This window comes from Salmo salar, chromosome ssa13 (assembly GCF_905237065.1).
Source record: "Salmo salar chromosome ssa13, Ssal_v3.1, whole genome shotgun sequence".
Lineage (NCBI taxonomy): Eukaryota > Metazoa > Chordata > Actinopteri > Salmoniformes > Salmonidae > Salmo > Salmo salar.
Genome location: NC_059454.1, coordinates 35,158,799 through 35,229,936, shown reverse-complemented (window position 1 = coordinate 35,229,936; position 71,138 = coordinate 35,158,799). Strand labels below are relative to the sequence as shown.

At 42.6% G+C, this 71,138-nt stretch overlaps 5 protein-coding genes across 15 annotated transcripts in view; 3 read left to right on the top strand and 2 right to left on the bottom strand.

The window, feature by feature from the left end:
* Positions 1–11,927, top strand: part of dvl1a (dishevelled segment polarity protein 1a) — a 53,904-nt gene extending 41,977 nt beyond the window's left edge. Inside the window, 9 exon segments of the mRNA XM_014136330.2 lie at positions 317–393; positions 840–907; positions 1,196–1,273; positions 1,426–1,560; positions 5,629–5,796; positions 6,038–6,256; positions 10,001–10,374; positions 10,376–10,483; positions 10,485–11,927. Coding sequence (XP_013991805.2) covers positions 317–393; positions 840–907; positions 1,196–1,273; positions 1,426–1,560; positions 5,629–5,796; positions 6,038–6,256; positions 10,001–10,374; positions 10,376–10,483; positions 10,485–10,565 — 1,308 coding nt within the window. The 3' untranslated portion in view covers positions 10,566–11,927.
* Positions 11,928–19,358: 7,431 nt separating this feature from the next.
* On the top strand, positions 19,359–24,413 carry LOC106567257 (tumor necrosis factor receptor superfamily member 9-like). 2 transcript variants are annotated; one of them, XM_014136334.2, is made up of 7 exons: positions 19,359–19,675; positions 20,122–20,241; positions 20,372–20,515; positions 20,646–20,718; positions 20,928–21,052; positions 21,126–21,287; positions 21,452–24,413. In XM_014136334.2, the coding sequence occupies exons 1-7, from the start codon at positions 19,543–19,545 to the stop codon at positions 21,562–21,564; spliced, it is 870 nt and encodes a 289-aa protein (XP_013991809.1). In that variant the 5' UTR covers positions 19,359–19,542; the 3' UTR covers positions 21,565–24,413. The 2 variants fall into 2 exon arrangements, with proteins under 2 accessions (XP_013991809.1, XP_013991810.1); XM_014136335.2 differs by having other exon boundaries at positions 19,363–19,675; positions 21,147–21,287.
* Positions 24,414–24,724: 311 nt separating this feature from the next.
* Positions 24,725–50,268, bottom strand: LOC106567258 (trichohyalin). Of its 3 annotated transcripts, none has more exons than XM_014136338.2 (13): positions 50,150–50,268; positions 48,934–49,040; positions 41,451–41,513; positions 41,225–41,357; positions 40,241–40,334; positions 34,234–34,312; positions 31,880–33,274; positions 31,256–31,371; positions 31,053–31,136; positions 30,706–30,840; positions 26,794–26,900; positions 26,479–26,579; positions 24,725–26,382 (listed from the first exon to the last, which is right to left on the bottom strand). In XM_014136338.2, the coding sequence occupies exons 2-13, from the start codon at positions 48,980–48,982 to the stop codon at positions 26,231–26,233; spliced, it is 2,508 nt and encodes an 835-aa protein (XP_013991813.2). In that variant the 5' UTR covers positions 48,983–49,040; positions 50,150–50,268; the 3' UTR covers positions 24,725–26,230. The 3 variants fall into 3 exon arrangements, with proteins under 3 accessions (XP_013991813.2, XP_013991812.2, XP_013991814.2); XM_014136337.2 differs by having other exon boundaries at positions 49,705–50,176; XM_014136339.2 differs by having other exon boundaries at positions 26,794–26,882; positions 49,705–50,176.
* A 9,378-nt stretch (positions 50,269–59,646) lies between these two features.
* On the top strand, positions 59,647–61,462 carry LOC106567347 (urotensin-2). The gene is made up of 4 exons (XM_014136485.2): positions 59,647–59,854; positions 60,527–60,652; positions 60,766–60,809; positions 60,930–61,462. The coding sequence occupies exons 1-4, from the start codon at positions 59,752–59,754 to the stop codon at positions 61,041–61,043; spliced, it is 387 nt and encodes a 128-aa protein (XP_013991960.1). The 5' UTR covers positions 59,647–59,751; the 3' UTR covers positions 61,044–61,462.
* A 7,441-nt stretch (positions 61,463–68,903) lies between these two features.
* The window catches only part of LOC106567259 (calmodulin-binding transcription activator 1), a 485,887-nt gene continuing 483,652 nt past the window's right edge, over positions 68,904–71,138 (bottom strand). For all 8 annotated transcript variants that reach the window (XM_014136342.2, XM_014136343.2, XM_014136344.2 and 5 more), the window contains one exon: positions 68,904–71,138. This exon is cut by the window's right edge and continues 117 nt beyond it. The gene's annotated coding sequence lies outside the window, so the exon portion shown is untranslated.

Below are 71,138 nucleotides of genomic sequence, written 5' to 3'. Positions count from 1 at the left end.
TGTAGATCCAGCATGTCTCTTTAACAGCATGTATTGTAGATCCAGTATGTCTCTTTAACAACATGTATTGTAGATCCAGTATGTCTCTTTTCAACCCATACACACAGTATAAAGCTGCATAGGATTTATTAGCTGTTATATGCTTCTGAAAACCTTACAACACTGCCCTGAGATGAACTTGTAGAGAATTGATTTCAATAGAGTCATAAATCATTTTATGTTTCTTTATTCACTTGTCCGTTTTGTCCAACTACTTGTTCATTTTAAAGACATGATCCGTGTAAATGTACGGTAACTGTTTCATTGTGATCCTCAGGTGAACGATGTGAACTTTGAGAACATGAGCAACGATGACGCTGTGAGGATCCTGAGAGAGATCGTCTCCAAAACAGGGTAAGAACAGGACTGTGTTACAGTGCAGGATTTTTAGAGATAACCCAGAAAACATTTCAAGAGAATTTAAACTGTTGCATGGGAAGATGGTCACAGGTCAGGACAGACAGACAGACAGACAGACAGACAAAGGACATGGGTATTGGGTAAATACAGGATTTAAAAGATGAGCAATGGTAAGACTCTGGAGTACATTAGGGTTGTATTAGCATATCAGAGGTATGCTGACTGGTTAGATTGGATCAACAGTGGGTTTGAATTTCAAGCAGCTTCTGCATTGTTGACTGTTGCATAATACAGACTAATATTTCTCTCCATAATCCTTCTAGTTCATCCAAACATGACTTATTTTTTCCTATCGTTTCCTCTTGTGCTTTTAACTGCACAGGAGCTATAGAAGTGAGCAGGAGGTATTGTAACTGACTGTCTCCCCATGTGTCCTCCAGTCCTATTAGTCTTACTGTGGCCAAGTGTTGGGACCCGTCTCCGCGAAGCTACTTCACCATCCCCCGGGGTAAGACACTAACCGATGTTCCACCAACAACAGGTTATTACCATTTACAAACAGGGCTCTCAAACTCAGCTGGAAACTCGCTTTTTGAAAACCTTTTGAAAAACAAATTGGATGTGCTTGTAACTTATAGCAGAAGTTTGAGCACAAACTATCAAACTTACAGTAGATGATGGATATTGTGTGTGTGTGTGTGTGTGTGTGTGTGTGTGTGTGTGTGTGTGTGTGTGTGTGTGTGTGTGTGTGTGTGTGTGTGTGTGTGTGTGTGTGTGTGTGTGTGTGTGTGACCAGCTGAACCAGTGAGGCCCATCGACCCTGCTGCCTGGATATCCCACACCACCGCCCTGACCGGACCCTACCCACACTACGGTATGACCACACTATCACCACAGTCACACACACAAACTACTGCAATCACTAGACATAGCTGCACTTTCACAGTCCTAGAAAGGACACATACTGAACATTTTGTCAGTCACTGTCTGTGAATGTGCTGTGGCTCAACCTCCTCTCCCCTTCAGAATTTGACGACTTGCCGCTATCTGCGAGTAAGACGGACATGGCAACCATCGTCAAGGTGATGCAGCTACCTGACTCTGGTCTGGAGATCCGGGACAGGATGTGGTTGAAGATCACCATCACCAATGCTGTCATCGGTGAGAGGGAGGGGACGCTGACTACTAATAATACTGTATTATTAATAATACTTTTTTTCAGTAAAATGGCGCCGGAAGAAATGGCAGCAGTTTTACTGGCGACCAAGGAGTTGTGCTAATATGTGGGGTCTTTTCACGTTATTTGTAACTTATTTTGTACATAATGTTTCTGCAACCGTATCTTACGGCAGAAAAGAGCTTCTGGATATCAGGACAGCGATCACTCACCTCGGATTAGACTAAGATTTTTTCTACAACAAGCAGGACGCACAGGACATTCTCCAAACACCCGGCAGGGCAGACATCCCCGTTATTTGCAAGAGGAAGCGACGCAGGTACAGAGGACAAAGAGCCGGATGCCTCATGAGGACTCAGAGAAGGCGAGTGGGAAAGCTGCCGTTACCGTCAATATTACTCGCCAATGTGCAATCATTGGACAATAAATTAGACGAGGTACGATCACGAATATCCTACCAACGGGACATCAAAAACTGTAATATTCTATGTTTCACGGAATCGTGGCTGAATGACGACATGGATATTCAGCTAGCGGGATATACGCTGCACTGGCAAGATAGAACAGCACACTCCGGTAAGACGAGGGTTGTTCATATTTGTAAACAACAGCTGGTGCACGAAATCTAAGGAAGTCTCTAGATTTTGCTCGCCTGAAGTAGAGTATATTGTGATACATTGCAGCCCACACTACTTGCCTAGAGAGTTTTCATCCATACTTTTCGTGGTTGTTTATTTACCACCACAGACAGATGCTGGCACTAAGACCGCACTCAGTCAGCTGTATAAGGAAATAAGCAAACAGGAAACCACTCACCCAGAGGCGGTGTTCCTAGTGGCCGGAGACTTTAATGCAGGGAAACTTAAATCAGTTCTACCAAATTTCTATCAACATGTTAAACGTGCAACCAGAGGGAAAAAAATTCTAGATCACCTGTACTCCACACATAGAGGCGCGTACAAAGCTCTCCCTCGCCCCTCCATTTTGTAAATCCGACCACAACTCTATCCTCCTGATTCCTGCTTACAAGCAAAAATTAAAGCAGGGAGCACCAGTGACTCGGTCTATAAAAAAGTGGTCATATGAAGCAGATGCTAAACTACAGGACTGTTTTGCTATCACAGACTGGAACATGTTCCGGGATTCTTCCGATGGCATTGAGGAGTACACCACATCAGTCACTGGCTTTATCAATAAGTGCATCAAGGACATCATCCCCACAGTGACTGTACGTACATACCCAAACCAGAAGCCATGGATTACAGGCAACATTCGCACTGAGCTAAAGGGTAGAGCTGCCGCTTTCAAGGTGTGGGACTCTAACCCGGAAGCTTACAAGAAATCCTGCTATGCCCTGCGACGAACCATCAAACAGGCAAAGCGTCAATACAGGGCTAAGATTGAATCATACTACACCGGGTCCGACGCTCGTCTTTTGTGGCTGGGCTTGCAAACTATTACAGACTACAAAGGGAAGCACTGCCGCCAGCTGCCCAGTGACACGAGCGTACCAGACGACCTAAATCACTTCTATGCTTGCTTCGAGGCAAGCAACACTGAGGCATGCATGAGAGCATCAGCTGTTCCAGACGACTGTGTGATCACGCTCTCCGTAGCTAATGTGAGTAAGACCTTTAAACAGGTCAACATACATAAGGCTGCGGGGCCAGACGGTTTACCAGGACATGTGCTCCGGGCATGTGCTGATCAACTGGCAGGTGTCTTCACTGACATTTTCAACATGTCCCTGATTGAGTCTGTAATACCAACATGTTTCAAGCAGACCACCATAATCCCTGTGCCCAAGAACACAAAGGCAACCTGCCTAAATGACTACAGACCCGTAGCACTCACGTCCGTAGCCATGAAGTGCTTTGAAAGGCTGGTAATGGCTCACATCAACACCATTATCCCAGAAACACTAGACCCACTCCAATTTGCATACCGCCCAAACAGATCCACAGATGATGCAATCTCTATTGCACTCCACACTGCCCTTTCCCACCTGGACAAAAGGAACACTTATGTGAGAATGCTATTCATTGACTTCAGCTCAGCGTTCAACACCATAGTACCCTCAAAGCTCATCACTAAGCTAAGGATCCTGGGACTAATCACCTCCCTCTGCAACTAGATCCTGGACATCCTGACGGGCCGCCCCCAGGTGGTGAGGGTAGGTAGCAACACATCTGCCATGCAGATTCTCAACACTGGAGCTCCCCAGGGGTGCATGCTCAGTCCCCTCCTGTACTCGCTGTTCATCCACGTCTGCATGGCTAGGCACGACTCCAACACCATCATTAAGTTTGTAGATGACACAACGGAGTTAGGCCTGATCACCGACAACGACGAGACAGCCTATAGGAGGTCAGAGACCTGGCCGGGTGGTGCCAGAATAACAACCTATCCCTCAACGTAACCAAGACTAAGGAGATGATTGTGGACTACAGGAAAAGGAGGACCGATAATGCCCCCATTCTCATCGACGGGGCTGTAGTGGAGCAGGTTGAGAGCTTCAAGGTCCTTGGTGTCCACATCAACAACAAACTAGAATGGTCCAAACACACCAAGACAGTTGAGAAGAGGGCACGACAAAGCCTATTCCCCCTCAGGAAACTATAAAGATTTGGCATGGGTCCTGAGATCCTCAAAAGGTTCTACAGCTGCAACATCGAGAGCATCCTGACTGGTTGCATCACTGCCTGGTACGGCAATTTCTTGGCCTCCGACCGCAAGGCACAACAGAGGGTAGTGCGTACGGCCCAGTACATCACTGGGGCTAAGTTACCTGCCATCCAGGACCTCTACACCAGGCAGTGTCAAAGGAAGGCCTTAAAAATTGTCAAAGACCCCAGCCACCCCAGTCATAGACTGTTCTCTCTACTACCGCATGGCAAGCGGTACCGGATTGTCAAGTGTAGGACAAAAAGGCTTCTCAACAGCTTTTACCCCCAAGCCATAAGACTCCTGAACAGGTAATCAAATGGCTACCCGGACTATTTGCATTGTGTGCCCCCCCAACCCCTCTTTTATGCTGCTGCTACTCTCGGTTTATCATATATGCATAGTCAATTTAACTCTACATTCATGTACATACTACCTCAATTGGGCCGACCAACCAGTGCTCCCGCACATTGGCTAACCGGGCTATCTGCATTGTGTCCCACCACCCGCAAACCCCTCTTTTATGCTACTGCTACTCTCTGTTCGTCATATATGCATAGTCACTTTAACCATATCTACATGTACATACTACCTCAATCAGCCTGACTAACCGGTGTCTGTATGTAGCCTCGCTACTGTTATTTCTCACTGTCTTTTTATTGTTGTTTTATTTCTTTACTTACTTACTTATTGTTCACCTAATACATTTTTTGCACTATTGGATTGGGCCTGTAAATAAGCATTTCAGAGTAAGGTATACCTGTTGTATTCGGCATACGTGACAAATACACTTTGATTTGATTTGTTTTATTTGCCAGCCATTTAAAATTACTAAATGAAAGATTTTAATTTGGACTTAAACCAGCAAATACTTCCCTTACTCTTAGTGAAACTGTGACGTCTGTGCATTACGTATTTTCTTGATATTGTCGACATCACATCAATCAATGTAAGTAGATGTTGCGTGGTTAGTGTTATAGTACAATAGAATCATATTTTCACACTGGTATAAAGGATTAGCAGACAGGCGCAGGAATACACAATAAGGGTTTTTAATACACCCAAAACAAACACGTAAACAAAACACTGGGATGTACCCAAACAAAATAGCGAGGGTAAACCTCGTAGAACGACACGGGACGAGACCCATAATACACAATGCACAAAACACACAGCACAGGTTGAGACAATGCATAGGTACTCACACGACCAACGGACATGGGAACAATCATCGACAGCCCAATGGGGGAAAGAAAGGGCACAAGTACTAATCAGTGGGAATAGCGGACAGGTGTGCGTAATGAAAGTTCCGGAGGGATCCGTGACACATGTGTTTGCTGTTGTAGTTCAGACTACAGTCTTCTTGACCAGTGTGTTGTTGCTGTCAGGTGCTGACGTGGTGGACTGGCTCTACTCCAGGGTGGAGGGCTTCAAGGACAGGAGAGATGCCAGGAAGTATGCCAGCAGTCTGCTGAAACATGGCTACCTGAGACACACCGTCAACAAGATCACCTTCTCAGAGCAGTGCTACTACACCTTTGGAGACCTCTGCCAAAGTACTGACACTGAGCCACTTTGGCAAGAATATATTATGTACTGTATATTATTATTACAGGTGTATTATACCTGTGTTAAATATACTGTAGATTCCAATGGCAGTGTTTTTATTTACCTGTCGTGAGATGGACTACCTCACAATAGATGTCACTAACTCTGTCTGTCTGTCTGTCTGTCTGTCTGTCTGTCTGTCTGTCTGTCTGTCTGTCTGTCTGGCGCTCTCTCTCTTTCTCTCACCAGACATGGCGTCTCTCAACCTGAATGAGGGTTCCAGTGGTGGGGGCTCTGAGCAGGACACCCTGGCCCCCCTCCCTCCCCCTGCCACCAACCCATGGCCCCTGGGGGGCCAGCCGTTCCCCTGCCCTCCCTTCCCCTCCGCCCCTCCGGGCTTCCCACCAGGCTACTCAGACCCCTGCCACAGTTTCCACAGTGGGAGTGCAGGCAGCCACAACAGTGAGGGTGAGTCTGCAGGGCTACTAACACTAGCATCCTTATCAATAAAAACTTTATTTGTTTTTATTGATATTTTAGAGGAATCGTCACATGACATTATGGCTGTTACTATTCATGACAGCTAATGTCAACTGTTGACGAAGTATTGTATTTAAATTCCATAAGGCATGTGCCTGTTAACCTTAGCCTGTTTGCCCTGCCGGGAAATGAAGTTGACACGCACACAGACATATTTATTTGATAGAGTGTGTTCTAAAATGGTCTTATATTGTCAATGTCGATCATGATTCAACATGGTTCATGCAGGGGACAGCTCTTCAGTACTGGCTGTGTAAACTATGGCTGATTTTTGCTAGCATGAACATATCAACTGAGGTCCCAGCCTCCCATCAATATTGACTGAGCCTATGTTTGATAGCAACATTAGACAATACAGTGCTCTGTTGCTGCTGCACTGTTTGTAATTGTGCCGACATGGCACCGCACCGAGGGAGAGTGGAATCAGGCTGGTGTGGTAATTAGTCAATATGGAGGACAGTTTCTCGTCTGTTTTACGTGTCATCATAGTGCTCTTCAGTCTGATTTCCCAGCTTCTGTTCAAATCACCAAGAAATCAATCACCCAGACGTTGTTATTCCCATTGCATTCCATCCTTATTGTCCTGGAGTGTTCTGAGTGGCGGAGAGGTTTGATACAGTAATGATACAGAGGAGGGATCAGGATTAACTCTCAGTAGGACAGTTGTAGGACTGAGGCTTGTTTACATCTCGTATTTATCTTTTCCATAAATTGTTTTGATTGACATTTGCAGTTTTTTTTATTTGGCAATTCAAGGTGGGCATTTGTGGATTTTCATTGTGTGTGTGTGTGTGTGTGTGTGTGTGTGTGTGTGTGTGTGTGTGTGTGTGTGTGTGTGTGTGTGTGTGTGTGTGTGTGTGTGTGTGTGTGTGTGTGTGTGTGAGAGAGAGAGAGGACATTAGTTGTGTTGACCTTTTCCATGAGTAGTACAGTATCTGAGGACATTTTCTAACTCATCGTTTGGTGAGAGAGCTGTACAGGTTAGGCCACAGTTGGACCAGAACAGAATGAGGATAGACTTCACTAGAGGTAGGTAGACTGGGTTAGACAGGTTAGGCTGGGCTGGGTGGTGACAGTAAGTAGACTGGGTTAGACAGGTTAGGCTGGGCTGGGAGGTGACAGTAAGTAGACTGGGTTAGACAGGTTAGGTTAGGCTGGGAGGTGACAGTAAGTAGACTGGGTTAGGCTGGGCTGGGAGGTGACAGTAAGTAGACAGGTTAGGCTGGGCTGGGAGGTGACAGTAAGTAGACTGGGTTAGACAGGTTAGGCTGGGCTGGGAGGTGACAGTAAGTAGACTGGGTTAGACAGGTTAGGCTGGGCTGGGTTGACAGTAAGTAGACTGGGTTAGACAGGTTAGGCTGGGAGGTGACAGTAAGTAGACAGGTTAGGCTGGGCTGGGAGGTGACAGTAAGTAGACAGGTTAGGCTGGGCTGGGAGGTGACAGTAAGTAGACTGTGTTAGACAGGTTAGGCTGGGCTGGGAAGTGACAGTAAGTAGACTGTGTTAGACAGGTTAGGCTAGGCTGGGAGGTGACAGTAAATAGACTGGGTTAGACAGGTTAGGCTGGGCTGGGAGGTGACAGCAATAGACTGGGTTAGACAGGTTAGGCTGGGCTGGGAGGTGACAGTAAGTAGACTGGGTTAGACAGGTTAGGCTGGGCTGGGAGGTGACAGTCAGTAGACTGGGTTAGACAGGTTAGGCTGGGCTGGGAGGTGACAGTCAGTAGACTGGGTTAGACAGGTTAGGCTGGGCTGGGAGGTGACAGTAAGTAGACTGTGTTAGACAGGTTAGGCTGGGCTGGGAGGTGACAGTAAGTAGACTGGGTTAGACAGGTTAGGCTGGGCTGGGAGGTGACAGCAGTAGACAGGTTAGACAGGTTAGGCTGGGTTGGGAGGTGACAGCAGTAGACTGGGTTTAGACAGGTTAGGCTGGGCTGGGAGGTGACAGCAGTAGACAGGTTAGACAGGTTAGGCTGGGTTGGGAGGTGACAGCAGTAGACTGGGTTTAGACAGGTTAGGCTGGGCTGGGAGGTGACAGCAGTAGACAGGTTAGACAGGTTAGGCTGGGTTGGGAGGTGACAGCAGTAGACAGGTTAGACAGGTTAGGCTGGGCTAGGAGGTGACAGTAAGTAGACTGGGTTCGACAGGTTAGGCTGGGCTGGGAGGTGACAGTAAGTAGACTGGGTTAGACAGGTTAGGCTGGGCTGGGAGGTGACAGCAGTAGACAGGTTAGACAGGTTAGGCTGGGTTGGGAGGTGACAGCAGTAGACTGGGTTTAGACAGGTTAGGCTGGGCTGGGAGGTGTGTGTAACTCTGTTGTTCCCTTTGTTTCTGCTGGGCAACGGTAGACTGATGGACCAGGTAGTCTCAGGACTCTGGGGAACCGGTAAGCTAACAGCTAACCCACTCTCTGCTACCTCTCTCCTTCTCCTTTTTATCTATCTCTCTCAATCCATTGCTATACATTTTTTTTTATCTTGCCTTAATTCTTGCCTTTTGCGCTCTCCCTTCTCTACATCTCAATTTCTTTCTGTCTTTCTCTCTCTATATCTCTTTCTCTTGCTATATAAATATACACCACATTCTCCTCATCCCACAGCTTAAGGTTTTTCTTTTCCCGTGCCTCTCCCTCTGAGTGTGTTGGTGTCCATACTGTTTCTGCTCCTGCAGCTGTGTCTGTGTGACTCTCCTGACCGTCTGTTCTCCCTCTCTTGGTCCTGTGCTGCTATAATCTCAGACTGAGAGGTGCATGATTCAGGATGATCAAATCAGGCAAAATCTTGCACTATCATTCTCACTGATAGGGGGCAGTCATGAACCACTTTACCCAGTACTGTTGTGCTCATTGCTTATTGAAAGGAGGGGAAAATGTTTGATAATGTGATAATAATGATGTAATGTTTACACCTGTATCAATACGATCAATGTGATCTTTCTCTGTACAATTCAGCAATGGAATGCTCTTTCTTTTTAAAAGCAAATCATAAAAGGACCATGTGTTGATATTATCAATGCAGTATGTTCCCATTTTAAAATGTGTCTTTGATGCAGGTGTATCGTTACATTTGCCTGTGACTGTTGGCAATGAAGGGCCTGATTCAATCAGATCTGCATAGCTGATGTTTTGACGGTGTTTGAGGTGGAGCTGTCAAATCCACAGCAGCTCCCGGCATTGTACCTAAAGCGGACATTGCCATTGGCTGCACGGAGTCACATTAACAAAAATCCCATGCAGCCTTGTTTACAAATTTGAACACTGGAATGTGAGATGTAATCTACACCTCGATTAGGCTGTTAGAAATCGTCATCATTTAATTTCATGATTTTCAATTTGAGTGTCATTATTACTATATGGCCTATACTTTCTCATTCTGAACTTCTAACGGGAGTGGGACGGGTATGACTGCCTGAAAATGATCACAAGAGAAGCTTCTCACTGATTTGACAGCTCTAACGCAGTTACACCTACATTACGACACCGCCAAAACATCAGCTATGCGGCTGTTGGCTATCGCCGGTTAAAGCTTCAACTGATTGAATCTAGGCCTAGCTCTGTCATGTGGATGAGAATTATAATGAATGTCCAACCTCCATCATTATCACAGCAATGGCAGCCAATTAACCAGGTGTGTGGCTGCCCAGCTGACGTGTGTGTCCCTCTCTCCTCTCCTAGGAAGCAGAAGCAGTGGATCAAACCCCAGCGCAGGGACAGGGAAGGGCCCTGGCCGAAACGCCTCCCCACAAGTGAAGGGTCACAGGTCCACATGCAGTGAAACCGAGCCAAAGGGCATCCGAGGAGCAAGGCGCCCTGGCGATAGGTCCGCCAGCCAGCAGAGTCATCACAGTCATCACAGCAGCCACGTCCACTCAAGTCACAGCCACGCCCGCTCTGGTTTCAGCCACGCTCAGTCTCACAGGAGTCACTGTCATTCACAGAACAGCCACACCCACAGCCACACATCCTTCATCTACAAACACGCCCCTTTCACCAAGCCTGGGCCCGGCTCGTGTGGCCACAGCGAGCGAAGCCACGCCTCCTCCTACGGCCCCCCCCGGCCTGCCCCCCCCATACTGCCTGTCCCGGCTGGCCTCTAAGACCTCCGTCAGCAGCAGCACCCCTCCCGGGGCTCCCCCGGTACGGGGGCTAGGAGCCGTCCCCCCCTGAGCTCACGGCTAGCCGCCAGTCCTTCCAGCATGCTATGGGCAATCCCTGCGAGTTCTTTGTTGACATCATGTGACAGACAGGACAGTGCCTTGTAAAACCTTGCTGAGCACAAACAAGCCACCCCCCCCGTCCTACCCCTCGTCCGTCCCACCTCACCTTCTCGTCTTTACCCCATTTGCTACTGACTAATCCTGAGTTGAGAATGTAGATGCTGGTCCCCTCCCTCCCTCCCCATGCTGTCACAACGGCCCCTCGGATGTCGGAGCAGGGGAGGACAGGAGACAAGAGCACAACAGAACTGAAGAGAGTCCTGCTATCACAAAAACACACAGAGCCTCAGTGTCTGATCAGAACCCCCAGCCAGCTCTTTTGTATTGACGTGACGTGAACAGTTTGTGAAATTGATGTGAGTGGTGTTCAATGTGGTGATCCTTGTGAGCTGCCACACAGACAGTCCAGTCCCGAGAGCATGTAGTTACTCTATGTGGAGTACAAGCACCTGCTGTTTGTTGAACCAGACGTCCAAGCCAACTGACTGGGTCTGGATCTCAATCCCCCAGACCCACCCGGACAGAGCTCTGGAAGAGGGAAGCCTCACTGGAGGCTCTGGACTCTGAGTCAGCCTCCTAGAATGTCGCCCTTTACACAAACTTCTACTATTTGGCCAATCATACCAAAACTCCTGCTCTAACTGACTGACCTGCTATCTTATCCGGTCTGCAGGGGGACCGTGACATATTCTAACTAGTCAAAGCTAGCCTTGGCCTATTTGACAGCCCTTGTATTTGTCCAACTAAGGGAGGCACTGTAACCAGTTAGTTTAAACTATAGGCTGCTTATCTGCATGACTATCTCAACTGCTTTAAAAGGAAAAAACATATTAATTTTGTTCAATATTTGAAATTTGGGGCTTGGGCCTCTCGCCAAAGGTCTAAAGGAAGAATCCATACACTGGAGAATGTTTGATGTTATTTATGTGATCATGATGTTGCATTGACGGTCAGTGTCGTACCTTGTCTCGCTCTATAGCTGACACACGTAGACACTCAGTCAGACATCGTTTCCCTCTGTGACTCAGTGGCCAGGATATGACCACTGTCCAAGCTGTGCTTTGTCCAATGCATCATTATTATTGCAGTCAATTGAATCCTGACCTCCACAACAGACTCATGTTGTGAACACATTTGATTTTTTACTGTTTCTACATACACTATATATGCAAAGGTATGTGGACACCCCTTCAAATGTGTGGATTCGGCTATTTCAGCCACACCCGTTGCTGACAGGTGTATAAAATCGAGCACACAGCCTTGCAATCTCTATAGACAAACGTTGGCAGTAGAATGGCCTTACTGAAGAGCTCAGTGACTTTCAACATGGCACCGTCATAGGATGCCACCTTTCCAACAATTCAGTGCGTCTGTCCTCGGTTGCAACACTCACTACATAGTTCCTAACTGCCTCTGGAAGCAACATCAGCACCATAACTGCTCGTCAGGAGCTTCATGAAATGGGTTTCCATGGCCGAGCAGCCGCACACAAGCCTAAGATCACCATACGCAATGCCAAGTGTCGGCTGGAGTGGTGTAAAGCTCGCCGCCATTGAACTCTGGAGCAGTGGAAATGCATTCTCTGGAGTGATGAATCACGCTTCACCATCTGGCAGTCTGATGGACAAATCTGGGTTTGGCGGATGCCAGGAAAACGCTACCTGCCCCAATGCATAGTGCTAACTGTAAAGTTTGATGGTGGAGGAATAATGGTCTGGGGCTGTTTTTCATGGTTCGGGCTAGGCCCCTTAGTTCCATTGAAGGGAAATCTTAACGCTACAGCATACAATGCTACATTAACGCTACAGCATTCTAAACAATTCTGTGCTTCCAACTTTGTGGCAACAGTTTGGGGAAGGCCCTTTCCTGTTTCAGCATGACAATGTCCCTGTTGTCAAAGCGAGGTCCATACAGAAATGGTTTGTTGAGATCGGTGTGGAAGAACTTGACTGGCCTGCACAGAGCCCTGACCTCAACCCCATCGAAAACCTGGGATGAATTGGAACGCCGACTGCGAGCCAGACCTAATCGACCAACATCGGTGCCCGACCTCACTAATGCTCGTGGCTGAATGGAAGCCAGTCCCCGCAGCAGTGTTCCAACATCTAGTGGAAAGCCTTCCTAGAAGAGTGGAGGCTGTTATAGCAGCAAAGGGGGACCAACTAAATATTAATGCCCATGATTTTGCATTGAGATGTTCGACGAGCAGGTGTCCACACTTTTGGTCATGTAGTGTAGCTGCAAACAGAGTTGCAAACAGTGGCCGTCCACCACAGATCTACTACCTAAAACAGATCTGATCATCATCAGTTAAAGTCAACAGGGTCTCTTAAAAGCGGATGGATGTCCCCCTCCAGTCATCAGTGTTGACTGAAACAGAGATCAGAGTGATAACCAATGCTTCTCACAGTGAGGTGTGCAGTTCTGTACAGTGTAGGTATTTTTCTGTGATATCACCAGATCATTTTTGATAAAATTCCAGCCCTTGATTTGAAAATCCTTCTTATGAAACAAATTGGTTAAGCTGTGTTTAAGGCCTAAGATCAATCTTTAACCGGCGATAGCTGTGCAGCCAATGGCAATGTCCAATTTAGGTATAATGCCAGGAGCCACTTGTGGATTTGACAAGTCTAACTTGTCAGTTCCACTTCCAACACTGCCAAAACAAACGCTATGAGGATGATGGCTTAAGCAGATCTGATTACAGATTCTGCTATAGAAATGTAAAGGTAGTTTCCGATTGAGCTGACATATGCAATGTTTACCATGAATGTAGTCTCCGCAAACGTGGGAACATTGCCTTTAAAATCCACAATGCCTATAACCTGCAATCGGATTGAATCCCGGCCCAAGTCTATCGACAACACAGAAATGGTGTGATGCATAAGACCTTTCTGTCGCAGCACTCTAATCATTATTTGAGCACTTTTTCATTCTCTCTCTTGCTCTCTCTCTGGCCCTTTAGTATGAAACAGTGTTTGCAATCAAAGCTTTGTCTTTCGTTTTATTTCTTTACAAAAACAGAAATAAATTGTACATAGAAATGTATTATATATAAGAATAAAAAATATATATGTACAAAGATTTTGTCTGTATTTCTTTAAAAAAAACTAAAACATTGTGAACCTGCAATTGATGTGCTGTTCGGTTGTGGATTTGAGTTTCTTTGCAGAAACCAGTAAAAAGGTTGGTTTGACAACTTTTAACTGTATTACATGACGGTAAGTGCTGTACATATCTAAATGGAAGCCAATATCCATATTAGTTGCATTTACTATATTTAACCAGCAGTAAGAGCCCATATACATAGGCCTACACTATACACCGTGTTTCAATAATGTGGTGTTATTTCTGGCAAGGAAGTGTGGAGTAAGTTCTGTAACGTCTTATTTTACTGTCCTTGCCTTCAAAGCCCTGATGAAGTAATCTGCTTTGATGTTAAATCTACCCGCCTTTGAGTGGAACTTACTGGTACAAACACTGCTGTACTTTCCCTGTGGGCTGATGGTCTGAGGGAGGCTAACACCAGGCCAGAGCAGACCCCGCTCTGAAGGCCATGAGACCCTGCTGAAATGCTGTACGTCACAGTCACATGAGTGGGAGGATGTGGTGTTTCTAACAGGAAATGATGTGTCTGCTGTGGCCCAAGAGGCGAGGAGGCGACCCCAGATGCAGAGGCGGAGCTTCTACTGTAGACTCACTAGAGCAAGGTTCTCCAGGGCTACAGATCAGAACACGCGGTGACTACTATAGCTGTGTTGCACAGCTGGTGGAATCTATTGTGAGAGATGTGGAGTGACTCAGTATGACCCTGATGCAAATGTCTAAACCCACTATATAAAAAGGTTCTGTTATCTGTGAAAAACTTTACTCCAAACTGCCTAAGCCCACAGACTGACTATGAGCAGCTCTTATTTGGTCTACCATACAGTGTTTCAATTTCTCTTTTACTATGACAAGCTGTAGTGTTAGGGGTCTACATTACGGCTTTCTGTCTGTGTACGCAAGTGTTGTCTAGAGTGGGAGACGTGGGTGTTTGCTATTGACGTAAGGTGTTTAGGCAGATGAGGTGTTGACATTTGATGTCATGACCTTACATCCTACGCCCCTGTGTGTAGGACGAAGTGGGGGGTGTGAAAGGTAGAAAGAAAATCAAAGACAGATACTTAGAAGCAAAACACAAAGGCGCAAATAGTTTACCCCAACAGTTCAACCAGGTTACCCAATGGGATCTAACAATGTAATTGTTTGAGAGTAGGTAATCCCAAAGGATGGGATCTAACATGATACATACTGTTAGAGCTCATCCTTTGAAAGTGCATACACAAATAGATAGGGAAGTGGTGAGAAAAATGTAGCAAATGAAAAAAAAGAGACAGTGACAGGAGAAAGGAAAGTGACAGGAGAAAAGAACACTAGAATGGCATTACAATGTCTCCAAAGCTGTAATGCTAGCCCCAACCCTAGCTTCATGTCCACATCCCGGCTCAACCCCAACCTTAGCCATAACCCAAACCTCAACCCTAGCTTCATGTCGACACCCTGGTTCAACCCCAACCCTAGCCATAATCCTAGCTTCATGTCCAAACCCCGGCTCAACCCCAACCCTAGCTTCATGTCCACATCCCGGCTCAACCCCAACCCTAGCTTCATGTCCAAACCCCGGCTCAACCCCAACCCTAGCTTCATGTCCAAACCCCGGCTCAACCCCAACCCTAGCTTCATGTCCACATCCCGGCTCAACCCCAACCCTAGCTTCATGTCCAAACCCGGCTCAACCCCAACCCTAGCTTCATGTCCACATCCCGGCTCAACCCCAACCCTAGCTTCATGTCCAAACCCCGGCTCAACCCCAACCCTAGCCATAACCCTAACCTCAACCCTAGCTTCATGTTGACACCCTGGTTCAACCCCAACCCTAGCCATAAACCTAGCTTCATGTCCACACACTGGCTCAAACTATTCAAAGAGGGCTTGATTTGTCTGCTTGAAATTTTATGAGGTAATGTGTTTTTCATGCAAATTTTGGAAAGGAGTCATTGGTACTTTCAAGACAAAACAAGTTGCTTTTTGTTTCACTTTCAATTTCCATGCTTCGTCAGTCTATCACAGGCAACTATTTGTGTAATAATAGTAGTTGTAAACTCCCAAGTCAGCCTCATGGGTGACAGTGAAAACAACAGCTGATAAGCACAAGGGCATGACAAGGAAAGTTTAAAAGTTGTATAATGCCTTCTCCCAAACCATGTGTTGCACTGCACAATATACTATGTAATGCCCTGACGCTTCTTTCTCTCTGTCTCTCAGCCTGGCCTTGTTCTCACCTGAGAAATACATTTGGCAATGTCTTCCTCTCTGTCCTAAGAGGACATTCCCATTTTCCCATTGTGTGAGTGGGTGAATAATTATAACATAATTTATCTTTGTTCTTCTGTCAGTACAATGTCATCACATTCCCTTGAGACATTCACCAAGCTTAAAAGCATAAACTGGGCTCAATTCTGACCCCAGTTTGTCAAAAATGTCATCATTTTTAAACCCTTTCTTTGACCCATTTTCAAACTTTGTCAAGCAACTAGTTACCAAAAAATAATAAAGAATGCTATTATTTCTTTGTTAATATGGAGGAATGAAAATATAAAATTATATTTTGTATACTAGTGGGGCGCTTAAGCAAAGAAATTACTCAATCGTCCACTATGTGATAAAAGCACATTTGGCACATTGGTAGATGTATGTAGTACAGTATACCCTGAAAATATATAGATATGGAGCCACCATTTGGCCCCATGGGGTCCTGGCAGACATTTTAAAAAATGGCAGCCGATGGTAACACTGTTTTATAACTCAAAAATTGTACCGGCGAACTATGAACTGAAAAGCTGTAATTTGTGACTGAAACTTGTAAACGTGTGCTTTTAACAATGTACATTTGTTGATTGCTAGGCATACAAATAAGATTATTTATTGATACATTTGAAACGAGGTCTAGTTGTGGCCGCAACCGGACTAGATTGTGAACGACTCTTGGCGGAATGCATTGCTTGACTGCCATGAGGGTGATAAGTAGCCTGAAGACTTACACTAAATTCTTCAGCTGCATTGTCATTAGCCACAAGGCCTATCTCTCACGGGGGTGGGGCATGTGGTTGGCGTTCCATTCACTACCGAAAATGTTGACGAGAGGACACCCAACGGCCCGGCAGTGGGAGTTGATGGAATGAGATGGATTTTGGCAGAGGTTCTGCTAATTTTCTCATTGATAAAACATTTTATCTCCATACAGTTTTCTGTTTCCAAAACTAGAATATGTAACAAACAGAGTGGACTGTGTTTTGTAGACTTTACCCTTTGCCAACGTTTCGAAATATTGGCTTGTTTAGGAGGAGTGCAAGGGCGAATTGAGTTATTGCACACGCGCAACTAAGAGTAGGCGTTCCCTAACAGAAATATGCAAATAAAATGTTTAGAACACACGAATAGGACCTTGCTAGCTCATGCTTGGCTCTGCCCACCTCCTTGCTTGTTCTGCCAACTATGATTAAAAGCACAGAATCATCTAGAATGTCATTGTATGTATGTTGCAGCGTTCAGATTTCCCTTTACTAGAACTAAGGGGCCTGAAACATAAAAAACAGCTCCAGACCATTATTCCTCCTCCACCAAACTTTACCGTTGGCACTATGCATTGGGACAGGTAGCATTTTCCTGGCAAACCCAGATTCATCTATCGGACTGCCAGATGGTGAAGCGTGATTCATCACTCCAGAGAATGCATTTCCACAGCTCCAGAGTCCAATGGCGGCGAGCTTTACACAACTCCAGCTGATGTTTGTCATTGAGCATGGTGACCTTAGGCTTGTGTGTGGCTGCTCAGCCATGGAAACCCATTTCATGAAGCTCCCGTCGAACAGTTATTGAGCAGAAGGTAGTTTGGAACTCGGTACTGAGTGTTGCAACCGAGGACGATTTTTACACGCTTCAGCACTTGGTGGTCCCGTTCTGTGAGCTTGTGTGGCTTATCAATTTGCGGCTGCGCCGTTGTTGCTCCTAAATATTTCCACTTCACAATAACAGCACTTACAGTTGACCAGGGCAGCTCTAGCAGGGCAAACATTTGATGAACTGACTTGTTGGAAAGGTGACGTGCTATGACGGTGCCATGTTGACAGTCACTGAGCTCTTCAGTAATGCCATTCTACTGCCAGTGTCTGTCTATGGAGATTGCTGTGTGCTCGATTTTATGCACCTGTCATCAACGGGAGTGACTGAAATAGCTGAATCCACAAATTTGAAGGGGTGTCCACATACATTTGTATATATAGTGTAGCTAGCTATTTACATCCTATCAAATCTGTCGTCGTGTGTGTTTGGTTAGCCTCCTAGCGAGTAGCCAATGCCAGGGCAAGCAAGGTTAGGCATCAAGCTTGCTAACTTATCCTAGCAACGACGCTCGCCATATATCTAGCTAGCGAGAAAGCTAGTTGGCATTGGGAGTATGGGGTAACGTTAGTTACAGCGTGGTGAGGGTGAATTAAACGACTTCAACATCTTGAATTACATGATTTCTTCAACATCTGGCTAGCTAGTTATCTATATAGCTAGTTGTAGCCAAAGGACTTTCTACAATTTCTAGCTAGCTAGCAACATTAGCCTGTCTCATCCGGTGTCCTGTGTGAATTTAAGTATGCTCCCTCTAATTCTCTCTCGCTTGCTCTTTCTTTCTCCTCTCGGAGGACCTGTGCCCTAGGACTACCTGGCCTGATGACTCCTTGCTGTCCCCAGTCCACCTGGTCATGCTGCTGTTCACTGGACGTGCTACCTTGTCCCGGACCTGCTGTTCTGTCTAACTCCGAATGATCGGCTATGAAAAGGCAATATGACATTCATATTCTTGAGGTAGTGTTAACGCAATTCGAGCTAGCCCACCAAGACCAGACCAAACCTGTTTGACTTCAAAGTACGAGGCATTAGATACAGCTTATTATTATTTTTTTGAACAAAGAGGTACGCTACAACAGGACTTGGTTTTCGCCATTTGTATTGAGAAAAGACCATAAGCGTTAGACCGGATATATAATTCCCCAATATCTACCCCAAAAGAACAACTAACGGGCGTATTATTTGGCGGGAGCATGGCGTCTGGGTAGCCAGGCAAGATGATACGCAATACGATTCGCTCTCGAGTTCGCTGAGCACAGGCTGTAGGTTTTCGTTTCTCATTCTGGCACCATGCGATCAATTATCCGTTCTAAACATGTATTTCCATGCTCATGATCTATAGGAGGTTGGTTTACTTCTCTGGAGCCGCTGAGCTGGAGGAGCGAACGGCTAAAATAAACGTCGTTCAAAGAGAACGAATCGTTCAACTGCACATCACGTCTCCACTCGTGGACCGCAACGTCAGTGAGTAGGCTACAGGACAGAAGATTACGTGTTTTCATAGGAAACTGAAGACAAACTGTGTTGACAATCTTTTCATTCTCCAATTTAGTTTCGTTACTTGTATTTGTCATTTCAACGTTTTATTGAACATCTCCCTGCGTGTAATTAGTTCTGTTGACATATCCCTTTCAAACACTTAATCTGCGTCTCAAATAGTTTATTTTACGCACGCAACAGGTGACAAATAGATTAACGTTAGGATTTGTCGGCGGCAGGTAGCCTAGTGGTTAGAGCGTTGGGCCAGTAACTGAAAAATTGCTGGATTAAATCCGTGAGTTGACAAGGTAAAAATCTGCCCCGTCATTGTAAATAAGAATGTGTTCTTAACCGATTTGCCTATTTAAAAAAAAAAATTGTCCACGCCCCCCCCCAAACTACATAAAGGCAGAGAAGTTTGAAGTCTCATCATGAGAAGGTGCTTTCAAGTAGGGTACTGCTGTTGTCTATTCCATTTGGATTATTATTACTGTCAAGCAACTGCACTGCTGTCACCTGGGATCCATAGCCCTTCTGTGTTCCTAATTGTCTGTGTGAATTGGAGGGCAGCGAGAGAAGATGCATCTGTTCCTCGAGGTACTGTGTATCTCTATGCTCACACGGTGTTGCCTGAGTAGCACGGGTGAGAGAGGTTGTCAACAATGGACAACCTCTGCTCCTTCTGATGTCTGCTGTGAAAGGTGCAATCCAGGTAAATGTCTAAACTAGGCTACTGTAAATGGTTTAACTTTAAATGTAACCTCTAAATAATCAAGAATTAATGTAATAGGGCTTGGATTTTGAGAAGTAAATTCTAAAGGCTTTATCTGGTTAAATGATCTCTTTCATGGGGATGAACAAATCTAGTGTATCCCAGGTTAATTAAATAATATGTATCCTTTAGTGGGTATACCACAGTGACCCAGTTGCGTTTCAGTGGCTTCTATTAGTACCACAAGAGGGGGATGTATGGATAATGATGTATGGATAATGATGTATGGGTAATGATCAAACAACTGTATCTGGCATGTGGAAGAGGACTGGAAATATTTTCCTATCAAATACATTTACCGTCTATTGCAATTGCCGCTGATGGAGCGATTGTGATGTTATTATGGATGTAGATGTTTTCAATTGTTGTCTGTGTATTTTGTGTAGGGAACCGTCTGGTGACACGCTGTGGACCAGACCCAGAAAAGCTCTGCGTTCCATGTAGGAATGAGACCTACACAACTGATGGTACATCACACACCTGTCTCAGGTGTACTCAGTGTGTAGGTATGTCACCAGAGATTTACCCATTTAATAGAATCTATTCTCCTCTGCACTTAAATATCTATTGTTGATGAGCAAGACATGTTAACATATATTGATTTTACTCCTCTTTTGCTTGCTTGTGTGTGTGTAGGTGGCGCCCAATTCCTTAAGAAGGCCTGTACAAAAAGCAAGGACACAGAATGTGACTGTAGGGCAGGATTCCGATGTGGTGATGACCACTGCTCCTTCTGTGTTGAGGAGTGTGGGAAGGGCCAGGAACCTCTTCCCGCTGCACGTAAGACACACATCTCTACCTGCAGACATTCAAGTCAAACAAGTTATCTGGCATGCGTAGTAAGACACAAGATCAGGACACATGGAAAAATGTTCACCAAGTCCCAACCTCTGCATGTCTGTCTCCATAGGGTCCTGCCGGAATTGTCCAGATGGGACCTTCAATGACAAAATCCATGAGAAGTGCAAGTCTTGGAGAACAAGGTTAGATTTAATCCCCCCTTTAAACTCTGAGTTTGTGTCAATATTGGAGTTACCGATAGTACTAATGCCATTGCATAAATTACCGTATGACGCAAAACACTTGACTTAATCTCAGCAACTCAGAACTAAAATCCTCCTCTATGGCTACTCAATGTAATCTGATATTGGAGAGCCAATCCTTAATCTTTATTTCTCCATCTCTGTCCCAGCTGTCTGCATCCCAATGAACACATTGTTGCAGTGGGAGATGCCGTTAGTGACAGCAAGTGCGGCATTGCCAACATTGAAACGCCCGAAGTCAACACCTTACCTTCAACACAGGCGGACCCTGAGGGTAAGACCAGTGAATTTAACCCATGGCAAAATGTATGTTATTATATCACCTTGTTTTTAAAAAAAGATGACAGACTCTTTCTTTGATGGCACAGGGCTGGTTTGGGCTATAAGTGCCTCATTTGGGGTCTTTATCATCCTTATCATCTTGTTTCTGGTCATCATCATCACCAAAAAGAAGCCAGAGAAGACAGCCCCCAAGGAGCCAACCCTTAATGAGCCAATTCCCCCTACAGGTAATTAGATGCTTATACAATTTTATTCATTCCTACTCATCATACTGCAGTGCAACATCATTCTTCGTCAGCTTTCAAACTGTAATCCTGAACGTGAACGAAGCTTCAACATAATTTAATCTGAGATTGAGCCAATCTTCACCTGCATTCTCCCTCTGTCTCAGATGAACCCAGGAGCCTGGTGGTGACCAGTTTCCACCACCCTCAGCAGGAGCAGGGCAGCAGCTCTGAAATCCTGTGCTCCCAGGACTTTGAGACCAAGCTCCTGCCTGTGTGAGTGGCAGTGGACTTACTTTCTCGTGTACTTATTTCTACTTCATGTGTTTTTGTTCCACTTTACTTTAATTTATTTTTTTAAGAGTATTACTGATATTTATTGTTGAGAAAGGCATATCACTGTACTTGTGCACGTGACAATTAACTTGGAACAGGGTCATACTGGGTCTGACCTATTGATCACTACTTCACACTGGCACTCTGATGCCTACACATTGCTAGCCTCAAGCCCGGGCTGACACTGATACAGTTGGACTCCAGCTCTGCTGGACCATGGTACTGAGTGGCTGGGATTAAGACATTGAGGCTTAGATCACTTTTTGAATTTGTGATGTCTTATTCTGTGATATTTTTAATACCTCAGTCATTTTCTTATCTCACAGGCACATTCAAAGGTAAACTAGTCACTATGTTAATAAAATCATGTACAAGTCAACTAGTTAGTAAACTGATATTCAAATGTCAGTAGTGATGGGGAAGTTTAGGGGGAAAACATTGTCACTATATGACATGTATTAGCAATTGGCTGCAGCTGGACTAGTTCAACTATTTACATTTTCTGGTTTCATAAAGGACATTTGCCATCAGTTTATGGCCTGAATATGAAATACTACTCTTGAAATGTGTATGAAGGTAGTATCAAAGCCATGACCTGTCTTAATGTAACAGTGATTGAGGGGGTAACAGCAGTAAATGGAAGAAAAATACACAGGAAGCTCTGTATAGTTGTGACTGGCAGCCTCCATGCCTCCCACTGGCTTATACAGTATCATAGTCACGTTTGTTCTCAGTTCCCTGAATGGCTAAACCTAGCTGCCCACAGTTTCTAAGCTGAAGGGAATACCCCTACTTAATATACTGTACAACCCGAAGTGTCACGGACGTTTCATTGCGCAAGGTATGACGAAGAGCAAGTACAGTGTAATGCCTCAGCACTTTATGAATTAGATTTATAACAATGTACCAATGTGGTACAGTATGTGACTTGGAGCCACTTTCCTGTGTGAATGTATTGCTTTTGTTGACTGGTATATTGTCAAGGACATTCCAATTGGATCATTCATCCCACCCTCCCCTGTAACCATTCCCCAAGTCATTGCTGTAAATGAGAGAATGTGTTATCAGTCAACCTACCTAGTAAAATAAACCTTGACAAGGACATTGAAATGTGTGCAGGATACAGTATGGCGTTGTAATAATGGCAGATTAATCTACCCAACTTGACATTTCCAGGAAGAGATTCAGAAAAGGCTCTGGACATTCCAAATAATGTAGGAGGAAATGCTAAGGTCAGAGAATTCTCTCAGGTGGGGGTTTCCCCTTTACACAAGTGTATAAGGTAATTGGAAAAGTCTGTTAACTAATACAAATGTTAATTGCACTTGACACACAATTTACAGGGTAGGCAATAGGCATTGAATGTGATCAAAGGGCTTCCTTCAACCTAGTCGGATAAGACCAGAGTTCTTTCACCACTGTAGTTTTGCAATCGTAAGCATTATCTATCTGTGTTCCTTCAGCTTGCTGGACATGCTTGTTAACTCAAGCCCACTGGTTGTTAGAAATAAATACTCCCTCTGGGCTTTCTGCTACGCAGAGCTGGGAAAGCCCAGAGGATTATGATTAAATGTGTTATATTAATCCTATAGTACTATCACTGCTGGGAAATGACACAAGGACGAGCATCGGTCATGTGTAAATAAAGCTCACAGAATCATGAACGCTGTATGACTAATGAGTCACACAGGGCAGAGGGGAAACAGTCTGTCAAACACGCTGTATGACTAATAGGAGTCACACAGGGAAGAGGAGAAACAGTCTGTCAAACACGCTGGAAGAGCACCTCAGGCAGAGGATCCTACAGAAACTTCCCTTTCAGATCTGTACTAATGTAACCTTTACTTTTCATGCAGCCTGGTCTCTGACCAGACGTAACATAGTAAATCCAGGACACTCAAATGATATAGTATGATATGTTACGGTTGGTATGGTTACTTAAGGCAAAAGTAGGGTTGTTGGTCGGTGTGGCTGGATGGCCGTTTAACGCGAACATCTCGCACAAGTTCGAATCTCATGGTGGATAACTTTAACAACTTTTTACTACCTTTTAGTTACTTGTTAGCTAATGCTCCCCCTAACCTTAAACCTAACAACCCCTAGCCCAGCTAATGTTAGCCAGCTGGCTAGAATTCGTAACATATCATACGTTTTGCAAATTTGTGACATATGAATTACAATTAATATTCTAACATATCATACGAAATGGGTGATAGACAGCCACATTAATACATACCATACAAATCATCATACTAAATTGAGTGTCTCGGCTTTATGTACAGAATAATACGAAATGCTCAGAGACCAGGTTGCCCTTTCAGATCTGTACTAATGTAACCTTTACTTTTCATGAGTCTGCTTCTCTGTAGAGTAGTGCATCACAGTTCACACCCACACTTAGTTACTGTATTTTTCTAGTTTGACAGGCGTAGCCCACAGATGGAACATTTCACAATTAGGGCCTACATGGTGGAAAATGTGAACCCACACTCATGGAATGGGCCTACAGTAGTAGTAGTGTAAATTAGTCATCACCACCACAAATTACTGTCACAGTAATCCGAGGGCAGGGCTTTTAGAAAGCCAGTTACACTAAAGACGATAGTCACATTGATGGATTTTTAGAGTGCCGTCCATGAGAATATCCTTACGTACTTGGACTGGCCGGCTCCTGGAATTTTATTATGTATTGTATGTCTTTTCACTTAGGCTCAGAGATTTTGTTGATTAAATAAGCAATATTGTTTCATATTTTCATATTTGTTTATATAATTAAAGAACTAGCAAATACCACTGGATTGTCTTATTGTATCCCTTTTACCACAAGGATCTTGGCAGGAAATGTGCCCCGTGTGGCTTAGTTGGTAGAGCATGGCGCTTGCAATGCCAGGGTTATGGGTTAGATTACCACGGGTGAACCAGTACAACAACAAAAATGTATGCACTCACTACTATAAGTCATTTTGGCTAAGTGTGTCTGCTAAATGACAAATGTAAAATTGTAACTTATGTATGACCTTGAAAAAAATAAAAGATCAGCTACATTTACTGCAGCACATCTCTTGTCAGCATCAGCTTCTCTAAGAAAGAGGAATTATCACAGCTGAGGTTTCATGGGTGTTCATTTTATTCAGAAACACTTCAGAGAAACCTATGAGAGCACTGATCCCAGTGCTATAAAGATAACAGTTCTAGCAGTGATTTGTCTTAACATGTAGTTCCTGTATTACTGTGTAAAAAAGTATGTTTAAATAAAAGGAACGAAAATGTAGAGTATGGAACTCAATGTACTCGATTGACAGTTGGAGTGGTGCAAAATGATCAGAAGCAGAGAGTTGGTGGGAAAACTAGATTGAAGAAGGATGCAGTTTAGTAGTTGCACTTACATAACTACTCAATGTAAAGTTTAGGTTCATGGGAGAAGGTGGAGTTACCTCATATCAGCAGCATGCTCAGTTTGCTATGATCTCCTGTCATACAGCATAACTTAAGTGTTCACCAACAGGCCTAACTGTAAACACCGCAGATGTGGAGTTAGACAGAGGATGACTACAGTACAGCAAGGGGATTCCAGGTCATAAATGTATGACTAGACAGCCTATTGGGGAAATACTGGATTAACATTTCTATTTCCCAGTCATTGGGAAACTTATTGACACTTTAGATGTGAATTACATGATAAGTCTGTTCTCAAAAGATCCCCTCAGGTCTTTCTCAGACAGATATTAAGAAGGGATAGCATCTCTAAAATAAGGTTTAAGATGTGTTGCCATTTGAATTGGAGTGTTACTCAGATCTCCCCTTAATACTAAATAAGAAAACAAAAAAGTCAAACAAAACAAACTGATTGATATTAACATTCTCTCAACACAGAAAGCAAATATGAATTGGCAGGTCAACTATACTGAGCAAAAATATAAATGCAACAATTCAAATATTCTCCTGAATTACAGTTCATATAGGGAAATCAGTCAACTGAAATAAATTCATTAGGCCCTAATCTATAGATTTCACATGACTGGGCAGTGGTGCAGCCATGGGTGGGTCACCCACAGGAGCCAGGCACAGCCAATCAGAATGAGTTTTTCCCCCACAAAGGGGCTTTATTACACACAGAAATACTCTTCAGCACCATGCTGTTTAATCAGCTTCTTGATATGACACACCTGTCAGGGGGATGGATTATTTTGACAAATAATAAAAATGCTCACAAACGGGGTTGTAAACAAATGTGCACAAAATGAGAGTAATACGCTTTTTGTGCGTATGGACCATTTCTGGGATCTTTTATTTCAGCTCATGAAACCAACACTTTACATGCTGCGTTTATATTTTTTGTTCAGTGTATAATTCTTCCCTTTGAATATTATTGGGTTATATGAACCCAGTAAGAAAAAAGTACAAAAATGTGTGCACTCACTACTTAAACATAAAAATAAAGTATCTGGACCAGTCCTTTTAACAAAAACAAATTCAAATTTTTTGTATTTTTTAAACTGGTTAAAGTGCTAGTTGGGATAACTAAATATAATTTTCTTTAAATCCTCTTGCAGCCAGGTAAAGTAATGGGTGTGCAGTTATACTCCCGGGCCCATGGTCTCAGACTGACATCACTGCTGCTTACAGTTCTCCTTCTTCTCTTTGGATTTGGCGCGTACAGATTTGGCGCTTTGCCTCTTGGTGGGTGGGATGAACGTTGGCTCCTCCATAAAGTCATGTAAGCCGGACTGAGGAGTGTGATGAGACTGGCAGGAGGATGTGCCTATAAGGAACAACAGGTTGTTTTATAACTGCCCATTACCTCTACAGTATAAACTACATGTTATGATGAGATGATCCGCGGTGTTGTTATTCCTACCAGAGATTGTCGGTCCTGCTCTGATGCTCTCCTTGCCTTGTCTACTGGCCTTGAAAGTTGGGTCCAGTTCCTCTGCAATGTTTCTGATTGGCTGTTGTGGTCTGTAAAGATATGAGTAGTTGGTTGAAATATAGAACTACTTTCATAGCCAAATCTACCACAACATGATTGCAGCCCACTCAACGGATATCAAAATCTCTAGCAATAACTTTTTCAAAAGCCCCATACTTCTTCAGCAAATGATAATCAGTCAGGTGCTAAGCAGGGCACTTCCAGCCTGGGGTTTCCCAGTTTAACATACACAGAGTGACTCACTGGGTTGTGGGTCTAGGGGCCTGATAGTCTGGAGAGCAGTCTTCAGTAGGAGATGGAAGGTTCTCTGAGTCCAGTCTCTCCCGCTGGATCTGAGACAGGACAGTAAACTACAGTTACAATTATAAACAATAATATTCGTATTGAAAACGTTGTTTTGAAATAAGAGACAATTCAAAAGTTGTCAATAGTTAACAAATGGCTCAATACGGTTCGTTTTTTTCTTCCCCCAATCGCTTTGGTGTGGTACATTTTCACAATTTAGTATTAAACTCAAAACAGATCAAAAAGGCAGGTATTGTAAAACTAAGCACATTTCTCAATTGACTATGGTTAACATCCTCATCAGTCACTTTTTCACTAAACTTAAAATCAGTTTCATCTAGAAATACATGTTCCTATAAAGTAATTCTTTCATAATGCAATGCTCACATTACTTTTGATATGATCCGCTTCACATTAGTTAAAAATACATTTCACTAGGACTTACGTGATTATCAATTAAGAGCAGTCGGATTAACGGTTTGGTAAACCTATAGATTTTAAACTGGTTTGTCTACTACACATTTTAAGAACTACATAATGAAAATGGATGAGATATATATATATATTTCTACTTCAATGTACTATGATGAAGATTATGATTTTTCTTCAGAGTAAATTAGAAAAGAAATCTGAGAAGATCAGAGATATAGTGCCTTGGAAGTATTCAGACCCCTTGACTTTTCCACATTTTGTTAGGTTACAGCCGTATTCTAAAGTGTTCCCCCTCAACCTACACCCCATAATGACAAAGCAAAAACGGGTTTAAAATTTGGCTAATTATATAAAAAAATATATATAATTTACTCACATTTACATAAGTATTCAGACCCTTTACTCAGTACTTTGTTGAAGCACCTTTGGCAGCGATTACAGCCTTGAGTCTTCTTGGGTATGACGCTACAACCTTGGCACACCTGTATTTGGGGAGTTTCTCCCATTCTTCTCAAGCTCTGTCAGATTGAATGGGGAGCATCGCTGCATAGCTATTTTCAGGTCTCTCCAGAGATGTTTGATCAGGTTCAAGTCTGGGCTCTGGCTGGGCCACTCAAGGACATTCAGAGACTTGTCCCGAAGCCACACCTGCGTTGTCTTGGCTGTGTGCTTAGGGTTGTTGTCCTGTTGGAAGGTGAACCGCTCTAGAGCAGGTTTTCACCAAGGATCTCTGTACTTTGCCTGATTGGTGGAGTGCTGCAGAGATGGTTGTCCTTCTAGAAGGTTCTCCCATCTCAACAGAGGAACTCTGTCAGAGTGACCATCGGGTTCTTGATCACCTCCGTGACCAAGGCCCTTCTCCCCCGATGGCTCACTTTGGCCAGGCAGCCAACTCTAGGAAGTCTTGGTGGATCCAAACTTCTTCCATTTAAAGGAAAGGAAAGGGGGATACCTAGTCAGCTGTACAACTAAATGCATTCAACTGAAATGTGTCTTCCACATTTAACCCATCCCCTTTTAATAAGAGAGGTGTGGGGGGGCTGCCATAATCGACATCAATGATGGAGGCCACTGTGTTCTTGGGGACCTTTAATGCAGCAGAATATTTTGGTACCCTTCCCCATAACTGTGTCTCGACAGAATCCTGTCTCAGAGCTCTACAAAATTACTTCGACCTCATGGCTTGGTTTTTGCACTGACATGCACTGTCAACCGTGAGACCTTATATAGACGGGTGTGTGCCTTTCCAAATCATGTCCAATCAATTGAATTTACCACAGGTGGACTCTAAAAAAAGTTGTAGAAACATCAAGGATGATTAATGGAAACAGGATGCACCTGAGCTCAATTTCAAGTCTCATAGCAAAGGGTCAGAATACTTATGTAAATTAGGCACGTTTTGTTTTAATACATTTAATAAAACATTTCTAAAAACTGTTTTAGCTTTGTTATTATGGGCTATGTAGATTGATTAAATAAAATAAATCCTACAATTTTATAATAAGGCTAACGTAACAAAATGTAGAAGTCAAGGGGTCTGAATACTTTCCGAAGGCACTGTATGTAACAAATGCATACTCTAAACATGTGTCCAAAATGCTTTACTAAAATTGCATTGACCAATGCAGTACTGTAATATTAGTAGGGTGTCCACCCACACTGCCCGGTGGGTGAAAACGTGCTTAGTCGATGACATTACACTTCCTTATGTTATAAAACATGTTTTCATATCAACCTACGGCCGAATACTCAGAACAGGCTTGATGCAAACTAGTGCCTGAAACATTGTTTCTTTCACTTATGTCATTCGTTTAATTTGATTACAGTACACCAACAGTATGTTGTGTTTATTTCAGAACACCACTTGTATTTTTTGCATCATGATTATGAACGATGTCTTCAATGACACACCTTTGATCAAACATGGGATAGAAATGGAAACGTGAAGTTCAGTCAATTTTAATGGGTAGTGCAAGTGTATTGCCTAATGTACTGTAGCAGATTACATTCAAAGGGGCAGTTTTGAAACATGCATCTTGCATTTATTGCTAATGGATTAACTGGTTGTTAAAATAACTACATTGAGAAGATATCATTATGTTGGTGATGATTAAATCAATGTTCTTATAATCTTATACAGTTGAAGTTGGAAGTTTACATACACCTTTGCCAAAACCATTTAAACTCAGTTTCACAATTCCTGACATTTAATCCTAGTAAAATTCCCTGTCTTATGTCAGTTAGGATCACCACTATATTTTAAGAATGTGAAATGTCAGAATAATAGTAGAGAGAATTATTTATTTCAGCTTTTATTTTCTTTCATCACATTCCCAGTGGGTCAGAAGTTTACATACAGTCAATTAGTATTTGGTATCATTGCCTTTAAATTGTTTAACTTGGGTCAAACGTTTTGGGAAGCTTCCCACAATAAGTTGGGTGAATTTTGGCCCATCCCTCCTGACAGAGCTGGTGTAACCGAGTCAGGTTTGTAGGGCTCCTTGCTCGCACACGTTATTTACATTTTTTGGGGGTTTTGGAGCAGTTGCTTCTTCCTTGCTGAGCAACATTTCAGGTTATGTCGATATTGGACTCATTTTACTGTGGATATAGATACTTTTGTACACGTTTCCTCCAGCATCTTCACAAGGTCCTTTACTGTTGTTCTGGGATTGATTTGCACTTTTCGCACCAAAGTACGTTCATCTCTAGGAGACAGAACGTGTCTCCTTCCTGAGCGGGATGACGGCTGCTTGGTCCCATGGTGTTTATACTTGCATACTATTGTTTGTACAGATGAACGTGGTACCTTCTTCAGGCGTTTGGAAATTGCTCCCAGGGATGAACCAGACTTGGAGGTCTACAATCATTTTTCTGAGGTCTTGGCTGATTTCTTGTCATTTTCCCATGATGTCAAGCAAAGAGGCACTGAGTTTGAAGGTAGGCCTTGAAATGCATCCACAGGTACACCTCCAATTAACTGAAATTATGTCAATTAGCCCATCAGAAGCTTCTAAAGCCTTGACATAATTTTCTGGAATTTTCTGGAATTTTCAGTCAACTATTTTGACCCACTGGAATTGTGATACAGTGAATTATAAGTGAAATAATCTGTTTGTAAACAATTGTTGGAAAAATTACTTGTGTCATGCACAAAGTAGATGTCCTAACCGACTTGCCAAAACTATAGTTTGTTAACAGGAAATTTGTGGAGTGGTTGAAAAACTAGTTTTAATGACTAACCTAAGTGTATGTAAACTTCAACTGTATTTTGGATCAATGGTTGTATGGTGAAAGAGGTCTTTCAAAATGAATGCACAATAAATACTTTTTAATATGAGACTGCTGCATTACAAGTTTTATGAATTCACCACACGTGAAAATGGCACCAAAAAGCAATAAAAAAAAGAAAAGAAAAAAAAAAACAGCAGCAGCTACCTGTCTCTCTCTGGCAGTTCTCCTGTCATAGGGGTCAGCCAGGTCATGCGGTTCACGCCGTGACCCCGGGCAATCAAGGTCACGTGAACGACGCTTTGACTTCATTTCCTGCTTCTGCATGAAGCGGGCGATTTCCTGACAGAGGACACAGTGACCACAAAGGGTCATAACCACACCTTAGGCTTTGAAGGCTGCATTTTCTGATGGTTTTGCTAAGCCTATGATTTATCTGATGAAGTGAGATTGGGTGATTAAAAGGTCATACAGACTTGAGAGGAGAGACTCCCATTAAAGAAACTCTGCCTAATCATTATATTTACTGCTGTACCTCTAAAACAACATCTTACCTCATCCTGAGCCACTTGTGCCACTCTGAAGTCTCCCGCTGGGAAGGAATCACGTTGATAGTGGGAGGGACGGGCTGGAGGGCTCTGCAATGACAACACCAGAGAAGAGTGGTTAACACTCAGCAACATAGTAGTATTAGGGATGAGCTGAAAGTACATCTAGCAGGTGGCACTGTGGGTGTGGTATCCTCCCTGTCCCTTACCCTCCTCAGCAGCTTCTCCTCCTCCTGCAGCCTCCTGGCCAGCTCCTCATCCAGCAGCACCTGCTGCAGCTCCCCCAGGTCCAGACACGCCCCTTTCTCCGGCTGCAGAGCGGCTCCTGTGGGAGGAGAGACTTGGGGTCAGGAAGGTTTAGAGAAATGGGAGTGATGCTGTGGTATGATAAAAGGTATATGAAATAACGGACCTTGTGAAGATGAAGACAGACATGTAATTAGAGGAAAGAAACGATACAGCACATGCTGTTAGAACATTTCAAGAGATGAGAGGACAAAGAAGATAAAGGCTGGAGAGGGGTTGAAGAAGAGCAGCTTTTCTCTAAATAAAAGGAAATCCAGGTTAAGATATTTCCCAGACCATCAGAATGACCAACAATACTACAGAGGAAATAGACTTTTGAAAAAATACCCTTATTCAAAAAGGCCCCGCCCTTAAACACAAGGAAAACAAGAGTTGATTTTCCCAGATTTGATTGTTGAAGGATGTGAAGAGTAGATGTACACAGAGAGAGGCTGTTGGGGAAGCTTTGGGTATAGTAGAGTACAGTAGCTGCAGGTCTGCCTGTTCAGAGCACTGAGGTACCTGCAGCCTGTAGCTCTGGGTGTTACCTGCTCTGGGGGTGTGTTTGGATCTGGCCCTGATGGAGGGCCCTCTGCTGCAGAAGCTTTGGCTGCGCTGGGAGACTTTCTGTGACGGTGGGGGTCTCTCCTCCTCCTCATGCCCATGTTGGTGTTCACTCTCACTCCTCACCCTGTGCTCCCACCTCACCCTGCGCTCGCTATGGTAGTGCCTGTCGCCCCTGCCCTCCTCCCTCTCCTGGTCCCCACCTGAGCGGACCTTGTGTCTGGGATCTCCACTAGTCCTCCTGCTGCTCCCCTCCCTCTCTCTGCTGAATAGCCTATCATCGCTACTGTGTTCATCACAGACCTCAGTCCCACTACCCTCCACTATTGTCAGGTTTTCATGGATTTTCTCTCTCTCCCCCTCATAGCCTCGGTCACTGTGGCCTTGTCTTTGTGAGGCACTCCTTTCCCTGACATCTCCATGGTAACTGGGCCTGTTGCGGATGGCCATTTTAAAAGCCCTCTGTGGTTGAGAGTTGTTACAGGCGATGGTATTTCCCCCATCATGCACCTGGCTGTCTCTGCCCTTACCCCTTGCTCCCTGTGACCGTGACCTCCCGTTGAAGCTCTGCCTCAAGGCCACACCCCGCTCTCTTAAGTCATGGGCAATCAGCTCCCAGACATTTACCGCCCGCCTGCTGTCGCCATGGTAACTATGACAGCGCCTGCTGGTGTCGTCCTGGAAGCGGACTTGTTTCTTGTCGCTGGTCTCTCTGTGCGTCCAGCTCCTTCTGACCTCATCTCGGTCTCTATCCTGCAACCCTCTGGCAGGGTCACTTGTTCTTCCTCTGTAGTGCTGCTCTCTGCCATCCTCTGACCTGGGGTCCCTGTCATAACCCCCATCATGCTCTACCCTGGGATTCCTGTCCTGCAGACTCCCCCTTTCTTCCCTCTCTCCTCTGCCCCTCTCCCAAACCTTGCTATGGCCCTCTCTGAAGCGGTTGTGACGGCTGAGACTCCCGCTGCTTCTCTCTTGTGGCTGGTGCACAGGAGTCCTGTAACCACTAGGGGCAGTGTTGAGACGTGTATCCAGTCTACACGGCCGGGATGGAGGGAGGTGTTCAGGGAAAATAGTGTCTGTGTTCTCTGAGCCTTCATCACTCAGATAGTCAGGTGGAGGGCATTGGAGGTCGTTTCTGATGAGTCTAGGGGGATCCATGTGTCTATCATGTGATGATAGCGTTCTGTTATTCTGTCCTGCTGTCCTGTAGGGCTCAGACAGAGGCACAGCTGTAGAGTCTGACTGTGGCTGTGTGTTAGAGATAGAACACTGCCACCTGCTGGTAGCAGGCTGATAGTGCAGCTCTTCATGTATGGGGCTGGTGCTGAGAGCAGGCTGGTGTGGGCAAGGCGAGGGTGAGGCAGGGACGCTGGCACTGTCTTTAAGTCAAGCCAAACATGCAAACACAAAAGCAGGTGAATGTGGGTGTTTGTGTTTTACATGTAGTATTAGGCAGGTGCAGTAAATGGTGCAAGACAGACTTGGGCTGCATGTCAAAATACAAGGGGCCATGCTAAATTAAATGCATTTCTTTTTCCCTTTCTTTTTTCCCCCACTTCTTAACCCTATTGGGCCCAACAGAGGTATGTCATGAAATTATCATAGATTATTTAGCTATAAATGCACATTCAAATACAAGCTTGACAGACAAAACAAGGCATACAGTGCCATGGTCCTTGTTATTAAGAAGATAGCTATAGCTGAGTGATTGCCAAAGTGATAAGGCTGACTATCTATGCTGCCAGGAGACCTGTGGGGTCAAGTGGAAGCAGATGGGAATGACAGCAGTCAAGCATGCAGAGCAAAGCAGGGTTAGATTAGGGCCCAGCCTCCCCATGCAAGCGTTAGATTTTACCACACAGCATCTATGATCTACAACGCGGTCACAATGATCCAGGTGTGGAGGGCTTGATGGTTCGTCACTTTCAGCGTTTGAAATTAGAAACAATGGGGTTTATTAAGATTTCAAGTTCCTCAGTATTCATATTTTGTCCTTGTTGTGATCATAAAAGAAAAACAGCACGCACCCCAATCATGGCGGGAAAAAAAAAATCCTTGAGAAGTAACAGAATTATCAGGACAGAGCAGAATAACAGGCACCACCCAAAGTATGATTCAAACCAAAGCAATCAATCATTAGACATGATTTCAGAAATAAAAGCCATAGAAACAGATTATAAAAAGGAACCCTCAAACAAATAGCCTTGTCAACACATGAACCTTCTACACATTAAGTACATGGTTAGATAAGACATTATTGGAATGGTTAGCAATATTAGGAAAGTGACAGTATCAGTTGCTTCCCTTATACAACTAGATAAACAAAGTGTGACCGTACCATCACTGAGGCTCTCCTGCCTACTCCTCCTCTGTCTGACCCTCAGCTCCTCCTCTTCCTGGATGCGTTTAGCCATTTCCTGTGGAAACAATGTTAGCAAATTTCAATGGTCACATACACATGGTTAGCAGATGTTATTGGTCAATAAATGGTAGGGGGAAAATGTTAGCAGATGTTATTGGTCACATACAAGGGAGTTATAATAGCAGAGTTATTGGTCACATACACATGGTTAGCAGATGTTATTGGTCACATACACATGGTTAGCAGATGTTATTGCGAGTGTAGCCAAACGCCTGTGTCTATCGTTTCATCCATGGGACCAGAACCGTAACAATAAATTCAGTCAGCACATGTCAAGAAAATTAATAGTTTTGAGATCATAGAAACAAATGTCTTCAGCAGGTATCAAATATCAAAGTAAATAAGACTGACTTGAGGTCAACTCAGAACAGAACAGACTCTTCACACACTCAGTTTGAGCTCAGTTGCCATACGGAGTCAAAAATGTCAGCCAAGTATTATGGGTGAGGTTAACTAGGCCTCTGCCAGTGCGTGGGCAAAAGTTGGCATCAATGACTGTGCTTCCTATTTAGCTTCCACCCATCTAGCCTTCATTCAAAAACCCTTTCCACTGATTTCCCTCTGTTTCCTGCCCATGAAGGTCATTAATATGTACTGTACAGATTAGCACCACAAGGTGTCAGTATAATATTGCCCTCAATCACCGTACCAAGACCAAAGCAATTACTCAAGATGGTAAAGCAAGCACTAGCAGTTATGAACAGAATCTTCAAAGAAATCTGCAAAGAATGAATGGTGAGAGTGATGTGAAGCATCAACAGAACAACATGGCTACAAGTGTACGATTATGACACACAGTATACTTCTTGGCATTGTTCTTAATCTAAGTTCCCATCAAGGATCACAATGGTCCATCACTCAGTCTGGTGGTTCAGGGGGTTAACGCAAACAAAACAGTAAATGACAAAACATGAACTCCATAGAACACAACACACATGTATCTTTGCTTTGTTCTGTAGAAAATGAGAGCACTACAACTAAACAGTATTTATATCATGGGTGGAAACCTGCAACATGATAAACACTGAGGGCTAGTCGCTGTCATTGTATAGACAGTCTGGGTGGCCTGCATTAGAAAGGCATTTGTCGACAGAGGAAGTGTTGAATGCAGAGCCACAGTAGGTCACTTGTCTCCATTATGAGTGAGATCTGGCAGGTCCACAGTGGCTGCTCAGCACAAAACCAGCTCTGGGTTAGCATGGTCCCAGTTCAGTTTGTGCCGTCTTACCAACTCTTATGGTCAATGTGGCAAGACGACACAAATAGATCTAGGACCAGGCTCCTGGTGGCCTGGCGAGGCTGGTTATTTCAGGAAGGCCTGGGGACTGACTGAATGGAAAATAATAGACCAGACCAGCAGACCAGGGACAGACAGACCTTTCATCTCCCTCTGCCTGCCTGGCAGGGCTCTGGTCTGGAAAGACTGGGCTCTGGTCTGGAAAAAGTGCTAAGAGGACTGCTTCACTTTCACCCAACACCTTGTCAACTGGGCATGCCAGAGCCACCCTGTACAAGATCAGCTCTAATAGCCCTCCAGAGACCTGGGCTATGCCTTCTATCCCCAGAGCCCTCCTGTAAGACAGACATTGTATTGAAGAAGCCCTGTATAAAAATACATCATGGAAATGCATAGGTTCTGAATGAAAATACGTATTTTCCGGATGTTAAATGTTCATTTTTTCCAGACGTTGAAATCATGTACATTTTCAGTTCTGAATGAAAGTTGAAGAGACGTCAATTATAGACGTCTATGTTTGGATCAAATCAAGGCTGGTCTAGACCAGACAAAATCTGAACCAAACACAGACGTCTATTATGATTGGTTCAGATTTGGTCCGGACCGGACCTAAAATCTATGTCCGTGGACGTTGGACTCAAAGCCAGTCCGGGCCGCACCAAATCAGAACAAAACATAGACGTCTATGTTTGGGCCAAATCAAGGCTGGTCCAGACCGGACCAAAAACCAACGCCCGTGGACGTGGAAATCAAGGCTGGTCTGGATTGCGCAATTATTTTTACAAAATAAATAAAATTGCTAGTCCGGACAGGACCAAAAAATGACGTCAGCATTGGTCCATGCTTACTGGGTGGTGTAGCCTACCTTGTCAGACTGTAATGTAAATGTATGAATGCCCATCCATGTGTTAGGTCCACTGTTTGTAAAACATGCTGTTGCATTGGCTTTATAAGTCCTTATTCCTGTGACTAATCAATCTGGCTATTTAAGCTCTGAATATCATCTACCCTGAGCCTCAATGTGTTTACACCGGGGAATGTATAAATATTTCCCTTTTCACTATGATCAGCTAGTTAAAAAAATAAATTACAGACATACTTAAAACCACTGATCATGACAATTTAGCCCACCTGGTGAAACTCCTGGACAGCAATTGTGAGTAGCAGAATAATCAATTCCATATTGTTCATTTTACTTTGACCTGTCCTGTTTTTAGGATATGTTAACATGTATGCATATTGTTTCGTTTTTTTAATTGGGTGCCATTTAGGTTAGGCTATTTGATCGGAGAAACCAGCATGAGGTAAAACGTGTCTGTCTCATTACATTATATAGATAAGGCCACACTCTCTACCATATGCTATATCTGCTACATGATTTATGTTCGATTTTTTTGACAGAATGTTGGTGGAGAACTGCAGCGATGCATCTCTCCAACAGCACCCTGGCGCGCTGGGAATGGACAAGCTAAATATTTTGCGCCCCTGCCTTTGACAAAGTGGGCATTGCTTATCACAGGGCGGCATCACCGCTCACCTAAAAAGCCCATATACCACTGGTTGAGAGAAATTGAAATTGTTTTTGGGCAGAATTATGTGAGGTTGTGTGTGTTGTTAGAGGTGCATCTTGGTCAGTTTAGCATTTGAATTGAATTACTTTATGACCGCACCCCTTTTGATTTGCCCATCGTAGAAGTGCTCAGTAAGGGACTTTTTGGACCTGAATGTCAGAACATTCAAGAGATAAAAGGTGCTCAAAGTTGACCTATTCTGCATACCCCACCATACCATGAGACATCCATGTCTTCATCACTTCGAAATAGAAATGGTTGAGATTGATATTATTTAAAAGCTTACAAACAGGGTTGTCAATCTATTTTATAATTTCTTTAGAATTAAAATAAAAATGACATTTAAAGTTACACGTCAATTATCTAAAAGCGTTTCTCCATATTCGCAGATGTAGCTTGGACCCCACATCAGAGGTTTGTGTGTTGTGCCAGCCATTGATTGAGACACAAAATACTCGTGTCTTGTGTCAGGGTGGGCGTCATGTTTTGGCTGATAACCGTACTAAAATGGGAATAAAATTGAAATGCCAACTTTGAAATGGTACCACAAAGATGGTTATACTGTCAATCCTCCATAGGAAACCTTTTGAAATCATAGAAATGTCGATAATAGAATAGACAGGACCATTTAAGTTGACATTCGACGGGGTAGTAATTATTAGTTAAAATGTACATTTCAAATGGTGGACAATTTCATTGGCAATGGTCTGAAGGGATAAATCCATTCTACTTCTATGAATGAAATGACATCTGTATCCAAGAGCATGTTGTGTCTCCACCGATGGCAGGCACAACACAGACTCCTCCGATTATGTAAAGTAAGGTCTAAACTACACCATAGGCAACAACAAAAAAAGTTTGCATTTTTTGAGCGACTTTTTTTATGTCTGCAAAAAAGGACAACAATCCCTGTCAGTATAACCTCTCGACACCACTTGTAGATCAAACGCTGCAGGTTTAGAGGGTTCTCAGTTCAACATCTCTAATGACACAACAAGTGAAGTGTTAAGAAAAACCATACGAGCACAAGCACTGTTTCTCTAGCTTGAATCACAGAGCACTTCACCAGCTCAGCGTTGCCAGCCTCAGCAGACAATTAGCAGCTTGACATGGCAGGTTAGCTCAGGAAGTGCCATGGGGATCTGGCATTTAGACTGACTGCACCGCCTGGTGCCTTCTGTTCTGCTGTGCAATTAAACACAGTCAGCAGGGACGCTAATATTTAATCAACACACTACATCAGCCAATCTTCCATAAAGGTGAATTTGCTTGGAGTGTGTTTGCTCATCGTTATAATTAGCTAACACTGATGCTTCTGAAAGTGATTTAGCACTATTAAATCCATGGAGTAAAGACTAAGCTTAGTCAAGGGATTCTACAGACGAGCAAAGACATTGACCTTTAGACATCAAGTCTTTAAAGAATTAATTAAATTAACAAATTGCTGTCTTTTGGGGACTTGCAATAACCTTGGAACTGGAATATGTATACACAAACAGGACTGACAACATGAAAGACCACTACTGTTCCTGGGCCAAGCTACTAAAAGATTTCCACCCTACACCTAGAATGATAGACACACCCACGGTCTGCTCTGACTTCACTCACTCTGAACAAGGATCCTTTATGAGAGACTGAGGCATCTAAGCTTCATCTAAAAGGGATAATCCAGCCCAAACCACTAATACCTATGATTTACAGTGGTAAATAACACTAATGTGACAAAATCTAATACAACACATAGAGTACCACTCTCCATAGTTTCAACCATAGTGGTGGCTGCATCATGTTATGGGTATGCTGGTAATCGTTAAAGGAAAATTCCACCCACTGCTGATGTAAAAAGGGCTTTATAAATACATTTGATTAGTCCATTGTTGACATGGTCCCAAAATCTTTCGCTTGTCAGCAATAACATTTTTAAGATATGAAACTTTCAAAATACAGGAATCATCCGCGTATCATGCTTTTTGGATCATATGATGTAAAATACATCATACGGGTATCAAGTCTCCATCGTATTGTGTACATTCCTCTCTCATGCGGCAGCATATGCGGTCTGTGTGCATCTAACCTAACGTAGCATGCCTAAAAGTGTATCCATCTGTGTCCGAGTCAGAAATGGATCATGGTCATTGAATTAATTACCATGTTTCTGCGCTGAACTACGTTGAATATTTGCTTAATGAAAACTACAACTTCCTTCTGCCATGTTTCCCATATAGTTCTGGACTTTTCTCTCGTGAATGATTTAATTCTCTCTAGAGAAACGGTGTGCTGGGCTCACAAAAAAAAAAACTAAATGAAAGGTTCAATTACTTGAATTCCAATGTCAGTCAATTAGTTGTTTAATAACCTCCCCAAAAAACAAATTTGGTCAAATCACTCAGCACTAGCTCTTCGAGACTTACCCAGAAATACACTCAGCTGTAATCACTGCCAAAGGTGATTCAGGGGGTTGAATACTTATCTAATCAAGATAGTGTTTTTTTAGTTTTGTTTTTACAAATGTTAGAATTTCTTTCACTTTGACAGTTTGACATACTTTGAGTATTGTGTAGATTGTTGACAAAAAAATGACAAATACATTTTAATCCAACTTTGTAACAACAAAATCTGGAAAAAGTAAAGGGGTGTGAATACTTTGAAGGCAATGCACCCATTTAAGACAAGATATTACAACAAAAAAATTGTACAAATAAAGCCTCTGCATCCATCTAGCCTGTTTGTCATAATATTATCCTTCAGTGAGACAGTAAAAGGGATGGAGCATAATCTGGAGTGAATTACCAGGAAACTGCTCAACTTGTTATTCACGCTAAAAGTGCACAAGTTGTCTCTCTGGTGGCCTTTGACCCTGCTCAAATCTGAGTGGGTAAACCAGGGGCCCAGAGCAGCATTCAGCTCCACTGGGACCTTATTCATTACAGAGCCACATTATATATCAAGCCATTTGGACCCCACAGAACTTAAGTTAGAATGTTCCATGATCTACAGGAAGCTAGTGGAAATCCACTTGGATTACTGAGCAGTGAGTACACAATCAGTATTGTAGAGAACCACTATGAACCGCCAGTCTCTCCTCAAATCAAATTAGAAGGAATCTGCAGTTTACCTCATCGTCCTGCTCCCTTCTCTGAGCCTCCTCATCAGCGCATCTCAAGATCTCCTCCTGGATCATCCTGGCGTACTCCGAGTCCTGCTCCTGACTGTGTACACAGAAGGGACAGGGGAGAGGGCTAGGATTACTACGGAGAGATCAGACCACCCTGTGTTTCATATACAGTATAGTATGTACAACATGCTGCAAGCCATATGTTCACTATGCCAGAGTACACAGATTTTAAATGATGTAGGAAGTGTTTATGGAGACCGTCTAGATCAGTGGTATTCACAGTCGGGGTCGACCTGCAGAGGGTCACAATTATTTTTGGGGTTGTTGAGAAAGATGCATTAGGAAAAGAAATTTTTTGGAAAATGTTTATTTTGATAAGAGATTAAAATGTAATGAATTTAAGGTTATTTGTTGATGTAAAACCAGAAATGTTTATATTTTATGGTTGTATCATTAGATTTGGAATGGGGTCGCAAAAACATAGGGTCCCCAGAAATTCTGCTGGGGGAAAAAAATGGGGTCCTCGCTGAAAAGTTTGAATACCGGTGGACTAGACTGTTTGAGATAATGACAGACAGGTAAGTACAATAAACTCACAGATGTAATATGGAGAGTATCAGGTAGAGTGTGTGTGTGTGTGTTTCGTTTTACTATCCTTGCGGGGACCAGAAGTCTTCACAAGGATGGTAAAACAAGGAAAATTCAGACAAGTGGGGACATTTCACCAGCCTCCACAAGGGAAAATAACTAAAATAGCCTAGGGGTTAGAGTTAGAATTAAGGTTCGGGGATAGATTTAGGAGTTAGGGAAAACACGATTTTGAATGGGAATAAATGTTTTGGTCCCCACAAGGTTAGTAAAACAAACGTGTGTGTGTGTGTGTGTGTGTGTGTGTGTGTGTGTGTGTGTGTGTGTACATCGAGAGCATGAGGTGGAGAACGTGTGTGTAAGTAATATTTATTTAAATCAACACAGTGCCCTTACAGTTGTCTAGATGCCTGGCTCAGGAGGGCTGTGTGTTGAGCTCTCTCCTCCTCATTCTGCAGCCTCTTGGCAATGCGGATATCATTCTGCACCAGCTGGTTCTTCTGCATGTTGGTAGTGTAGTACTGCTCAACTGGCACAGAGGGAAATACAGGGTAACAAACAGAGTGGACCAAGTACTACTGTAACGGACTCCGATGACTGGGATTGATATAGTTGTACTTACTTTCCTGTTCCTGTAGGTTGTGTGCCAACGCTCCATCCTCTAGGACAGCAAAAACATGGCACACTGAAGGGAGAAAAAAAATGGCAGTTAGTCAAAAGACATTTTAACATTTCAAATCACAAAAACATTAGCATTTATTTTTACAAAAAGGATGAAATGTCTTTATTTCCATGTCCTAAAATGTGGCCATAGCTTTGGGAGGGGGAATACTAGTTCTTTAATGAGAGCAAGACGAGTGACGTCAAATACTTCTATGCTATGTTTCAATGTACAGTAGATCCAATACCGAAAGATACTGAAGTTGCAACTGCCACTGTGGTACAGTAACAAAAGATCTGACTGGTGCTGAATTGCACTGGAAGGAGACAATGTAGTGGGCAGTTGTGTTTTTGGCACAGCACTCCCCCAGGCCACATCAATAGTCACCCATGGCATGACATCCTACACTGCCTGTCCCAATCACATTTTGTACTAAGAGGCCAACAGAAAAAAGGGTACAAGTCATTACATACACTACATCTAAACAGGCTATACAAACAAGCCCTCCCTGTGTGTTTGGGTATGTCTATTATTGTAGTGTGATGACCAGAGTCAATGAGTTTCATGGCTGGAGCTGGAGGACTGCCCAGTGAGTCTCAGAGGAACACGCAGTCTGGAATTGTGCCAGCAGCTGCAGTGTAACTGTGCACCAGAGCAGACGTGGTTGTGTGCAGGGTCTGGGCCTCTGTGTCTCTACCATCACTCCTCCCTACAGCCACACTGGCCACAGACTAAAAAGGTTTGCCTCATGGCAGTGTACTCACTCTTTTACACAAGCACCCAAAAAGCATATTGGAATACATAGTGAAGAAACAAAAATACATACAAGATACATTTTAAATTCTAAGAAATGTAAAGTGTATTCATACTGAATAAAAATATTTAAAAAACGCAACATGTAAAGTGTTGGTCCCATGTTTCATGAGGTGAAACAAAAGATCATTCCACAGGTGCACCATGTGGTGGGAACAATACAAATGTGAGGTTGTGTCAGACAACACCAGATGTCTCAAGTTTTAAAGGAGGCATGAAATTGGCATAATGACCACAAGAAAGTCCACCAGAGAATTTAATTTTCATTTCTCTACCATAAGCCGCCTCCAACGTTGTTTTAGAGAAGTTAGCAGTACGTCCAACCGGCCTCTCAACCGTTGACAACGTGTAACCACACCAGCCCAGAACCTCCACATCCGGCTTCTTCACCTGCGGGATCATCTGAGACCAGCCACCCGGAGAGCATCTGTCTGTCATAAAGCCCTTTTGTTGGGAAAGACTCATTCCAATTGGCTGGGCCTTGCTCCCCAGTGGGTAGGCCTATGCCCTCCCAGAGACACCCACAGCTGTGTGCCCCTGCCCAGGCATGTGAAATCCATAGATTAGGGCCTAATTACATTTTAATTGACTGATTTCCTTATATGAACTGTAACTCAGTAAAAATAATAGAAATTGTTGCATTTATATTTTTGTTCAGTATATAAAACTGTAAAATAACTTTTTACAGACTGTCTACCACATAAAGACAACTCTAGTGGACCCCAGGAAGAGTAGCTGCTGCTTTTGCAACAGCTAATGGGGATCCTAATAAAACACCAAATATATTTTACCTTTATTTTACTAGGTAAGTCAGTTAAGAAAAAAAATCTTATTTTAAATGACAGCCTAGGAACAGTGGGTTAACCGTCTTGTTCAGGGGCAGAGCGACAGATTTTCATCTAGTCAGCTCGGGGATTCGATCTTGCAACCTATCGGTTACTAGTCCAACGCTCTAACCACTAGGCTCCAATAAATAAACAGCAAAACACAACAAATAAATTGACAACTCGTAAATGGAATGAACCAAAACTTGTTTCTCACAAGTGTAGCCTAGGTTGTGCGCTCTGTAAACAATGTGTCCACTCTGACAATGAGAATTGTAAAAGACTAACAATAATAAATTGAATGCGTTACAGGAAATGACAGTAACCAAACAAACATTGTAGATGGTAAAATGTACTACTGGTGTGCCAAGTAAAAAAAATAAAATCTGTCGTTCTGCCCCTGAGCAAGGCAGTTAACCCACTGTTCCCTGGGCGCCGAAGACATGGATGTGGATTAAGGCAGCCCCCCCACACCTCTCTGATTGAGGGGTTGGGTTAAATGCAGGAGACACATTTCAGTTGAATACATTCAGGTTGTACAACTGACTAGGTATCCCCCTTTCCCTTCCCCTCCTTTTTTCTTTGCAACTGCTCGAACAGCCTATCGACCAAACAATCAACCAGTCGGCTAAATGGGGTCAGCCCTAAACAGCATGTCTGAGTCCTTCCTGAGGAGAGGCCAGTGTGTACAGATCTATCTTTAGTGCCTTGTGCCTGGCCCCTGGAGGTGCCTGTTGGGGCCCCCACAGCAGCATTTAAAGACCCCCCAATTCAATCAAACTGCTGCATTATGGCCTGGCCATGTTACACAGCCACAGCTCCCCCATCCTAGTGACTGAGATATACCGGCCACCTGCTGAACATAGTAATGCCCCAGATCAGATTACAACCAGATCATGAACCATTCCCCACAGTCCATAAGCTACCAGAAAGTTAGAGGGACAGAGAAAGAGATACCAGATTTGCAGAGGAGGACTTTAGTGAGGAGGCTGGTTGCTGTTAATGGTGTTAGTGGAACAACATTTGAAACTTTAGGTAAAAAATTACCACTGTATTGCTCCCCTCCTTTGAGCTTGTTTAAATAGCTAGTTTTAAGAGAGCAGTGGATAGGTTGTTTCCTATTCTAAGGTGTTTATAGTAGCCCAAGGAGGGTCTAAACATCTCTGCCTGCAGTGTGTATTTATTTATATGTGTAAAAAAAACTCACTCTGGGGCTGACATGGTAAAGTCACTCTGGGGCTGACATGGTAAAGTCACTCTGGGGCTGACATGGTAAAGTCACTCTGGGGCTGACATGGTAAAGTCACTCTGGGAAAATGAACACTACATGCTTGACAGACTCCACCCCATAGCCAGTCACATTCTCCTGTTCCTCAGTTCTGACCCAACACAGAGTCTATCAGAGCTTTTACAGTCCTTTTTTCAAACACACACATCACCAAATAGCCTACACTACCAATGTCATGAAAAGGAGTCATATCTTTGAGCAGATTGTGAAATTCCAATTAAAACACCCATTCTCATCAGACTGGGAGAGTCCCATGTTAACAGTCAATGACCAACACCCCTGTCTCTGTCTCCATGTCTCCCTCTAGCTTGTCTCGACCTCTCCTTTCTAAATAGGTTGAGACTGAAGCCACCGTTTCTCTGGTGAGCTGTAGTAGCAGGGAAATGTTGCTCTGTAGTTACCTGCATTACACCCTGCTCTAACAATGCCATGTTACATTTTGGGTTTACACAAGCAGCCCGAGTTCGTCTCCCTTTCTTCTTGTTCTGTAAACAGGGAAGGGAGGACGCGCCCACGACCCTGGGCCTTTCATACAGGGGTTCAAACCAACCATGCTCCACAATAAACACTGACGTTTCTAGTTGGTCAATTTAGGCCGGGATTCAATTAGATCCCGCTTTATTTAAAAAGGTCATTTCCGATTGCACTGACATCTGCAGCATTTGCCGTGAATATTGCCTTTAAAACGTGCATTGCCGACAAAGCATAATTAGATTGAATACCGGCCGCATGCAAAAGTGCTCAACAACACTGTAGGTCAAAGCTGACCACTCTCTCTGACCACTAAGCCGAGATGCATTAAGTTTCACGATCACTGTGGAGGAATGCCAGTCTCAGTCTGGTCAGCATTCAGAGTTTAAGCCCAGCATTAACCCACATCCAGACAGCCAACACACTTACACCTGCCATATGGCTAATGAGACTTTACCACTAACTGGATCGACCAACTGCCCTTGTGTCCAGTCTGCCCATTGTGCCATGGAAGGAGTAGGATTAGGTCCTAATCTGGCTTGGAATCAGGACAGCTCAGGAATTGAAGTCTTTTTCCAGGCCTCAACTCACTCAGAGAAATTATATTGATGGGACACACGAGGAAAAAGTGCATCCATCTTGAAATACATTATTTTAAACCAAAATCATCATGCTAAACAGAAACAGAAGGCAGTGACAGCTCAACTCAGCTCACTCAGGCCCTAGAGGAGGTGGAAGTGACTGACAGGCTTTGTGGGTAGGTGTGTTAACCAACTTGTTTTCTGGAACTCATTCAACACTTAAACTATGCTCAAGTTCCACATCCAGGGGTGTGGATGGGGAAGACACACACTGCATGACAGGGCTGGGAGGGAGTAGTCTGTGCTGACAACAAAAACAGAGCGAGGAGGATAGATTCAGCATAAATATGTTGTTTACATGATCTTACAGGGGAGGGGATCTTAAGCTTCTTTACAAAGGCATTGACTTATAAAGCATGTTTCGTAAGAGGATAGGGAGTAAGAGATCAGGTGGAATTGATAGTGGCACTTGAAGGACAAATTGGTGGGTAGGGGTGACAAGGGTATCAAATTGTCAAGATGAGGGAGAACATCCAGGGTTTCTGATAGACCCAACGTTTGAAGAAGAGAGAAACAGATTGATGAGGGTTCCAGAGAGTAGCTGTTTTCCAGTCTGCTGTTACAGCCTCTCCAGAGGAAGAGGCAGTAAAATGAAGTGTAGAGTCAGAAGCAGGCAGCCATGACCTTTACGACCTCTGGGTAAAAACAACCTCCCTTATCATGAATCTTCCCCCACCGGGGATGTCAATCATGCACTAGGAAAATGACTGGTGTTAAAACAATGAGTAGAGTCCAAATCTGTCCAACCAACCTAAAGTGAGAGGAAGCCACTGGTGAAACACACTTGGCTTTTATCTCCCCAGCCACTTGGCCTGTGGATGTAATGTGGCTGGTTGACAAAAGTGGAGGAGGGAGAGTGGGAGAAAGTGAAAAGGGGTTCTATTTTAGGACAAACACCACCCCCCCCACTCCACTCCTTCCTTCACCACTGTTCCTTTCCTGGGCACGGTTCCATAAAACATCTTAAGTGTTTCTCTTAAGGATGTTGCATAGAGCCCCTTAAACATGTCTTTAGGTAATTGCATAATTGAAGGGGTTTTACAGTAGTTTAAAGGCATGTATGGCAGAAAGAGTCTATGGTTACCATGGAGATGACCTAATTCTCTGAATGAATGTCTCGTCAATGAGAATGCATTTATTTTGGGAGATCGCAAAATATAACTTCTACATTCAAGACAGGAGAAACAAATAGATTCAGAAGATAACATGTTTCTTTTAGTAACTTTTTTTCCTCAACTTGTTTCTTTTACTTTCTAGCATGTCACGCTAACTTACAGAGTAGGTAGCTACAGTAGCTAGCCAGCTAGCTTTGTAGCCATGGATTGTGCACCTTCCATTGTTTAGCTAAGCAGCTAGCTTGCTGGTATACGTTTTCCTTTTGAAAACAGGGCAGAAGAAAACAATATTCAGCTCCACAAACATTGTTTACATTGATATCCATACTTAATGAAGCACTTAAGGGACCTCATGGACACCCTTAACTGTTTCACTTCATTTAAGGGGAAAATTCACCTTTAAAATGTTTTGTGCAACTGACTAAGTCAAGGAAACTTTAAGGGGGAAAAAAATGAGGAAACTAACTTGATGTTTTATGCAACCGGACCCTGCTCTTTTAATTTACTTATAAAAAAATGTTTTACCTTTATTTAACTAGGCAAGTCAGTTACGAACAAATTCTTATTTACAATGATGGCCTACCCAGGCCAAACCCGGACAGCGCTGGGCCAATTGTGCGCTGCCCTATGGGACACCCAATCACGGCCGGATGTGATACAGCCTGGATTCGAAACAGGGACTGTAGTGACGATGCAGTGCCTTAGACCGCAGCACCACTGCCTTTCGTCCCCCTCTAGAAGTTTGAATGTTTTAACTAGAGTTGGGACCATCAGCTCGTGTGCTCAGACACTATACGGTAAATATCAGTGTGGGATAGAGCTGTCACAGAGCAGAGAGGAAGAGCTGTGTGGACTGGGAGAGAGATTAACTGGGTCGTCACTAGTTGCCACAGCCACAAAATCATAACCACCCCCCCCCCACCGCCCATTTCTACAATTTCTCTCCTTAAAATGTGATTTTAAACCCAACCACACTGCTAACAGTATACCGTAAAATTAAAAGCAAAAAGCACGAGTTTGTTTTCATGAATTTTTACGATATAGCTAATTTTGACTTTGGTTGTGCTATATAGTGGAAACCAAGTAAGTGGGATGGGGGTCAGAGGGGGGTGGGGGCCTTCCTTAGGGAGCTACATTCCTCCGATTAGCCAGACTATATCAGGAAAGCAGAGAAGAAAAAACAGAAACAGATAAGGGGGAGTGAAAACAAAGCAAGTTGACTTGGCTGAGCTTCTAGAATTGGGAAGGACAATTGGGACGGTGGGAACAGCACTTCAGGAAATTGAGGCAAAATACAAACTAGCAGTAGGAAATTAGATAAATAACTTAACCCTTTTGAGTAAACCAAACTAAAACAACGAATGCATTCTGACAAATCATTTTGGTAAAAATGTATTGTGATGGTAAAGTTTAAAGTGATCAGACATCTTTGAGTGCTGCTATTGTTTTAGCAAGTAGTGTAGTGGTCCAATAGAGTCTAGTGGGCTTTGTTTGTCCACTGTTCTCTGCTTAATAAAGCATGAAAACGCTCTCTTACACACTGTGCCCATTGTCAAGGGAAACAAGTACAGAAAGAGCAATTATTATCTCAACATCTATTGCTGTCCTGCTCATTAGTTAGCTTTTATACAGAAATGCCAAAGAAAAAGTTACACCACCCCAGCTATGACCTACTACTGTCATTACAGTGTAAGAAAACGCAAACCCATCGGTTTAAAACAGTACGTTTGTATCGGTACTGCATTAAGTGCCAACAAAAAAGTAGCAAGTTAAAAAAGCAAAGTTTGCTTAACAATACAGAGAAAGAGAGATCTAATGTGCACCTAGCCAATGGGGCCATCCTCCACCCTCAACTGCAGTAAAGGGGGGGGGGCTTTCTGGAATGGCCATCACATTCCAGGCTCTTATCTTCAGTGTACAGGCCACTCGCTACAAAGCAGCCTTGGCTTTGACAGTGTACAATCCTGCCTGCCTGTCTTGCTAAGACATCACGAGCACCTCTTATCCCTTACTGGTGAAGGACAGATAGAAGGACAAGGCAACAACACGTAACCCTTTGCTGAAACACATTTACAGGCTTCTGGGTAGCTAACTAGCACCCACCTCCCTCCATGAAATCCCTCAGGAGTTCTATGTAATGAGCGTCAGTCTTTTTTTAGTTTCACAGTAGTCCAAAGTCACACACATTCGCACATTATTTTAAGTGAGGGCGAGGTGGTATGGTCAGGGCATATGTAGCCTGGCCAGGTCAACACCTGTTGACATGGCCAGTGAGTCTAGTTCTCTACTTACCTTCCTGGACCCGTGGCAGGTGGGACTGATCTATCTCCAGCTCTGTCATGGCTGCAGGAGGTCAGTCACAGCCTCATTGTCCACAGCAGTATCAGTACAGCAAGACCCTGGGGAATGATGGGTATATCATAAAGATAAGTGAGTCCAGTACCATAAAAAAAGTTATGTTCACTGATCTGCAGTGGTAACTCTTACAAGAGACAACACATTTCACAGCAGGCACGTCAAGCATAGTCCTCAAATCTAAATGTGCTATTTGGCTTACAGGTGTTTCTTTGGACAGAAGACTGTACAGTAGGTATTCAGTTGAAGAAGCACACATTACATCATTCCTATAGACTCTCCTATGTTTATGTTAAACATTCAAAAACTATTATCAAGGTTGTTGACTGACATTAGCTGTTATGGTTGGAAGTCTAAACTCGAGACAATGTTGTAACGTTTAACACTGTTACCAATGTAACCACCATGTAATACTTACACCCTACTGAACAATTGTGAAAAGGTCGAGAAACGCGCACCTAAATGCAAAGGCTTTCTACAGCAGGATCGCTACGAGATGAACCTAATTCCATTCCAAAATGCAATGTACAAAATTGTAATTACATTTTTATTATGATAATGGCGACACAGACAATGTGCACTTTGTCAAATGAATAAAAAATATCAATGGTTTAATGCGTGTCGGTCAAGCTCATCAATCAATCGCTAAAAACATCCCCAACTGAAACAAACTAAAACCAACAAACAAAACCTAAATCTGTAACCTACCTGTATCCGCAGCACACAGTCCTCAATATCGTTTGTTCGCGCACACAAAAAGCGCATTCAACAATAAACATGACAGTGAAGTATAAACTTTGAGATTCCGTCGAAGTTCCTTATTTTCCAGACACTTTATCCGCAGTTATCCTTTCACGTTCGCCATAGTCTCCGATACGTCTTGCAAAACCTATTCCAGGAGTCTCGACCTAATACAACTATCTTTTTAGTTGATCAATTAAACAAAGCAGTCAGTCTGGTAGTTTGATGGGAAGCCAGCGGGGACAAACTTAGCACACTATCTCTGTCAAGTTGTTTGGCTCGTGGCACTAAACACTGGCAGAAGCAATACGGAATCCTTGTAACGCCCTTAACTCCTACCTTTACCCTTACTTTAACCATAACCCTTACCTATCCCTAACCGTAACATTTACCTAACATTTTACATTTTCACCTCAACGGGGTAGCAAGTCCCATGGATTCCAGATATCTTGGACCGTAGTACTAGACAGCAGTCATGTCTATACAGCGTGCGGGATCCGTTTTTTTTTTTACCTGTTCTCTCTCACAAAGTCGTGCACGCACTTGTAAATATTTATATAGGCGCTTATTATCAAGATAATTTTTATTTTAGCATTATACAGACTTGTGTATGTGGCTGGGACTGAACACTACATCGTTTTAATAATTGTTTGTGATTGTCCAAAAACAACGTTGCTACCAGTTATAAGCTACAGGGGTTCCCCCTTAATTCAAAGTTCAAATTAACAGTTTAAAATAGGAATTATATTTTTATGCATTAAAGTTGAACAATGCATATTTGAATGAGGTATTTTCTGCCGTCTGTTGGTGCTATCCAAAAACAACAATCTGTGGTCATGGGACGACAACATGGGTGACAAGTGAGTGGCCTGAGTTGTTTGTGGAACAGACAAGGTCAAAAGTCAGCCACACTGCAACATTAAGGGAACTGTTTAGCAACGTGTAGGGAGTGTTATACATCAAACATGAATGTGCATTCTTTATAAATGCAATGTGTCAAGGGGATCTATTGGCTATAGTCTAACATTTGATAGTATCCAGGCTACTCCATTAATATGTTAACAATTAAGCCTTGCTATTACCAGCCTCCATTTGAATCCCACCAGGTAATGTGCCATATCCTTATAGAAAATAAAGGAGACAATTATTTTGGTGGTGTGTGACACCCTCTTCTCAGCCTTTCCTCCCACCATTTCTCATCTGTTTCTCACACCATCATCAGCCATCTCTGGATATCACGTTGTACTCCTTTATGCATGCTATAGACCTCTCTACTCTATACAACATTCAACTTTTAAATCTCTTTTAAATTTGCTCTGTTGCTGCAAAGTCCTTAAATATTCCTCAGGTCAAAATTGAGACCATCGTCTGAGCCTATTGCAATGGGACACTATCATTCCAATTAAAAACTAAATAGACTTTATTAAAACATGCTCTTTGAATGGCAATAAAACTGAGATTAATTAGATGGCCATTGACATATACAGTCTGTAAATCACCAACAAACAAATTGTTTGGCCTTCCAACAGTAAAGTAAATGTCACCGGTTGCTTCCGTCACCCTCATTATCATACGAGAGGCCAGGGGACTGACGTCAGAGACCTCTAATAAAACATTTAAAAATGAGGACATACGTCAGTACGTTTGTTGGAAAATGTTACCTTCTAATGAACACACCCCCACTTGTCTCTCCAGCGTCTCAGCCAATGGCTACGTCTGCCAGTGTCTAGGCCTATTTGGTATTGACGCACACATAAAAAAGGGTTTATTGCAGGACTAGGCAAAAGTGAAAGCCCAAATATAACATCCTGCCAGAAGAAGGCCATTGAACAGTTTGAGAATCAATCAAACTGATTAAATGACCCATGGCAAACCCTGCTCTGACTTAAACTGAATTCAAATGTCATCTGGGCCAATGGGCCTTCTGGAGGCGTATAAAATCCTTTATAGGCATACAGTGCCTTCAGAAAGTATTCATACCCTTGACTTATTCCAGATTTTGTAGTGTTACAGCCTGAATTCAAAATGGATAAAATTGACTTTTTTTCTCATCCATATACACACAATACCCTACAAGAGGCATGTTTTTAGAAATTTTTGACAATTTATTGAAAATGAAATACAGAAATATCTCATTTACATATGTATTTACACCCCTGAGTCAATACATGTTAGAATCAGCTTTGGCAGCGATTACAGCTGTGAGTCTTTATGAGTAAGTTTCTAGGAGCTTTGCACAAGTTGGTTGTTGATCATTGCTAGACAGGCATTTTCAAGTCTTGCCATAGATTTTCAAACTGTAACTAGGCCACTGAGGAACATTCAATGTCGTCTTGGTAAGAAACTCCACTGTATATTTGACCTTGTGTTTTAAGTTATTGTCCTGCTGAAAGATGAATTTGTCTCCCAGTGTCTGTTGGAAATCAGACTGAACCAGGTTTTCCTCTAGAATTTTGCCTGTGCTTAGCTCTATTCCATTTATTTTTATCCTAAAAAACTATTTTAGTACTTGCCGATGACAAGCAGCATACCCATAACATGGTGCAGCCACCACCATGCTATGAAGAGTGGTACTCAGTGATGTGTTGCGTTGGATTTGCCCCAAACATAACGCTTTCTATTCAGGACTTAAAGTTAATTTCTTTGCCACATTTTTTTGCAGTATTACTTTAGTGCCTTATTGCAAACAGGATGCATGTTTTGGAATATTTTTATTCTATACAGGCTTCCTTCTTTTCACTCTGGCATGTAGGTTAGTATTGTAGAGTAACTACAATGTTGTTGATCCATCCTCAGTTTTCTCCTATCACAGCCATTCAACTCTGTAACTGTTTTAAATTCACCATTGGCCTCATGGTGAAATCCCTGAGCAGTTTCCTTCCTCTCCAGCAACTGGCTTAGGAAGGACGCCTGTATCTTTGTAGCGATTGGGTGTATTGATATACCATCCAACATGTAATTAATTCACCATGCTCAAAGGGATATTCAATGTCTGCTTTTTTATATGTATTTTTTATCACCAATAGGTGTCCTTCTTTGCGAGGCATTGGAAAACCTCCCTGGTCTTTGTGGTTGAATCTGTGTTTGAAATTCACTGCTCGACTGAGGGACCTTACAGATAATTAATTGTATCTGGGGGGTACAGAGATGAGGTAGTCATTCAAAAGACTTGTTAAGCTAATTTTTACTCCTGACCTTGTTTAGGCTTGCCATAACAAAGGGGTTGAATACTTATTGACTCAAGATTTCAGCTTTTCATTTTTAATTAATTTGTAAAAATGTCTAAAAACATAATTCCACTTTGACATTATGGGATATTGTGTGTAAACCAGTGAAAAAAACGAAATTTAATCAATTTTAAATTCAGACTGTAATGCAACAAAATGTGGAAAAAGTCAAGGGGTGTGAATACTTTCTGAAGGCACTGTATCTCCATAACTTTGATTCTCATTTTCTTCTGTTGTAGTACGATCTTAATTTCATCACCCTGTTGCAGGATAAGTGGGGTTTAATAAGGCTTCTGAAGTTTGTAATTTCCACTTTTAAATTTCAGACTTGATTTTCCCTTACAAAAAATCTATCAACCCCTACAAAAATGTCAATGAATTATAATCCACATTTCCTGTTGCTGCAGGATTTTTTTCCTGCTCTAGCAAACTGGCTCAAATTAAGATCCTACATCTGTAGGACATATCAGTCAGATATTGTATTGTAGTATAAATATCAAAATGAATATAAAGATTTTTTTATGTGTTATACTGTATGTGTTAAATGTGATTTACTTTAAGAGAAGTTTGCATACATTTTAACATCAGCCCCAGTGCAACTCAGGGGGAATTCAGACCTCAGTTACGCGCATGTAAATAGAACTTAATTCCCTTTTCATGCACTTTTCTCCCTAACCATTTCCCTGTTTCTCTGCTAGGTTTTATGGGTATTATGACACCTCCACTGTGGAGCTCTATTCCACCACCTCTTTGCGCGAGGAAACTATAAATAAAGTCGAGCAACCTCTCGGTTTCAAGTGGAAAAACATCTTATTTTCAGATAGAAATAACACCATTCTCCATAAGAGCTATTGATAAGAGTTAGGTAAATGAGTAATCAGTTTGCATAGGGGGATAGTAAATAAATGACAATTGTTATAGATACATTTTACCTTATGATCGCTGGAGACAAATGTGAAACCAGTCATATGGCAGCAAACTGAAGCATATAACCATGACAGGTAGGTTATGTGTCCCCCGTTTCCAGAGTGAAATATTAAATGCTGTGCCTTTATGCAGAATCTAAATTGTATAGCCCTATAACTTAAAGGGATGAATCTTGGAGATGCAAGCCAAATTAGACGACAAGCCAACATTGTGCAGAGTGACAGTTGAGCCAAATTTCACCTTGTGCACTCTATAATGTTTTAATTTCACAATTTTTTTAAACAATTTGTATCATGTTAAATATTAGCTACTATTGATAGCCACCATCATTAATACCCACACACATTTTTAACTCTCACTTTAGTGTTAGTTCCCTTCAATTTGTAGTCTACATTTGGCATCATTCCATTACATTCAATTGTTCCCGTTCTTTCCTCTGTCACGTGCATGTGGTTGATCCTGAGGTTTGCTAGCAATAGTGGATAATATTTAACATATTACAAGTTGTTCAATAATTTGGGACATGTAGCCCACACCTAAAATAAGGGCTGTGTTTCGTGTAGGTTTACCCTGGCGTGACGTTTTGAAAACCGTGTGAATCTCTCTAGGACAAGGTGACTTTTACCAATATATTCACCTGTACACAATTCACCCACAAAAACAAAGCCTGGCAGTCAACTGGACTGGACCGTTGTCATATCAGTTCTATGATCAGTTAGGATTAGGGAAGATTAACATTTTATAGGAATATTGGTCAACACTTATTGTTGCAGTTTTCTCCCCTTCTAGTATTTAATGGATTGATCAACTGAATGGCAACTTTCAGGATTAACCAAATCACTGTGTTGTTGATTCACCAGTATATTCTGTGTGTAAAGACTCTCCAAACCTGTTTTTTATGAAGTAGGTAGATTCCTAAATACACTGAACAAAAATATAAACGCAACATGTAAAGATTTGTTTCATGAGTTGAAATAAACGATCCCAGAAGTGTTCCATATGTGTTTACATCCTTGTTAGTGACCATTTCTTATTTGCCAAGATAATCCATCCACCATTGACAGCAGTAGCATATCAAGAAGCTGATTAAACAGCATGATTATTACACAGGTGCACCTTGTTCTGGGGACAATATAAGGCCACTCTAACATGTGCAGTTTTGTCACACAACACAATGCCACCGATGTCTCAAGTTTTGAGGGAGAGTGCAATTGGCATGCTGACTGCAGGAATGTCCACCGGCGCTGTTGCCAGAGAATTGAATGTTAATTTCTCTACCATAAGCTGCTTCCAACATAATTTTAGAGAATTTGGCAGTACGTCCAACCGGCCTCACAACCGCAGACCACGTCTAACCACGCCAGCCCAGGACCTCCATTCCATCTTCTTCACCTGTGGGATCGTCTGAGACAAGCCACCTGGACAGCCGATGAAACTGTGGGTTTGCACAACTGAATAACTTCTGCACAAACTGTCAGAAACGTCTCAGGGATGCTAATCTGCATGCTTGTCATCCTCACCGGGGTCTTGACCTTACTGCAGTGGGCAAATGCTCACCTTCGACGGCCACTGGAATGCTGGAGTAATGTGCCCTTCATAGATAAATGCCGGTTTTAACTGTACCGTGCAGATGGGAGATGAGATCCTGAGGCCCATTGTTGTGCCATTCATCTGCTGCCATTCACTTGTTTCAGCATGATAATGCACGGCCCCATGTTGCAAGAATCTGTGTACAATTCCTGGATGCCGAAAGTGTCCCAGTTCTTCCATAGCCTGCATACTCACCAGACATGTCAACCATTGAGCATGTGTGGGATGCTCTGGATCGACGTGTACGACAACGTTTTCCAGTTCCCACCAATATCCAGAAACTTTGCACAGCCATTGATGAGGATTGAGACAACATTCCACAGGCCACAATCAACACTATCTGTTGCGCAGCATGAGGCAAATGGTGGTCACACCTGATACTGACTGGTTTTCTGATCCACGCCCCTACCGTTTTTGAAGGTATCTGTTACCAATATATTCGTGAAATCCATAGATTAGGGCCTAATAAATGTATTTCAATTGACTGATTTCGTTATATGAACTGTAGCTCAGTCAGATCTTTGAAATTGTTGTATGTTGCGTTGATATTTTTGTTCAGTGTACGTTCGTAACCATAAATAATCTACAAGATTAGAGAATTTTTGAATCTACCAATTGCTGCTGAAACGGAGATATGCATATGGCTATATTTTGATGGCTTTCTTTCATTGATTACATTTACATTTTAGTCATTTAGCAGACACTCTTCTGAACCCGTTCTCTATATATATTATTGAGTCTGTTTGAGAAAATTCTAATTAAAGGTACACACTGTATTTAAAGGGATGGCTTTTGATAAATGTACTGAAAACCCCATTAAATGAAAACTCCATGAGGAAATCTGTTGGAAGGCAAGTGGGAGGGTTTTCAGCGGTTAAAAAATGAAGAAGAAAATGATGTTTTATTGTGACATACTCAGTGTGCGTAAGGGAGCCACTCCTAAGAGCTTGTTGTGCACCTGTATAAGTCTGAATACCAAAATACTGAGAAGTGCCCGTAGGAAAGGCGTTCATTTACTAAATCTGAATCGGGCCCTTGATGAATAGTCCAAATAATCCAATGTGAGACAACAACATGACACCTCCACCAAGAGAGTAACATTGACTGATATTCATAAACACCTCAATCCTCATGTAGTGGACAGTGGGGTGGGTTGAGCCAAACGGGTAAATTGAGCCACCCTTGTTTCTAGGAAACCATACACAAAATGAATAATCTGACCAAATATTATACCAAAAAGAGGTAAGTTAGGTTGAAAAAACACATTTTCACCAAGTTAAATGAATTCATTATGTTAAGAGGTTTCATGATTCGTGTATCTAAATCAAAGTAGATACTTTTAAGATTGTTCTATAAATCAGTTGGGGTCTCTATACGCTTCAATATGAGGTCTTAAACCTAGCATGAAAGTGAATCCTGTGTGGGCTAATTAAGTAAGTTGAGCCAATGGCCATGGGGTGAGTTGAGCCAATGGCCATGGGGTGAGTTGAGCCAATGGTCATGGGGTAAGTTGAGCCAATGGCCATGGGGTAAGTTGAGCCAATGGCCATGGGGTAAGTTGAGCCAATGGCCATGCGGTAAGTTGAGCCAATGGCTGAGCCAATCGCAAGTTGAGCAAATTTTCTTCCCAGGCGTAATGCAAGGCATTATTGCTGGGATACGACGTAACTACCGGCCTGGACTATGTTCAAAGTGTTAAAAAAAGCACAAAGTGTTTGTTTGGTGTTAAGCCAGTGTTAAAATATGATTAAAATTATTAAAAGACAAAAAAGTGATTGTGATTGTGGTAATATTTCATTCAGTACAGAAATGTGTAGAAGGCTTAATTTACCTTGTCCCATGGCTAAACATACCCTATACCCGGACAAGCTATGTTTTATAAACTGTTATGTTTACATTAATTCTGATTACTTCCAGGAATACACAACATCCTGAAATCGGAAGTTTACATGCACCTTGGCCAAATACATTTAAAAAATTTCACAATTACTGACATTTAATCCTAGTAAAAATTCCCTATTTTAAGTCAGTTAGAATCACCACTTTATTTTAAGAATGTGAAATGTCAGAATAACAGTATTGCGAATTATTTATTTCAGCATTTATTTCTTTCATCACATTCCCAGTGGGTCAGAAGTTTACATATTAGTATTTGGTAGCATTGCCTTTAAATTGTTTAACTTGGGTCAAACGTTTTGGGTAGCCTTCCACAAGCTTCCCACAATAAGTTAGGTGAATTTTGGCCCATTCCTCCTGACAGAGCTGGTGTAACTGAGTCAGGTTTGTAGGCCACCTTGCTTGTACACACTTTTTCAGTTCTGCCCACACATTTTCTATAGGATTGTGGTCAGGGCTTTGTGATGGCCACTCCAATACCTTGACTTTGTTGTCCTTAAGCCATTTTGCCACAACTTTGAAAGTATGCTTGGGGTCATTGTCCATTTGGAAGACCCATTTACGACCAAGCTTTAACTTCCTGACTGATGTCTTGAGATGTTGCTTCAATATATCCACAAAATGTATCCTTCCTCATGATGCAATCTATTTTGTGAAGTGCACCAGTCCCTCCTGCAGCAAAGCACCCCCACAACATGATGCTACCACCCCTGTGCTTCACGGTTGGGATGGTGTTCTTCGGCTTGCAAGCCTCCCCCTTTTTCCTCCAAACATAACAATGGTCATTATGGCCAAACAGTTCTATTTTGTTTCATTAGACCAGAGGACATTTCTCCAAAAAGTACAATCTTTTTCCCCATGTGCAGTTGCAAACCGTAGTCTGGCTTTTTTTATGGCGGTTTTGGAGCAGTGGCTTCTTCCTTGCTGAGCGGCCTTTCAGGTTATGTCGATATTGGACTCGTTTTACTGTGGAAATAGATACTTTTGTAGGTGTTTCCTCCAGCATCTTCACAAGGTCCTTTGCTGTTGTTCTGGGATTGATTTGCACTTTTCACACCAAAGTACGTTCATCTCTAGGAGACAGAACGCGTCTCCTTCCTGAGCGGTATGATGGCTGCGTGGTCCCATGGTGTTTATACTTGCGTACTATTGTTTGTACAGATAAACGTGGTACCTTCAGGTGTTTGGAAATTGCTCCCAAGGATGAACCAGACTTGTGGAGGTCTACAATTTTTTTCTGAGGTCTTGGCTGATTTCTTTAGATTTTCCCACGATGTCAAGCAAAGAGGCACTGAGTTTGAAGGTAGGCCTTGAAATACATCCACAGGTACACCTCCAATTGACTCAAATGATGTCAATTAGCCTATCAGAAGCTTCTAAAGCATTACATCATTTTCTGGAATTCTCCAAGCTGTTTAAAGGCACAGTCAACTTAGTGTATGTAAACTTCTGACCACTGGAATTGTGATACAGTGAATTATAAGTGAAATAATCTGTCTGTAAACAATTGTTGGACAAATTACTTGTGTCATGCACAAAGTAGATGTCCTAACCAACTTGCCAAAACTATAGTTTGTTAACAAGAAATTTGTGGAGTGGTTGAAAAACGAGTTTTAATGAGTCCAACCTAAGTGTATGTAAACTTCAGACTTCAACTGTATATGTAGATATCTTTGTTAGAAAGAGTACTATATTTCCCTTGATGGAGTTATGCTGAATGTAAAAATTCGCTCACCTTACCCCACTCTCCCCTAAATAACCTCCCACTAACTGCTTTCAATGCATTGAACAGCGACCAATGAGTCCTGTGTTTGGATAGGAAGCTGGGGTGAAGGAGCTAAATGCTATTCCATAAAGCCTGCAAGTCACGCATTGAGTCGGTTAATTTGATGAATGTGAAGTCACAGAGCATGTTGATTAATGAATAAAATAAACAGCCATTTGTCTGCCCTAGTCTATCCACCTGATCCCCCTCCACAGGCAGATGAGAGGAGGGCGTTCTGAACACCTGGGCAAATCCAATTTACGGATTCAGTAAAACTAGTCAATCAATCCACCGGGATGGTAAAATAGGTCTTTGGCCCTGACGCATAGACCCACGGTCCTTTTTATAGTTCCCAATAACTCACCTGAGTGACTGGATGTTGATTTATCATACAGAGAGAGAGAGAGTGTGAGATCAGATGGGCCTATGGTAGTGTCACCCTATTGTGGTGACACTAAGGACGGAGTGGGGACGTGAGGTGGAGTGGGGGCAGTCGATGGGGTATATAACCTATTGGGGGACAGAGCAGAGAGAAGACCACTCTCTCCAGACCTCAGGAGGACCCATCACCCACCCAGAAGACCCAGACACAACCGGCCCGTGGAGATTATGTGTAACCTGCTCCTATCATGGACCTTCCTGCTGGTAGCCTCAGGCTCGCTATTGGCCCATCCCATCACAGACTCTGCAGAGATGTCCTACCTGGGTCCTGGTGAGTACCAGATCCTCCACCCTTATAAACGTACTCCTCAACAGGCCAAGCTGCTGGGAAAGGCTGTTGTACTATGCTGTTGTACTATGAGGTTTTTAGGCAGGGTAGTTCAATAGTCACAGATGTAATTAAGGCCTGTGTGAGTCTTAATTAAACTTCAATCTTGAGGATTACAAACAAGTTGTAATCAGTGACCTTCTGTTATGGTATAATTGCTTTGAGACCTGGTTGATTGTGTCTGAGAACTATAGCAGTGTTAGTATTGAATGTGGAATATGATGTTTGCTTATGGTGGCAATGTTCCATTCACTTTTAATGCCATCAAAGTGTCGCTGCTTCTTAGTTATTAGTCATTAATCATCATGGTTGGACTAACATAAACACAACTGTACCTTTATCATCAATTATTCAGTGGAGAGTGAAGAGCCAGAGTGTATATCTAGACTAGATTGCTGCGTGTTGACTGTGTGTTGACTATGTGTTGACTGTGTGTTGACTGTGTGTTGACTGTGTGCTGACTGTGTGTTGACTGTGTGTTGACTGTGTGCTGACTGTGTGCTGACTGTGTGTTGACTGTGTGTTGACTGTGTGCTGACTGTGTGCTGACTGTGTGTTGACTGTGTGTTGACTGTGTGCTGACTGTGTGTTGATTGTGTTTTCCTCTGTGCTCAGTATCTCTGGAGGATGGTGGTGCAGGTAGTCCAGACGAGCTGTCTTTCTCTGAGCAGACATACCTCCCCCAGTCTGGCCCTGGACTCAGATACTCATCCCTACTGTCTGGAGATCTCAGCAGAGATGGTGAGATCACACAAACTAGTTGGACCCCTGCCTAAACAGTTACATCACAAATGTATAGACTGTAATACTTCATTTCAAGAGAAATATTACAACTCACCCTTCGTCTCCCTCAGGTCTCAGTGCAGCTGGACTACTACCAAGACAGATGAAGACAGATGTGAGTTTTTAAACTAATAGAAGATAAGAAGCATATATTGAGATACTATCATGTTTTGTTTTGGGAACACCCGTTCCATGACTCATGAAGTACTACAGCTGTAATTCTTCTCTGTTTCAGGTGTTGCTGGAGAAACAGAGTCACCTAAGTCCCGTCAGTCGCTTCTTTGGCATCAGGAAGCCATTCAGAAAGAGAGGAGGCAACTCAGAGTGTTTCTGGAAGTACTGTGTCTAACACAATCAACCGTCCTTAGAGAAATGCATTCCCACCGTACATTATGACAAAGAGATGGGGCTTGTACTGAGACACAACCCCTCTATTGCACACGAAAAAGCATACACATACGCACATTTGTAAATTCACACACACACACACACACACACACACACACACACACACACACACACACACACACACACACACACACACACACACACACACACACACACACACACACACGAACGCACACAGGAAGGCACACATACACGGATGCTGCACGCAGACAGTGATGGACTGAATCGATATCCCACAGGTTGATATATTCTACAGTAGAGTTGAGGACTGTTTAGTTTTGATGCAGTTTTCTATATTTCCCTGTCATACCTGTATGTTTAAAATATTCATAACTGTTTGATGTTGCAACGTGACCAGGATGAAGAACTAAATGGCTATATATTAAACAGAAATAAAATCTTCTATTTGGAAAAGCTTTTGGTTGGATGTCTGGTCCCTAAAAAAAATGTCTGTTTTTAAAAGAGATTTGAATTGTTTTTCAACATTCAATGACTCATTGAACTACCAAATGCAATTACGCACCGTCTGTGACAAAACAATAATGGAAAAGACGTGTAAGAAGAACATGATATAATATCTACATTAGTCTTTATTTCAATCATAAGGGTATGTGGTTCAGTGTAGAGTACATGCAAATAAGTCCTACTGTTTACTGTAGTTCTGAGAAGCAGATATTTCGAATATCAGATGAATTAGTAAATGATACGGAGGTATAATGTCATTGTGTTGCAAGGCCATCGACCCCGGAAACAGTCCATCCACTCCACTGGAAAAGCAGATATAAACTATTGGAACCAAGACTAAAAAATAACTGATATTGACACAAGATGGAGGGAGTGTTGGAACATAACTAATGAAATTACAGTTAACGAAAATGTACGCTTAATCCGGTATAAACTAATGTATATCATTTATTTTACAATAAACAAAGTTCACCAATTCTACAGCACAAAGGCAGAGTCATGTCTTAAGTGTAAAATGAACAATGACTCAATAATTCATGGCTTCTGGGATTGCTTTAAAGTCCAGAAGTTATGGGCGGAGCTAGAAAGTGGAAAGTTGTCTGTCGGGAGTTTTACAACGTAAATGTACTTTTAATCCGTCTATCTGCATATTTCAAGACACGGCATATGAAGGTGCAGTGAAATACACAATAGTTTGGACCATACTTTTCTCGTCAATCATTTTGAAAAACAAACGTTTACTTAAAAACTGGGAATCAAATGATCCTTCATCGTTAAGACAGTGGAAGAATCAAATGCATTATTATTTAGATATTGAAAATGTGTGGGCGATAGAGAAAAACAGAATAGCACCATTTGAGGCCATACGGCATAGAGTCTTACAAGCACTGGAGAAAGATGCGGTGGGAACATGTGGGTCTAGGCGGGTGTGATGTCGTTGATGTTTGTGTGCGTCTGTCTGTTGTCTTTTGTCTGTATATGTTAATATTTCTTTTTTTAAAGGGAAAAAATGAAAAGCAGGTTGAGACTTTGTTGTAGACTTTCTGGACAATGGAAATATAAAGAGGTGGAGGGAAGAATGGAGGGAGAGAAGGAGAAAGAGACATTCTAAGAGAGAGAGAGAGAGATCGTGAGCAGGAGAGAATATGCGAGAGAAACAGAGAAACAGAAACAGAGAGAGAGAGAGAGTCATTAACAGTAATTAAAATCAAGATCCTCTTTAATATGCATGGTGGTTGGACCACTTACAAGTAGACATTACATAATACAAGTACAACATTAATATTATTTGTTGCTATGTTTGTCTTTCTGACCTGCTGCTGAGAAAGGCCTTTTGTATATAGAGACACCCAGCCTTGGGAGATCTCTCTTCTGCTAAGCATTGTGCCATGCTTCATCCTCACTGGTTGTCTCCAGCATGGTCCCCTCTTCACCTGCTGGCACCAGAGAGCCCAATGACTGGAGGAGCACTAAAAGCTACGAGATAGAGGCATGGACGGCAAGGGAGGGAGGGAGGGAGGATGGGAGGGAGGATGGGAGGGAGTAAAGAAGGGAGGGGGAGTATGGGAGGGAATAAAGATGGGAGGGGGATAATGGGAGGGAGTAAAGAGGGGAGGGAGAGAGTATGGAGGGAGTTAAGAAGGGAGGGAGGGAGTAAAGAGGGAGCATGGGAGTATGGGAGGGAGAAAAGAGGGGAGGGGGAGTATGGGAGGGGGTAAAGAAGGGAGAGAGGAGAGAGTATGGGAGGGAGTAAAGAAGGGGAGGGAGGAGAATGGGAGGGGTAAAGAGGGGGTTGGGAGTATGGGAGGGAGTTAAGAGGGGAGGGGGGAGTATGGGAGGGAGTTAAGAGGGGAGGGGGAGTATGGGAGGGAGTTAAGAGGGGAGGGGGAGTATGGGAGGGAGTTAAGAGGGGAGGGGAGAGTATGGGAGGGAGTAAAGAGGGGAGGGGGAGTATGGGAGGGGTAAAGAAGGGAGGGGGAGTATGGGAGGGAGTTAAGAGGGGAGGGGGAGTATGGGAGGGGTAAAGAAGAGAGGGGGGAGTATGGGAGAGGTAAAGAATGGAGGGGGGAGTATGGGAGGGAGTTAAGAGGGGAGGGAGGAGTATGGGAGTGAGTAAAGAGGGGAGGGGGCGTATGGGAGGGAGTTAAGAGGGGAAGGGGGAGTATGGGAGGGAGTTAAGAGGGGAGGGGGAGTATGGGAGGGAGTTAAGAGGGGGGGTATGGGAGGGAGTTAAGAGGGGAGGGGGGAGTATGGGAGTGAGTAAAGAGGGGAGGGGGAGTATGGGAGGGAGTAAAGAGGGCAGGGGGAGGAAGTTATTTGCCTATGTAACGTCTTTACACAAGCTACAGCCAATAATCCATTTATTAAAACAGTTCTAATAGACTAACACTGTGTTCCATGACATATTAAACCAGAAACCTGTTTAATATGTCATCTGTGTTCATAAACAAGATTTGAGTCAGGATCATCTCAGTCTTTGAATCTGTCTGCAACGGCTTGCCATCACATATCCAGAGGGACAGCACCAACAGTCAGCATTCACAGCTTCATCTCTTCTTTGATATAAAGAGGAGCATCTCAAATGATCAGAGTCCTCATCACAAAGTATAGGTAAAATAGACATTCCCCATAGGCCTACTAACATAACTAAGATCAAGGCAGTAAGTACAATATAAACTTTCCCTTTCTAATACATTCAGTAGATAGAAGAACCCAATATAGTCCTGCCTGAGTCACCTGTGTGTTGTTGATTATCCTGAGTTCTTGCTGATTGCAGTAGTGAGTTCCACTGAAGTTAAGTGAAGCCTTGGTACCCCAACATTTGTTTTATAGTCTCCCCTGACCAATTCCTGAGACTCCCAGGCCACCCCTAGGCAGGTGATCTCTCAGCCCCTCACTGCCATCCTGTCGTGACGCTGTACCTGCTACATTCCCAATTAATGTACAGTAGACAACTGCCTATTCTCCTTCTCCATCCTGGACTGAAGAACTACAGTCATCAGTGGGGACATTGACCTTATTACTCCAGTGACTCAGAACTAGAGTAAGTTGGACCTCTGTGGATCAGTTAGTCCACATTGTTGACCCCCCTGGCACTAGCTTGACTGCCTGACGGGCTAGTTTGGGACAGGTCAAGGTCACACAGAAAAATCGGCTGAGTAAGATAGTCAGGTTTTGAGGGAAAATCATTGGGGCAGCAATAGCAAGACCTGTCATCTCTCTATCTAGTCAGAGCCCCCCAGAAGGAAAACTAAATTGCATTTGACTCTTCCCACCTCGTCCACCTTGAATTCTAGCCCCTAGCTTCCATCTGGCCGCAAGTACAGACAACCAAAAGCCAGAAATGACTTTATTCCGAATGCAATAATGCAACTAAATCAGATGTTGGACTAATCGCACATTAACCTGTACATGTAGTATAATCAACATTTGTATGAAATTGTACTCATCCAGCCTACTGGCTTGTAATCATCCTTTGCTATTCTGATGTTGTTTTTAAATATGTATTTTTCATCTGTATGTATTGTGATTAGTGCAAAATGAATTGCCTCATTGAGGACATTAAAGTTTTCTGAATTTGAATCTGAATTTACTGCCTGGACAGTATCTGAGGTAGGATTGCCTTGTCAACTGCGATTTGAAGTAAAATACCATATGTGTTTTTATTGCCACATTCTAGTCTACTGAATAGGATAATACTCTTTATGGGTGTGAAGTGAGTATCAGATAGACAGAATTACATTATTCATGATATTACCCATATAACAGTGCATGTAAAATCTGAATTTACAGTACTAAACTGATGCAGTGTTAATATACTGCAGAACAACTAGTAGGCTGTGGGTTATTCCAACAAAATGTGGCTAAAGTACAGGCAGTGGACGATACTGTAGAGGGAAAAGGAGACAAAATCAAACTTTGTTCGTTTTCTTCATTTTTTTCTTTTTTTATTATTTTACAGCAGAAAGAATATAAAGCATTCAGAAAACATCTTCCATATTTTAAGGGCATTTCAAAACGTTTTGGATGGCTTCAGCAGCTGAAATCTCTTATTTTTTTTATTTTTTTTACATATCCATCGAGTCAGTGACACTTGTACATGCACAATTACAAAAACAAAACTAACAAACAAGAAAGAGGGGGAAGAAATAGAGGAGAAAGCAATACACATTAGGAGAACGGAAAAAAGGAGTGGTTGAAATAATAGGGGAAGGAGAGAAAGAGAGGGTCATAACAGGGAAAGATAGAGAGAAAGACAGTTATAGAGGAGAGGAGAATGTATCTAACACTAGTTTACATGCAAAGTGTCGAGGACCCACGACTTTGTTGGGCCATTTTTTTTCTTCTTGGTTTGGAATTGATGAAAACGTGCAGTTCGGTAAAGGGTGCCATATAATTGCTGTCCATAAACTACTGAATGCTTGTCTTGCAATACTGGCATTTGCATAAGAGTACGTCAACTAAATGTGTCCAATCATTTTTATCTTCACTAGGTCTATAGGTCTCCACAAAATAATGCTTATTGCTCTGTGTCCACAAGTGGAAAAGGTTGTGAGATGATTTCTGCTCTGTGGTCCTGATGTGCCTACCTTTCAGTAGTTTGGGTGCATTGACAAAGGTAGAGGAGGAAAGGTAGTCCCTCAGGTCAATCAGCAGAGTGTAATGAAGGTAATCAAATCCATATGAAGTGCCTGTTTCTATAGCTAACCTGTCATACCATCCAGAAAATGGCTGTCAGCCATTCCTGAAGGGCTTTTTCTGAAACAACTGTCCCTTTAATATCTGGTCATCTTCAACTGCCTCAAAGTCTCAGGAAGACCCCACTCAAATGTTTCAACATGTCATCACCCATATCTTAACTGAGATGAAATGTATAACTGAGAATAACTTGATAGACTATTTGAAGCCGTGTGTGATATTATTACAAAGCAAGTCCTTGTTTTACTGAGAAACATCAAGTCAGAGGAGGTCAAAGGTTGAAATGTTACTATATCCATTAGCATAGTCTATAAAAGAAAGTTAAGCATTTCAATTAGACTTTAAGCCATAGTGTCCCATAATGCAAATTCCTTTCTGTCTGAGCTATAGCCAAGACAGAAATAATTGACCGTACTGCCAATTGTGATCAACTTGTCTTAATTCTAATTAGCTACACTGCAATGTTTTGTATCCCCTATTTTTTATATAGTGCCCTTACCTCTCTCCTCAGTTCAGCTTACCTATCTGAGAGGAAGTGGATAACAGTAATGTATCCAGGATCATAGTAATCATTTGCCTGTCTTGACCGGAAAGCTCTGTTGAGGGGCCTTGCATCTTTCTATCCTATTTCAATACAGTATGTCCTCTCTCTGCAGTGAATCACCAATCAGTGTCCTGCTCCACTTCCTCCTCCCCATTTTGGCACCCTGAGTAAAAGACGGAAGGGAGGTGAGCCGTTCCCTAGGACCAGGAGCAGGCTAGGAAAATAATACATGATGAGCTCCATCTGCTGAACTGTGTACAAGTGATACTGACTGTGCCTTGACATACCTATCTGCATATCTGGATGTGTCCTGTGCAGTGTACTGTTGCCTGTGTGTGTGTGTGTGTGTGTGTGTGTGTGTGTGTGTGTGTGTGTGTGTGTGTGTGTGTGTGTGTGTGTGTGTGTGTGTGTGTGTGTGTGTGTGTGTGTGTGTGTGTGTGTGTGTGTGTGTGTGTGTGTGTGTGTTGTTGCCTAGTAAAATACTTGCAGTATACTGCCAAAAGAGTGTCCAAACGGTTCAGGTATTTGAAGTTGAGAGCACACTATCTCTAGATCCAAATGAAAGAAACATAAAATGTGTAAAAAAAAGTTTCAACTTGCTTCTAGAAAAACTTGCCCTCATGCTACCCCTGGAAATATGGTCAGTAAATACTGCAGATTGATCATAGTTTGTATTTTAAGGGTTCTCCTCTTCCCTCCAATCACATGCCCTCCGTCTTTCAGAGTTCTGTGACACGTCAAACCAACGTTCTTCGTTTTACAGAACAGCAAGTCTTTAAGTCTGACTACCGATTCTAGAAAAATAAGCATGCTTTGGGTGCAGTTCAGTCACCCAGTTAACTATTTTACCCATGCAAGCATAATAAAACCTTCTCGTATGGCCACAGCAGTGTATTGGCTGGCATTCTTACCACTACCAGAATGATGAATGCAAGGCAATAAAACCACAGAAGTTATGGAATCTAATTCTCATGGTTTCAACAGGCAGTTCCAATAGAAAATGAAAATGCTTAGAATGTTGACAAGATGGAATGCGCTCCATGGGTTAAGGGAACACTGCCACCTGACTGACTTTGGTGATGGTTTTGGATTGATATATTGTATGTACTTGATATACAGTAGTCCTAAAGAATCATGGGTCAGTTGATATTTGTATCTCCAAAGCCATGCTTTCCTCCTTAGGTACCTTACATGCTTCCTGACATTGGCTTTGTGCGATCAATCAGGATATGATTAGGCACTTTCTACATAAACACTCTGAAAATAGGTTTACATATCAAGTCTCTGTGAAATAAACACAAACATACAGAGAAATAAACCCAGAAGTACATAATAATAACAACATCAGAACAGCCAACAGTGTCTGAGATGAAATTCAGCAATTAAAACAACAAAATGTAATTGTCCAATGGCATGTTCTTATAGGAATATAATATATTTCAGCAGAACTGCAAGAACCGGCAGACACTTATGGACTAGGATTGAATACCATTGGATAGTCTCTATCATGCATTCACAGATACAGTATAATCAACTGGTATCAATGGGTCTGTTCCCACATTTCATTTCATCATCTTTCAAACATGGCCCTCACATATCCCATTATGAACCAGACACAGACACTGTGTTCTTCCTCAGAAGTTGCTATAATAGTAGTGGTGCATCTTGTTACGTTTACAGGTTTACAGATCACTCCCTTTGGCTCATTGACTTAGCTGCAATGATCCATAATGGTTCATGTGTTTCACTTTAACCCCATCCGTTCTTTTTTTTTAGCACTTTCGATTGTTTAAAGTGTTCCTTCTGCAAGTAAATGACTCATTTACTTTTACAAAGAATACCAGCGATGCTACACATCATTCACTGTGGCCACATTACATTTGGACAATAAATAACTCTGGTCTGTCCAGACCCTGACAGCCTTGGTAAAGTTAGTTTCCAGCCCAAACGTAAAAACAAATGTCTTGTGTCAGCAGTTTGATATGGTTGATATGGTCTATTTCATCACCTGTGAGTTGTCCTATGAAACACATATTCAATCAACCTCAACTATAAACAACAACAAAAACAGGGCTGAGATTCCCATAGACAAGGTTGCCATTTACAATCTTTATATGAACACAATCCATATGAACATGCTAAGAGACATTGACTCCACAACCCTTCTCTCATACGGATAAAATAAAGCACACATTTCTTTTGCATTTGAAATGTTACTGACAAAGTGATCCCTGTGTATTTGGTGACGATGGCAAAAAATCTTGGGTTGTTCTGACGTGTGATAATGGATGAGAAATGGGAGACTTAAAAGTTGCTGTTGAAATATTTCTCCCTCTGCAATGTGTATCTCTATCTGTGATTCGCTGCCAGTCGTGATGGGACCTTGTGGTCTTCAATGCTAGTGTCTATTTCATTGTATGATTATCTGTTCTGATAACATTAACTTCATTATCTTGTTAAGCAATATAGCATTCACATTACTTGGCACCATTGGCAAAAGATTCTTGGTAGCCCAAAACAAAAATGTAAACATAACCATACTTGTCTTAAGATAATTTTGCAGATTTCTCCTATCTCTAAATACATTATATATATTTTTTTTTACTTTTTAGTATTCGCAATAATGTCATGCTTTAGCAAAATGTTCTTCTCAAGAACAATCAAAATAAAATAAAATACTCTTATAGTGAAATAGTTAGAATCATTTTACAGAGCATAGCCACTACTGCTTTCGCTGAGGGGTTTTTTAACCTTTGTTCATGTTTTTCATGCACATAGCTCATTTTTATCCCAGGTATTTACACTATATACAATCAATACAACCATACTTCTTAGGCATTCAAACAAAACTATACAAATATTCTGTTTTTGTCTCGTACCTGTTTTTGACCCCTTTTTAATGAATAAAATAATATATTTCTAAAATACAATCCCCTTTGGGTAAATGTTTTTCCCTACGTACCTTCAGCCTTCTTTATATACAGAAACCGCTCAATTGTCAAAAATATGGATTTGTCTAACCCCTATTTTGGGACTAGCTTAGGGACCCCTCAAAGAATCTCTAAGACGTCAAGGCAATGTATGTGATCTTCCCCTCAAAAGCCCTCACAGGCCCTGAAGTTCATTTAAAAAGAACAACAATAACCTTCATGACTGTTATCATTACAACACAAAAGAGGCAAGTTTTCTTTCTTTTTAGAATACTGAGTAAACAAATAAGGCAAATAAAAAAGAAAAGAAGAGGACAATGTTGGTATCATTCAGTAACTAGAGGGTATGAATGACTCTTGGGGAAGTAGGTGGGTACATGGGAAACTCTGTTGCATTTTAACATGAAGACAAACGCAAAACATTGAAAAACAGAGGTTACAGACCTAATTTCAAGCACGCAGGCGAAGACTTTCACCCATAGGCATGCACATTTGATAAAATCGACAACACATAATTTTTAGGAGACAAGTCAGTTATACCAGTAATGGGTATAAGCACGAAACAGATTCAAGCAAAGAGGAATTAAACATATATTTAAAAAAAACACACCATTGAATCCCTTTATCTCTTGCCTCACAGTGCCCCCTAAACGTAGATAACAAAATAAGCCATTCTTTTAATACGCCCCGCCCATTCCTTCTCACACCCCTCCTACATTCATATGCAGCCCCACCCCTTCGGACTGACTGGCGGAGTAGAGCACAGCGTAACAGAAGGACGCTTGATCTATTTTCAGTTACTATACTGAATGTATTCGTCTACTGTTGATAGGGAGAGTAAGTTTGCAAATGGATCAATATATTACCGAATGTTTGGTTCATTAGATGACATGTTTTCTCATTCAAATGGATGAATCAGTTCACTTAAAAAATTATGAAATACAATTAGAGCCAAGTCCCAATGTGTTTCTGTAATGTTTCCTTATGTTCTGGTCGGCGTCTGTCCTCCATCCTAGGTGTCCTCCATCCTAGGTGTCCTCCATCCTAGGTGTCCTCCATCTTATCCTTTTGGTTTGATCCACTGATGGCAGGGACCTTTTCAACATGTCCAACATTCCTCTTCCTTTACCATCTAAAAACCTAGACTCCAATACTCCCAAAAAGACAAAGCAATCCATGAAAAAGTGCAAAAAATGTCATGAAGCTAATGTTCTGCCCCCCACAGCTTCTTCTCCTTCAGTTTAGAATCCTACAGAAGAAGTTGCCACTCTCCAACATACACAACGATAGATAAACGTGAAAAATGCTGTTGTTGTACATGTAATAGAAGTGGAATCAGTCACGCTGCCATAGTCGTAATAATAATCGCAGTGTTTTCACTGAACTGTTTTTTTTCTTC

Excerpts from the sequence above, each read along its gene's own strand:
- LOC106567257 (XM_014136334.2), top strand. The coding sequence starts at position 19,543 with ATGCATCTGTTCCTCGAGGTACTGTGTATCTCTATGCTCACACGGTGT. Across the intron at positions 20,516-20,645 it reads GGAACCTCTTCCCGCTGCAC|GGTCCTGCCGGAATTGTCCA; the intron begins GTAAGACACACA and ends CTGTCTCCATAG. Across the intron at positions 21,053-21,125 it reads AACACAGGCGGACCCTGAGG|ACTCTTTCTTTGATGGCACA; the intron begins GTAAGACCAGTG and ends AAAAGATGACAG.
- LOC106567258 (XM_014136338.2), bottom strand. The coding sequence starts at position 48,982 with ATGACAGAGCTGGAGATAGATCAGTCCCACCTGCCACGGGTCCAGGAA. Across the intron at positions 26,901-30,705 it reads GAACTGCCAGAGAGAGACAG|TTTACTGTCCTGTCTCAGAT; the intron begins GTAGCTGCTGCT and ends TTGTAACTGTAG. Across the intron at positions 26,383-26,478 it reads AGCAGGACCGACAATCTCTG|GCACATCCTCCTGCCAGTCT; the intron begins GTAGGAATAACA and ends TGTTCCTTATAG.
- LOC106567347 (XM_014136485.2), top strand. The coding sequence starts at position 59,752 with ATGTGTAACCTGCTCCTATCATGGACCTTCCTGCTGGTAGCCTCAGGC. Across the intron at positions 60,653-60,765 it reads TGGAGATCTCAGCAGAGATG|GTCTCAGTGCAGCTGGACTA; the intron begins GTGAGATCACAC and ends CGTCTCCCTCAG. Across the intron at positions 60,810-60,929 it reads CAAGACAGATGAAGACAGAT|GTGTTGCTGGAGAAACAGAG; the intron begins GTGAGTTTTTAA and ends TCTCTGTTTCAG.